We start from the raw sequence: 72,089 nt of genomic DNA, 5'->3' as shown, positions 1-72,089 counted from the left end.
AGCTAATTGAACAGGCCAACTTTTCTCAGGAAGGCTATGGAGCAGGGGAACAGGCAGTAACAGCTTTGGATGTTCCCTCTGTCATTTACATCCTGACCTAACCCTGCCCACTGTTCTTCTCTGGGACAACTAGATCCACCAGCCCCTGCCAAAGGCATGAGTAATAAATACTATGCAGGGAAAGGAATTATTCTCACTAATGAGCTCCACTTCAGAAAAATCTCAGCCCCTGATGGAGATCCCAGTTCATCTTTCTACATTTGTTGAAGCTTAACCAACAGAGGCAACAAGAAAGCCATTTCCAACAGCATGGGCCTGCCTGTGCCGACAGCAATCATAATTCATCCCTCCTGCTCCTGACTCTTACCCCTCCCACTCCCTCATAGCCATCAATCTCCATAAATCTCCTGAACGGGTAGAGATTTATACAGGAGCTGTGGCTGTCCCATCTCCACAGATTGCTTCTGGCATCTTCAGGACAATGACCATGGGGTTCTAACATATTGGATTACATACCTTAATCAGAAGGTGTTAATGGTTGGCACAGTGCTCACAATACAATGTTTCCTGAGGAGGCAGAGAATGGAGACCAGATTCTCTTTCAGCCCTAGGATACTGTCAGGGGAGGGAGAATGATCATTTATTGCTATCTGGGGACCATTTGCTGATCTGATTCCTCTTTTGAAGGAGGAAGATGCCTTCTAGAACACCTGTACTCAAGGAGGTGACAGGGTCTATATGGCGACAGAATGGGTGAATGCATTGGTAGAGAAAACTACTTGTGGGATATTAAGCCACGATGAGATCATAAGTTACCATTTGATGTTGCCTAGAGGTGGCCTAAGATGGGAAATGGAGTCTGGAAATAGTGGGGAGAAGGGAGAAGGGTTCTTAGAGCTACTGAGCAAGCTGAGATTGACAGTGTGTGTTGGGTCAGGCTGTACCAGCCTTCATTTTCTCCTCGAGTGGCCTGGTAGTAATTGAATATCTCAGCAGGTGGAGGGTAGGCATATTGAGGAGGGCCCCAGGCCTGGACAGGTGAGGAGCATTGGCTTCAATGTGTGTCTAGCTATGGTGTGAGTTCTGCACAGAGCTCCTGTCCCTTAGGATGATCTCCTGACCAGCAAACCAGAAGGTTCGCATGCCATTTCCCAGGTCCAAACACATTCAGACTGTGACATCATTAACCTAGTGCGTCAAACAAAAGTTCTCATGGACAATTTTAAAAAATCAATCCATGAAAAGATTTCTGTTGGACTAGTTTGATGAGTGCACTATACTCAAGATCAACTGGTAAACAACTTTAGTTGGAGAACAAAATGACACATTTAACAATTTGTCATGTATTGATTTATGTGAAGATTTATTTTACTACCTTGGTTATTAAATGTTTTGAATATCATTTTTGCCCTAAGTCTGGGAATCCAGGTCAAAGTAGCAGACATGGCAGGCAACAGTGGCTCACACCTATAACCCTAGCTACTTAGAAGGCTGAAATCTGAGGATCTTGGTTTCAAGCCAACCTGGAGACTTATATCCAATTAACTATGAATTGAGTGGCAGAGTGCCAGCTTCAAGTGAAAAAGCTAAAGGAGAGCATCCAAGGCCTGAGTTCAAGCTCAGCTCTCTCTCTCTCTCTCTCTCTCACTCTCTCTCTCTCTCTCTCTCTTTCTCTCTCCCTCTCTTCCCCCCCTCTTTCTCTCTCTCACACACAAACCATTAGTAGACACAATCCCAACAGAAAGCCTCAGTGGGCAGAGTATGGCCATGGGGAAGGAGCGGGGAATATCTCCCAGAGGCTTCCTGTGTGAGTAGATTTTCCATGAGACTTGGAAGGTCAGCAAGGACATTTAGGGCAGAACACTGTGCTGGGCCCTGGGGAAGCCACCACTCAGCACAAGATGTTCTGCTACTAGCAGAGGACAAGGCTTGCATTCAGTGACCCTAGGGACCTACCAGTGATGGCATCAGACACCTGACCCCCAAAGATACTGTTAAATGTGGGAACGAAAAGAAGCTTTTAAATCTTGAAAGGCTATGAACAATTAGAGTGGTTACCACCACAGCGAAGAAGAAAATGAGAAGAGGAGATAGTGGGAGAGTCTTAATTAATAGTTTCTTGTGGCTTATTCCTGCTTTGATCATGTGGCTGATATTTCCGCAGTCTATTACAAACTTCATTAAGTTTATTTGCCATCTAGGTGCCTGCCCTTTCTAAAGTCCTATCCTGCCAGAGATAAATGACTCTAGCAGCTCAGCCAGTCCCTTTGGAGTACCCCTCAGAGAGTGGGCTGTTGGAGGACATCTGAAGGGAAGCCACCAGCCAGCATCAGCGGAAGCCAGTCAACCTCAGGCCATCACTGTGGTAAGACAGTAGTCACTACCAGGCCAGGTCATTGATCAAAATGAAACACCAAGTGCTAGAACACATCAGTGGGGCTTTTCCTATTTGTGGGGATGGGAGGTGAGTGGGGGATGGGTGGGTAAGTGGGGCTTGAACTCAGGGCCTGGGTGCTGTCCCTTAGCTTTTCTCACTCAAGATCGTCACTCTACCACTTGAGCTACAAATTCCACTCTTCAGCTTTTTGCTGGTTAATTGGAGATGAGAGTCTCTTGGTTTTGTCTGCCCAGGCTGGCTGATCTCATCTTCCTAAGTAGCTAGGATTACAGATGCGTGAAACCTGGCTCTTTTCCTATATTTGAAAGTGTACCAGAAATGTGGATGAGCGAGTTGGATCAAGCAAACAATTTGTCATGGGAATCGTGGAATCTTTGCCTTCTGAAGCATTCCAAAGATCATTTCTCCCAGCCATTCATCTGGAGCTCAGGTCCCTTCTGCACAAGTGATTTCTAAGACCATGCTTGAATGCCTCCACTGACAGGAAGCTCATTATTCCAGAGACAACTCATTCTATCCTCTCTGACAGGGATCTGACTGGATCTGAAATTTGTTCTTTCTAACTTCAAACCCATGACCCAAGTTCTCTCAATTGAGTCAGTAAGTTAGAAAAGGGAAACTAATTTATCTCCTACCTCATCATATATGTAAAGAGAGACATTTTATTGTCCTTATTTCCCTTAAAATGTCTGGCTAAACATCTTCAACTTCACCAATTATTCACACAACATAATTCGTATCTCTTCAAATGTGTTCTTCTCAGAATTGACAGAATATCCCAATATGGCCAAACAAATGTGTTACTACCCTATTATTGAAATTTCTTAGGTTTAAGCACATGCCAATAGCAATACTAAGTTTTGCCATTCACCATAGCCAGTTTAATAGAACAGATAATATAATATTATATATTACTGATGTTGATGACAGATAAACCCTTGTAAGCTCCAATTAGTTAACTAGGGAATTGTGGCTCCATTTTTTTTTATCATGGCTCCATTTTTTAATGCTGTGTGTGTGTGTGTGTGTGTGTGTGTGTGTGTGTGTGTGTGTGTGTGTGTGTGTGTATACAAGCATATGTGTGCCAGTACTGGGACTCAAACCCAAAGTTTGGGTTTGTGCTCTTAGCTTTTTTTGCTCAAGGCTGGTGCTCTACCATATCTCCATTTTGGACTTTTTGTTGATTAGTTGAAGATAAGAGTCTCACAGATTGTTCTTACTTAGAACCACAATCCTCAGATCTCAGCCTCCTGAGCAGTTAAGATTATAGGCATGAGCCACTGGCGCCTAACTGTTTTAAATTATCTTAAGTTATATTAATTAATCTATTAATTTATTATGCATAAGAGAATGGTCTGAATATGTTTAAGTCAGCATCAACAGGTAACTTGTTTACTATTTAGGACACTCACCCAAATAATCAGCTATTAAATGGACATTAACATATAATAACTGTGTAAAGAATAACTATATAATTAGCATTTAATGTAATTCATAGTAAATTAGATAGCAAGACATATTAAATGTCAATTAGCCATATTAACTACTGACATCTAAGTGATTCAACATGTTAATGCTAATTAATTTCTTATTTCTTGTGAGCATAATGACTTAACAAAACATATTTACATATTTAGGGATTCTTAAAAGTCCCTAGGCAGCCAGCTATGACTGGCTATTTGTATGGTGGTCTAGGAAAAGAAATTAGGGCAAACTGATTAGTATTTTTAGTGCATCTTAATATCCTTCCATTTCTTTCTTTTTTTTCATTCCTTTCCTTTTTTGTGTGTATGTACTATTACTGGGGCTTGAACGCAAGGCCTAAGTACTGTCCCTCAAGGCTGGTACTCTACTACTTGAGCCACAACTCCACATTTGCCTTTTTTTTTTTGGTAGTTACTTGAAGATAAAGAGTCCTACATACTTTTCTTCCTGGGATGGCTGAACTTGATCTTTAGATCACAGTTAGTAGTTAGGATTGCAGATGTGAGCTACTGGTCCCTGGCCCTAGCATCCCTCCTTAGCACTGACAAATATTTAGGAGAAAGAATCTTCAAAGAAGTCACTGGGAGGTGACCCCCCACAGTACTGTGAAGGAACAGACAGTGAGCCAGAGAAAGGACACAGTTTTAAAAACATGTTCCCTGACTAGGTTACGCTCTAGGCAACCCATCACTCTTCATGGGGACACTGAGAAATTATGAGCCACATCTCTAAGGGACAAGGACTTTTGTTTTTGCTGTTGTTGTTGTTAGTTTGTTGTTGTAACATGGACTTCTTTCTATTTAGAAAACTACTTTTTTGCTGTACTGAGAATCTGCCTATCCAGTAGTTCACACATGCTAGACAAATACTCTACCACTGAGCTACATCCTCAGCTCAGGCTCTGACTGTTTCAGTTAGCTGAACTGGCCCACTGCTTTTATATTAAGTTCAATGTGAATGTTTCTGAAGGTCTGTATTAATTTAGGTGAATTCTTCAAATCTAACCTTGACAAGAGGCCAAAGATCTGGGTGGCTTTCCGGAAAACTGTGAAACAGGTCCCTCATGTTATTGAGAATTGTCATCTACTTCTCTTATTTTCAGGAATTTCAGTCTTCTCAGCGTTGTAGACATATACCCTTGGACTCCAGTTTTCAGATATTTATGTATCAAGTCACAATATGGTTCTGAAATGCTCTTAGTCCCAAGTCTAGAACCCAGGGAATGTACCCGGGGGAATGATCAGGTCATCTTCCCATGGTTCAACTTGCTTGCAACCAATGAGAGAGAAACAGCCAATCATGGGCAGCAGGGCAGTGGGAATCGATGATCACAGAGAACCTTCCAGACATGGGAGGGTCCCCGGGTGAAGCTTTATAAGGACTTTGACAAGAGTGCCACCTAAGCTGAATATTGCAGAAGTTAGCAGAGAGAAAGGTAAGGACAACCGTTTGGGTGAGAGTGTGGTTTTCAGGGAACCTAGCAAGTTTTGTGCTACTGGCTGGAGCCTTGCAGTTTCCCAGAGAAGCGCACTGCTCCATTTATCTTCTCAATCCTAGATGGACATAAAAGGTCTAAGTGAGAGTTTCCACTGAATTCTACTTATACTGAATCAAATGTTTTAATTAACATAACATTGTAATTTGTGACATTGAAAAAAATGCCTTCCAGAATACAAAAACTTTGCACTGAGTGAATCAGTTTGGAATCCAAAAACATTATACTCTATTGGGTCTCTTCATTCTCAACTCTACATAAGTTATTTGGGTCAGGTTCTTTACTACTTTGTTGAATTCTCATAACATTCCCTGCAATACAGATGTTATTACTCCCAGTGAACAGATAATGACACTGGAACTCTGAGACTGAGTAAATTGACTAATGTTTTAACCTAATTTGAGAGTAGTATAGCCTGACTTCAAAGAACCTAGATCTTTCTAGCCCAAAAGAACACACATCTTTCTTTCTTTCTTCCCTCCTTCTTTCCTTCCTTCTTTATTCTTTCCTTCCCTCCTTCTTTCTCTCTTTTCTTCCTTCCTTTCAAAAACAACACAATTGTGCCTGCCTTTATGAGGTCACAGAATAGCTCCAACAGTGAGAAGAGTCCTAGGAGGTATGTAGATAGACAGAGCTCAGTGCCTGTACATAAGGAGACTCAGTTTCCAGGGTTTTACTTTATACACTCTACCTGGTATCCCTCTTGTATTTGAGAGCCTTCTTTATAGGTGAATAGTACTCCACATACACTCACATATACAAACACCATATACACATACATCACATTTTCTTGATCCATTCATCAGTTATAGGTTATATGGGATGTTTCCAGAGCTTGGATATTATACCTAAGGTGGAAATGAACATGGGTGTGTAGGTTCCTGCATTATATCCAGACTTACATTCCTTTGATATATTCCCAATAATGGTATTGCATAGCTCTATTTTAAATTCCTTGAAGAAGTAAATTAAAAATGTTCGTCGTATTTGTACTAGTTTACCTGCCTATCAACAGTGTATAAGGGTTCTTTTATCGCTAGACCCTCACAGGCATTTGTGTTGTTTGTGTTCTTAATGATGGCCATTCTGACTGGTGGAATATACATTTCAATGCCATTTTGACTTACATTTCTTTTATGGTCAGGATGTTAAGTATTTCTTCATGTATTTGTTGGACATTTGTACTTCTTTTAAGAAGACACTGCTCAGTTCATTTGCTCATTTATTAATTGGGATATGGATTCTATGAGAGTTGATATTTTCAGCTCTCTGTACATTCTACTTATTAATACCTTGTCAGATATATAGCAGGCGAAGATTTTCTCCCCTTCCGTAGGCTGTTTTTTTTTTTTTTCAGCTTAGTGTTTGCATCCTCTGTGGTGCAGAAGCTTTTTAGTTTGATGCAATCCCATTTGTCAATCCTCACTCCTATTTGCTGAGTTATTGAAGTTCTATTAAGGAAGTTACTGCCTATGTCAATAAGTTCTTGTGTTTTCCTTATTCTTTCCTGTAGTAGTTTCAGAGTTTCAGTCCTCTCATTCGTATCATTGACGCTCTTTGAATTGAGAGATAGGAGTATAGGTTCATTCTTCTGCATGAAGTTGTCCAGTTTTCCTAGCACTATTTGTTAAAGAAGCTATCTTTTCTCAAATGTCCATTTCTGGCTCTTTGCTAAAAATCTGATGGCTATAGGTATATGGATTCATTCTGTGATTCTAGTCTGTTCCTTGGTCCTGTGGTCTGTTTCTGTGCCAGTATCATGCTATTTATTTTTTTGGCAGTCATGGGGCTTGAACTCTTGGCCTGGGCACTGTCCCTGACTTCTTCAGCTCAAGGCAAGTGCTCTACTACTTGAGCCACAGTGCCACTTTCAGCTTTTTCTGAGTAATTTATTGGAGATAAGAGTCTTATGGACTTTCTTGCCCAGGCTGGCTTTGAACCTCAATCTTTAGATCTCAGTCTCCTGAGTAGCTAGGATTACAGGTGTGAGCCACTGGTGCCTGGCTATCATGCTGTTATTGTTTCTAAGGCTCAGTAATATAATTTAAGTAGAGAATCCATTTGTACAGCACTGGCTACAGCTTAATCCAAAGCACATAATAGGATTTTATGCAAATGTGGGGTCAAAGAGAATCAATCTTGGAACCAGTGGATTTGTGTACAAATATTAGTTTAGAAATTCACTACCAGAAAACTCATTGGCAATTTACTTATCTTTAAGCCATAACATTTTAATCTAAAAATGAATGTAATAGGACTGATGTAAGATTGAAACAAATTGTGAGTGGAAACATTATGAATGAACATATAAGACATACAGAAGTCTTTGTTCAAAGCTGAGTACAGTGGCTCACTCCTGTAATCCTAGCTACTGGGAAGGCTGTGATTCAATGATTGTAGTTCGAAGCCAGTCAGGGCAAAAATGTTCGCAAGACCCTTTCTCAACTAATAGCTGAGCACAATGGCAGGCCCTTGTGTGCTAGTTGCATGGGAAGCTGCAATTGGGAAGATCACAGTTCTAGATTGTCCTTGGCAGAAAAGTCCACAAGATTGTATTTCTATAGAGAAAAATGCCCATGATGGCCCATACCTCTATCACAGTTACGGCAGGAAGCAAACAATAGGAGAATTACAGTACAGGCTGCAGGCACCTACTGAGCAGGAAGTGAAACCTTCTCTCAAAAGTAATGACTATAGATTCCCGTGCTCCCGCTGATAAAGAAGGTGCCAGTGTGCTCCATGAAGTGGTTGGATGGGACTGGAACAACAAATGCTCCACACATTTCAGAGAAGCATCACACAAAGAAGTTCCTGAAACAGAGGTTTCCAGTGATTGGAAACACACTGCAGAGTGAACATTACTTTAAAACCCGTTGTTGCAATAAAAGAATGACCTTTAGCTCTGAAATCTCTAGTTAAAGAAATGTATATCTTAAAGAAAGAATACCGTGAATATTTTTCTCGACTTAAAAGGGGCTTCTTTTGTACATTTTCAAAATTTTTTACATATATCAAAATCACTTAAATCACACATGGGTTCTTTTCTTTCTCTTTTCCCTTAAACTTCATAGTCTTTCTTTAACTTCTAAAAGAGGATTCAGTTTGTTTGCTATATTTATCACTTTTTACATTTTTATCTTTTAGAATATTGTGATTAAACAGTAAGTTTAGAGATGGTTAATTTTTTCCATCACTATTATAGAAGGACATCAAAACATTAAAAAGATACAAAAAAAGCCAGGCATCAGTGGCTTGCACTTGCAATCCTAGCTTCTCAATAGGCTAAGATTTAAGGACCACAGTTCAAAGCCAGCCCACGTAGGAAATTCTGTGAGACTCTTATTTCCAATTAAGCACCAGAAAACTGAAAGTGGAGCCGTGGCTCAAAGTGGTAGAGCACTAGTCTTGAGCGGAAAAAGTTCAGGGACAGAACTCAGGCCCTGAGTTCAAGTCCCATAACCACAAAAAAAGTTTTTATAAAAAGACCTTGAGAGGTAGCTCAGTGGTACACTTGCTCACTTGTAGAGCATCTGCCTAGTAAGTAGGAGGCCCTGAGTTCAAACCCTAGAACTGGGGAAGAAAGTAATTATTACCTGGGGTGTGTTGTGGCATATGTCTATAATCCCAGTACTCAGGAAGTAGGAGGGTCATAAGTTTGAGGCTAGCCTGGGCTGCCTATTTCAAAAAATACGAAGTATAACTATTTATGAGAAATGCTTATGGTATAAGAAAGGAAGCAGACTTAGTTTTGATAAAATGTACTATGTATAGTGACTTAAGTGAGCAAAAGGAGCTCAGAGCTTGTCATACAGTGGGCTCTCAGAAGGTATTTGAAGAATGAATTTTTTCTGCTATCAAGACAGTTATTCCCAATCTTGTACTTGTACAATTGACATTAAAAATAAAACTAGAATTAGGACTAAACATTTATCTGTTCAAGTGGCCTAAACTGGTTTTAGTATGATTTTTATTAGTGTGTACTAGTTGTACAAAATATTTCATTGTGCTATTTCCATACACATACATGATATGATTTAACGAAATGTATACCTTCTATTATACTTTCTTTTCCTCCTTCCCTTTCATCCTCCTTGCTTTTAAAGTTTTTGATGAGCAATCTATTATACTGATATGTTTGACTTGGTGTTTCTCTCTTGTAGCTTTCATTAATCTTTCTTTGTTTTAAATATTTAATCTTTCAGCTGTATATGTCTTTGAGTGGTTCTTTCTTGCTCTTTTCTGTTGGTTGTCCCAAATGTCATCTATCTGCCTGTCATCTTCTCAGGATCTGATTATTTTCCCCTGTTATTTCATTAAGTATGTTTTTTATTCCTTTCACTTGTACCTTCCCCTTCCATTCCCACAATTGCTAGGTTTGGTGCTTTAATAGTGTCCCAGAGGTCTTGTATGTTCCATTTGTAAATGTGTCTTTCTTTTTCTCTTTTTGACTGTTCACATACCTTTGTGTTGGCTTTGAGGCCCGACATTCTGTCTTCCATTTGAGTCCATTTACTGGAGAAGCTGTCAATTAGGTGTTTTATTGGACTTAACTGACCTTTTCATTTTCAGAATTTCAGCTTGATTTTTTTTCAGGGTATTTAATATATATAATTATTCCTTTTTCATATACTGCATTCTTTATTATTTCAGTTGTTTATTTATATTCTCTTGGGATTTAGTCAAATGTTTATATATGGTTTCTTTAGTTCAGTGATCATTCTTATAATCATACTTTTGATCTCTCATCAGGCTTTGTTTTTCTTCTCTATCCTTGGTATCTGTTACTGTAGGGTGTTCATTACTTTGGGGTGTCATATTGGCTTATTTTTCCATATTTCTTGTGTTCTGAGGCTAAGTCATTAGTTGCAAGTTTTAATTACCTGTAGTCTTGTGGTTGAAGCGTTTAAGTGAGACTGTGTAGTAGACTAACGAATATCCCTGAAGCCAGACTTTTGTGTGCATGCTTAAAGCACCAAGCTTATTTCTAGCAGCACCAAGATAGAGGAAAGCTAGATGGGATTGCTTGCAGTTTCTTGCATATGGGTTGTTGTTATACATCGATTGAAGGCAGTGCCGGGCAAAGGGCAGTTGTTTAGTTCTGTCTTGCTTTTACTTCAGAAGCTTCATTTTGTAGGGCCAGGCAGATTTCTACTTTCTGCAAGCCTCAAGTTGGCATGCCCAAGGGCAGTACATATACAGCCCTAGGGATGTCCCCCAAATATATTGAATACTGTGGGGAGAAACAAATAGAGTACTGTGTTCTGTTCTAGTGAAGGGAGGGATGTAGGTGCTCTGCCTGAAGATTTACTCGTTGAGACCTCACTCTATAGTTTATCACCCTGTGGTAAAAAGGAAGTTGAGGGATAGTGTGTGACCCTCAGATCCTGTGATCTTAGCCCTGCTTGGCACCAAGCACCTGCTGCCATCAGAGCTTCTTGATGCTGAGCACAGCCTGCCATGGGCTCATTGCTATTTTTTCTGTGATTCTCAGACAATTGGACTTTTTTTTTTTCAAATAAGGAGAGTGAGGCTACTGATCATTGCACCCTGGCTGCTCAAGCTCTGGCTGATTAAACTTTATGATGGGTCCACATTAGATCCCCCCTCTCTCTACAACTCCCTCTCATAACTGCCTACAACCCCAACATTGTGGCAGAACATCCTAAAATTCCCAAGTTCTCAGAGCATCTCAGTCTCACAGTCTGCTTGGAAACAAATGCCTGCAGACAACAGGCAACTCTTGGAGCTGTTGCGATCCACCTGACGTGGGCTTAGTGATTTACTTCCATTTTGATCCTGAGGCAAGGAAGCCTGGGAGAGCAGGACCATCAACCCCTATGTTCTTCACCGCCTCTCAGTTGTTTAAACTTCTCTGCAGGTTCCTATGGGAACCTCTCTGTCTTTCCAACCACCTCTCATGGCCATCTCCTTTCCTGTACATTGTATCTGGATGTTCTAAAATTTCCTGAGCTGTGATTGTCCACTGTCCTGACTTCACCAGGCTTACTTATTCCATCCACTTGCTGGAGGCAAAATATTTCCATCTTGCCCTTAGGTAGTTCTTGCCACAAATACACTAAGCAATGAATCTAGGAATGGATCATATAAAGTCCCACTGGACACTTGGCTGGATCTGCCCAAGCAAAATTTTCTGTTTCTTTTATAGACCTAAAGCTGGATATATATTTTAAAACACATTCATAGTCACTGGCTATCTATACCTTTACCAATTGCCTCCCCTGGCTTACTAATTTGTTGGCCTTTTTTGGTAGCCATATACCAGAGATTTTATTTCTGGTTTGTGAAAATGCAGGAATGTGATGGATGTCTGAAATCTGCTATCTTTTCCCAACATAATTGGTTTTAACCATTATTCCAGGCTTTCAGAATATTTTTAGTTTTATTCTGTCATATATTAGCTACTATATTCAACTTTGTGTCACCTAAAGGTTCAATGAATCATTCAATTTTTTGACAGATACCTTTACCAAGGTGATGCAAGAGAGAAATTTGTGGCAGCCTGCTAAACACACCCTTCTACGATACTCATTTGTACCTAAGATATCTGAGAATGCAAAAGCCTGTGAATGATGTCAGAAATCCTGTAAGAAACCCCAGACCAAAAAATTATATTAAGTGAAGTATGCTAGGCACAAAGAAACATAGGTCCCATGGTTTATTTGCAATAACTAGTATATGGCTGAGACAAGCTGAAAAGGCCAGATAAGTTTGATGTTAGGCAAAATGAACCCCAAGATAAGGACTCAAGTGGTTTTTATTTCTTGCTATTGTTTCTAACGTATATATAAGGTGATTTTTTTTGTTGCTTTGTATGTCCCTCCCCCACAGTATAACCCCTGTTTTCACTGTATTTGATGTTGGTATAATTTTGGGGAAAATCCAACTTTATAACTTTGGCAGGGGTGGGAGGGGGGAGTGTAGTCATGGAGATGGGAAGGCAGGGATGGTAGAGGAAAAAACAAAGGAGGAGGCAGCAATGCTTGATAAGAAATGTACTCATTACCTTGCTCATGTAATTGTAACCCCTCTGTACTGTATTTTCACAATAAAAAAATTAATTAAAAAAAGAAACCCCAGACCAGCTAGGCAGCCATAACTTCTTTCAAGCAGTACAATAATCCAATCAATATTCCAGTTAAACAATGGCTCAAAAAGATTGCATGTGACTTCAAGATTCGTTGCTTCTCTCTCTCTCTCTCTCTCTCTCTCTCTCTCTCTCTCTCTCTCTCTCTCTCTCTCTCTCTCTCTCTCTCACACACACACACACACACACACACACACACACACATACACCTCTGTCTCTGTCTCTCTTTCTTTAGATTGGAGTTTTAATTCAGAAGCTATATTTGCCCCCTAGCCCTGTTTTACTTTTGTTATTTTTCAGATATGGTCTTGTATTTGCTTTTTCCCAGGCTTTGGACCTCACTCCTCTTACCAATGCCTCCTAGTATCTGGGATTATAAGCATAAACTATAGCTAGCTTGTTTGTTGAGATGATGCCTCAATAAATTTTTGCTCAGGCTTATTGCAAGCCCAATGTCTACCTCCTGTGTACTGGGATTATAGGCATGAGTTACCATGCCTGGCCCTGTCTTTGTTTCTGATCTGCTTGTTACACTTCTCCCAACAGAACCCATAATTAAGATGACTATGTGACTCATACCCTTAAATCTCTTTTTTTGCTGGGCTGCCTGAAATATTTACTCCAAGTTCATTAATTTAATAAAAAGGTATTCCATGATTTAACATCTGCATATTTCTCTGCCTCATTGCCTATACTCATTGCCATTAATTCATCATATTTACTCTCATGGACCTCAATATCTAGCTGCCAAACTTTTGACCAAATAGTTCCCTCTTCATTGGCTGCTTTCCTCTTCTTCCATGTTTTTAACCTAGTCTTTTCCACTGAATTTTCTAGATCAGGTTCATCTCTTTTGCCCACATCACATCAGATGTTGAGTTCAGTGGCTCTTTGGGCCATTGAACCTGTGCATATTCTTGTACTGATGAAGTAATGTATTGATGCTAATCATCTGCCTTCTAAACTAAAGTCATCTTAAAGGAAAGACCAAGTTTCAGTGCTCTGAGAATTTCCATCTACTGTCTTAATACTGGCACATGGTAGTTGTATAATGACTGGTTGCTGAAATGTGTTTGAATGTCCACAGAGCATTCATACGAAGTTCTAATGATTTCCTAGAGAATTAGGATATAGACTATTTGTGAGTGAAAATGGAGGTCTGGAGAGCTTGAGGAACTTGCCCAAGAACTTTCAGTTGGGGCAAGAGTCTAATTTTAACTCATATTCCATTATTTCCACCATTAGGCAACACTACCTCCCATCAGCTGCTTCTTTAACATCCAGAACTGAAGATATTTATAGACTGGACTCTATGTTCAGGCACTATTTTGGAGAAAGGAGGTGAAATACACCAGGCTTCAAATGACAAGTTAGTGAGCCTATGTTCGACAAGGATAATGGAGACTATTTGGCTGCATGTTACCCATTGCAATGCATCTTTTCTAGTACGATATCAAAAATCCTAGCAGCTGGTATAAAGAGTACTTCCAAGAAGAGGATGTTTTAATGACTGAAACTTCACAACATAGGTAATTGTCTTCTTTGTCTACCTGGAGGGAAGTCTAACCTAAGAGAAATTCACGATGTTCCTGAGGAACTAGCCACAGGCTATGTTGAGGGAGTGACAGAGTGGGGAATGTCAGAGTAAGTTGGGGAAGGGAGGGGAGAATTCTTCACTATGGCCTTGGAGAGTAGGTCTAAGGTTTATTCATGTCCTAACAGGTTTAGAGAGAAGAAGTTTAGACAAAATCTGACATCACGTTCATCTTAGGTGAATTGCAGGCCTTTTAGAGATTTTGAGTAAACTGCACAGATCGTCTCTCACAGACAGAATGAATATTTACCAGGTCCTCAAGGATGACTTTAAGTTGGGGTTCTTTCCCATAGTAGAGCTTTTTATTACAGCCTGAGACTGTTTCTGGTTGTGTCCTCAGAGCAGCTTTAGTCCTGTTTGCCCATGACTCTGATGTTAACGAGGAACAGTAAACTCCCCTATGACAGTTGTCTATCACCTTCATGTCAGAAGCCAGAGTTCAGAGCTCATAGACCCCAGATGAAGAGTGCTCAGATGCTCATCCTTATTTTTAGGATACCAGGAAGAAAGAAAATTCTGAAGAGAGGAGGAGAAAGCACAGAATAGAGCCTGCATTGGTCATTCAGAACCAAGGGAATTTTATATGGGATACTGGCCATGTATCTGTGGGTTGGCAAAGGCACCTCAGGGACTCTACTCTAAGATGAAGACAGATTGCTTGAGAATTAGATTTCTTTTTTGTCTCCACCCCGCCCCCATGAACCTCAATGATTGCCCAGTTCCCTGATCTCCTGAGAGGTGAGTCACCTTCATGTCATAATTCAAGTGTTAATCTCTACATCATGCATGCTGGATTTCTCCCAGCAGGAGACATTTCTGGTGACTTATAAGTCATGCTGACAGTGCACACAGAGGCAGCTAGAAAGGGTGAGCTCATGAGTGCTCATTCTTCAGTTTATTCCCCGACCTCTCTGCTGGCTGCCAGAGCCTATATCCTGCCCATGCTTGCTTCCCACCTATTCTAGTAAGACTCTAATCATGGCCTTACTTTTGTTCAATCCTGTCTTTACCATTGCCCCTAAAAATCCAGAAATCACTGTGGCTTCATGATCCACACTCTGGAGAGCTCTGAACCAGCCACTTCTGTGCTGGCATTCCTGCTCCATGAAGGCTTTCCCCCTAGTCCTTCACTCCCAAATCCTGTCTCAGAAAGTAGTGCAATTTTGCAATTAAGGAAAGAATCTCCCATTTTGTTTGGAGGTTTTTATTTTATTCCCTCTCATCTGTGCTCTTCTCATCTTTGCTCTTTACTGTCTAATTTGCCTCCATTTCTGCAAGCGTGGCTACCAGTCTCCTACAGGCCTTGATTCTTCAGATAGCCAATTGGGTATGAAATGCATTCCTTATTGTTTTAGAAGTGGAAAATATAAAATGCAGAAGGCATAGTCATGACTTGAGGTGAGAAAACCCCCCAGGAGTGGGCAAATGGGTGATGGACCTCTTTTTTTTTAAATGCTGGGACTAGGGCTTGGACTCTGGGTCTGGGCATTGTCCCTGAGCTCTTTTGCTCATGGCTAGCACTCTACTGATTGAACCACAGCTCCACTTCTGGCTTATAGTTATGATTAATTGGGAATAAAAGTCTCATGGATTTCTCCTGCCCAGGCTGGCTTAGAAACATGATCCTCAGATCTCATCCTCCTGAGTAGCTAGAATTACAAATGTGAGTCACTGACATGCAGTGAACCCCAATTTTTTGTCAGTTGTGGGGCCTGAACTCTGGGCCTGGGTGCTGTCCCTCAGCTCTTCAGCTCACGGCTAGTTCTCTATCACTAGAGCCACAGTGCCACTTCTGGCTTTTCCTGCTTATGTGGTGCTGAGGAATCAAACCCAGGGCCTCATGCATGTGAGGCAAGCCCTCTACCATTGAGCCACCTTCCCAATCCCTGGACCCCAATCTTTTAAGAACTCCTCTTGTTTTACCTATGGATAGAAAGATTCACACAATCCAAATGCAAAGGCCACATCTTAAATTGGGAACATATGCATGGAGGTGGATTGCTGGTAAAGAAAAAGAACTATAATTGGGAGTGTGAAGAACTGGTGTTCAGAATCAGAGATGGTCAAGCTGAAAATGTTACAGAATCTACAAGGCTACAGAAGGATAGTAGGTACTGTGGGAAGGGAGTAGTGAAAATACTTAGTAGTCTTTGCCTAGTCCTTATTAACAGAGCATTTTGTGCATGTTCTTCACATGTTGTCTCCCTTCCCCATCACAAGGATGATCTGCAGCAGGCATCATTGCTCTTGTTTGGTTAATAACTTAACAGGGACACTGAGAGGTAATGTTAAGATGCATCAGCCTACTAACAATAAGCCCTTCACTTTTGATTCCACTGCACTTTACAAAGCACCTTCATATCTTTTTTCCATATTCATGACAACCCTGTGAAACCTAATATGCAATCCCAGTTTACAGATTAAATTGCATGTTTTTTTTATTGTGAAAATACTGTACAGAGGGGTTACAATTACATGGGCAAGATAGTGAGTACATTTCTTATCAAGCATTGTAGCCTGTCGAAAACGAACTTTACAACTTGGGGGGGGGGGAGGATTGGTTGGGGGGGAGGACGGGAAGGGATGGGAAGGGTAAACAAAGGAGGAGGCATGTTTCTTTTTTATACGTTTTTTATTGTAAAAATACTGTACAGAGGGGTTACAGTTAAATGAGCAAGGTAATGAGTACATTTCCTATTGAGCATTGTTACCTCCTTCTTTGTTTTTCCCCTACCATCCCTTCCCTCCCACCTCCACAAATACACTCCTCCCCAACCCCAAACCCCCTGCCTCCATTGTAAAGTTTGTTCTTCAAAATAGTATCTTGTGCATCTCATTGTTACAATGGAATGGATCAACCTGTATCCCTATTTAAACATTTTGTTTGTTATCTTCCCCTCACCAAATTAGACCCACATCAAATACAGTGAAAACAGGGATTATACCATGGGGGAGGAACATTTAGAGCAACAAAAAAATCACATGGTACATTATAAATATGTTAGAAACAATAGCAAGAAAGAAAAAACCACTTGTGTCCCTATTTAGGGGTTCATTTTACTTAACATCATCTTATCTAGTCGTATGTACATAGCTTTTGGCCTTTTCTGTTTGTCCCAGACATATACTAGTTATTGCAAATAAGGGAAACCATGGGACCTATGTTTCTTTGGACCTGGCTTACTTCACTTCATATAATTTTTCCAAGTCTTTCTATTTCCTAACTAATGGGGCAATGTCATGTTTTCTGATGGAGGCAGAGAATTCCATTGTGTATATATACCACATTTTCTTGATCCATTCATTTACTGAATGGATCTGGGTTGGTTCCATATGTTAGCTATGGTAAATAATGCTGCCATAAACATAGTTGTGCTGGTAGCTTTAGTATGGTCTTGTTTGTGATCATTTGGTAAATGCCCAAAAGTGGGATTGCTGGGTCATAAGGGAGCTCTATGTGGAATCTTTCGAGGAACCTCCATACTGTTTTCCAAAGTGGTTGAACAAGTTTATACTCCCACCTCCCCTCCAGCATCTGTTGTTGTTAGAGTTCTTGATTATAGCTATTCTAACTGGGGTGAGGTAGAATCTCAATGTTGTTTTGATTTGCATTTCTTTTATGGCTAGAGAGGTTGAGCATTTCTTCATCTGTCTATTGGCCATTCGCATTTCCTCTTCAGAAGAGTTTCTCTGGAAGGTTTTAGTCCATTTATTTATCGGGCAGTTGTTTCTTTGAGGATTTGTTGTTGGGGGACTTAATGTTTTGAATTCCATGTATATTTTAGATATGAGACCCTTGTCTGTTTTATGGCTAGTGAAGACCTTCTCCCAATCCGTGGGCTTTCTATTGATCTTGCTAGCTATGTCCTTTGCCATGCAGAAGCTCTGCAACTTCATGCAATCCCATTTGTCCAACCTTTCTTTGATTTGTTGTGTTTCTGGGTCTCTATTAAGAAAATTTTGGCCTGTGCCAAGGAGACCTAGGGTTTCTCCTTGTAAGGTCCACTACTGGATGTCGAGCAGACCCCACCCAGTACCTACGTTACCTAGGCAACTGGCACACCTGGAAGAGGCCACATCTGCATCCGTTAAGGTTACATCTGGATCTGACGTGGCCATACTTCCCTTTACCTGGCCATACCTTTTCCCACTCCTATTCTAGATAAGGCCTAGCCTAGGGCCAGATGACTTCTTTGCCAGCCGTGTGGAGTGCCAACCTGGCCTGGTGCCAGCTGGTCTACTGAATAACCATACCCCTTCCCTGAATACCACGTGCATGGTGTGGTTCTTACCCGGCCACCTCCTCTTTAAAAATCTAATACTCCTATTCTTTCCTGTAATGTTTTCAGCATGTCTGCTTTGAGTCCGAGGTCTTTGATCCATTTGGAGTTGATTCTGGTGCAGGGTGATATATAAGGGTCTAGCTTTAGTTTTACATAAGTAATTAACTAATTTTGCCAGCACCATTTACTGAAGAGGCTGTCTTTCCTCCATTCTATTTTTTTAGCTCCCTTATCGAAGATTAGGTGGCTATAGGTCTGTGGGTTCATTTCTGGGTTTTCAATTCTATTCCATTGGCCCTCAGGTCTGTTCTTGTGCCAGTACTAAGCTGTTTTGATGACTATGGCTTTGTAGTACAGTTTGAAATTCGGTATTGATATTCTTCCAGTGCTATTCTTCTGTTAAGAATCATTTTTGCTATTCGGGGTCTTTTATCATTCCATATGAATTTTAGGATTGCCTCTTCTATTTCCTTGAAGAATGAGGTTGGAATATTGATAGGTATCGCATTGAATTTGTAAATAACCTTGGGAAGTATTGCCATTTTCACAGTGTTGATCTTTCTGATCCAGGAGCATGGGAGTTTTTTGCCACTTTCTAAATTTTGCTTTGATTTTAAAAGTTTTCATCATAGAGTTCCTTCACTTCTTTAATTAATTCCTAGGTATTTTATTTTTTGTGGGACTATTATAAAAGGAGTTGCTTTCCTGATTTCAACCGCACTCTTCTCATTGTTGGCATACAGAAAAGCCATTGATTTTTAGGGTTAATTTTATACCCTGCTACTTTGCCAAAGTTTTGAATCAGCTTGAGTAATTTGGGAGTGGAGTCCATGGGATTCTTTAAATACAAGATCATGCCAACTGCAAAGAGGGAGAATTTTACTTCAGCTTTCCCTATTTGGATCCCCTTTATGTTTGCATCTTATTGCTCTACCTAGGCATTCTAATACTAATTTTAAGAGAAGTAGAGAGAGTGGACATCCATGTCTTGTTCCTGAGTTTAGAGGAAATAGCTTTAGTTTTTCACCACTAAGTATGATGCTGGCTGTAGGTTTGCCATATACAGCCTTTATTGTATTGAGGAATGTTCCATGGATTCCTAGTTTTTCCAGAGCCTTCATCATAAAGGGGTGTTGGATCTTGTCAAATGCTTTTCTTAAAAATCACTATACTGAATAAATAGGAGTATTTTCTCCACCCATGAATCTGTGATTTAGTTGTTCTTTCTCACAAAACAGCACCATTTATTAATATACTATTAAATTATATTTATTAATATAGTAGTAAATTCCTAAACATATGAATAAATAAAATTTGAAATTAAATCTTGCTCTAGAAATGCAACTTAAAATTAATTACTATTGATCAAAAGAGAAAAACTATGATTTTTCTTAAGATACTTAGAAATTGAATGAAATTCAAGACCACAAGACTGCCTCTTCCGCTTCCATCCTCCTCCTCCTCTTCCTCCTTCTCCTTTTCCTTCTTCTGCTTGATCTCAAGGCCTGTGCTTGTGCTCTAATATATGATCCATGCCTTCACTTGCTTTGTATTTAGTGTTTTTTGAGATCTATTTGACATTTTTGTCCTGGTTGGCCTTGCACTGAAGGCTTCCTATTATTTCCTCCCTAGTTTCTGGGGTGACAGGCACATAGCACCATTCCCAGTCAAGATCTCTTTTTGGAATGTATCTTTAAAAAATGTCTGATGGAACTATGTAAAAAATGATGCTTCCTGATTAAGAAAGATTTTTGTTTCATACTAATAGCAAACATCATACTTAGCTTCTTAGACATTCATACTTGATTGTAATGTTTGAGACATAGCTCCATTAGTTTCAAGAACAATATAAGTATGCCTGAGGTCATCAGTATTATTTATCACTCCTCTGAAAGTCCCAGCCAAGTAAATGAGGCAAGATGTATAAATAGTAGTAGAAAGAAACGACTGAAATATTATATTTCAGTGCTTACTATTTTCTACAGTCTATAGTGTCATTATGTCCATTTTACAGATAAGAAAACACATTACCAGATATTGAAATACCTTGTCAGAGGTGGGTAAAAATAGTAAACATTGAAAAGTAAGAACACACTCACTACATCTGGTAGATGTAATTCTTAGCCTTCCTAGAAGCCCTGAGAATTAGCTAGAAACTGGGTTTTTTGAAAAGTACCACTATGCTGCCCCTCTCAGATGCTAGGATGGCTCTGGGAACCATTAGGCAAGGCAGATGTTTAATTTTGTCCTGGCAAGAGGGTTACATGCCTGTCTTCCCCATTAACTCATTCTAATCCCTAATTGCCACCCGTCTTCCCCAAGCAGTCTGTCTTGTTTATTTTGCTCCTATTTTGCAATCAGGGTTGAGCCCCAAAGACATCTGGAGTCTTAAAACCCAGTAACAATAATCAGAAACAAACACAAAACAACATTAGAAATCCCATTAGAAATCTCTGACCATCAATGATACACATCTGTGTGGTCCTGAAATCTCTAGCCCCCAGGTTAAATTACAGTGAGAAGAAGGCAGGGTTGGCAGAGTCTCATCCTTCTTAAGATCTAGTCTCAGATTTCGACATTGACTGTGGCTGTCAGTCAGCTTGGCCTTCCCCAGGGTAGCATCTGAGTTCTCAAAGCCAGACCTGAGGCTCATTGGCCTACCTCACAAGGAGGCCAGCTGTAGCAGCTTAAAAGGAGCTCAAAGCAAATTAGGGCATCATAAGAACCCTGAATAGCTGTTGAAGATTTAACAGTGGGTACAAAAAAAGGAGGAATGAAAGATAAGCCTAATAACCAAAGCTGGCAAACATCACTATCCTAAGGACATTCATCTTCATCTACTACATTGTCCCTGATCATTCAGGACACATGTAAAAACCACTGCACCAAGATCCACAAGCCCTCCAGGCCACTAGGAACTATGTGTAACTTGACATATGCCTTTATTTTCCCAACTGTACAGTTTGGATCCTTTGGAAAGCAGAAAACCAAGAGAGATGACAATAAAAATTGACTGATAGTCATTGGGGATAATATCCAGGAAAACTGAAGACAAGAGCGGGCAGACATACTGTAGACTACAACCCAGATGCAGATATGTCCCTAGTGGGACACATGGGGAAAAAAGGAAGATTGAATAGGAAGAATCTCAGACAGAGGTTACAGTACAAGATAAGTGTTGACTGCTAACACAAAACAGAGCATAGGGACAGAGATTACCCATAGAAGAATCCTGCATTGGGTAGCAAATCTCAAGCCAGTGGGACTGAGAACTGACAGAGGAAAGTGTAGCCCTGGCTTGAATGCTGCTGCTGGAGTCTCCAGCTAATTACACAAGGTAGAAATGTCTCTATTAAAGGAAGACCTGAGCAGCTCATGCCCATAGTAGCCATAAGCCACCCTTAGGCTGATGAGATGTATTTCTTTACACCCATTTAGATCGATCTTCTATGAGTCTCTTTTCCTCAGAAAATCTTAAGACAAAATTATTAGAGTATCCATATTAGAATTGGTGTTAGTCTTTAGTAGAATTTACCAGCTGCCTCTTTGCCATCTATTCAATCACTCTATTGTATGCGTATAGTGGTAGATTTGTAGAAGCCAAATCCTTCTCCTTGGGTGGTTTGAGCCTTTAGGAGTCATGTCCTTGCCATTCTTGGGTTGCTATATCTATTCACAGGCATAAAATTAATGTCATGGAATACCTGAGTTTTTTTTCCCATATTCTCCTTTTCTCACTGTGTTCCAGCTACTCTGCAGAGGCCATGTATCCCTAGCAAGGTGGTTATGCATTTGGGCTGCTGGCATCTCTAAAGAACCCAAAGCAATCCATTGGAAGCCATATCTTGTAGTTTAATTAGACCTTTGTCACGTCCCCTGACAAGAGTGCACTTCCTTTGAAGACTAGGATCTGTAGTCTGCCATAGCCATGAGTTTTAAGGATAGGTTAGCTAAAATTTCCCAGAGGACTATGAGAATGAATCTACCCCTGTTTCTATACCTTGGTTCACAGAGTCACAGACTTCTTCCCTGTTGGAGATGTGGTGCCCTACAGAGATCTCTGATGGTGTATACACAGCATCCTGGAGTATGTCATCATATCCTTGAGGAATATGGCTTCTAAGCTTCAGCATATTATTATTCCAACATTCCATAAGGTATGAATGGTGTAGAGTGTGACACAACTAGTGACTCCCAGGGTACATTCTACTTCCTCTTCCTAGTGAATGCTTTCTGGTGGACAATTATAGGTGGTAAAAACATCCTCAATGTATGTCTACTTTCTTATGCTTGTTTGTATGCTGCTGGCCAGATATCCTGGTCTACAGTCTTCTGGTCATTTTCCTTGAGTGGTCTGCTAATATGTATTTCACTGAGGGTTGCTTTTCCTGGCTCACAAAGTATAACACTAGATACCCCACTCATGGCTCTACTCACTGAGATTTTTTTTTTCGTCCAGTTGTGGGGCCTGAACTCTGGGCCTGGGTGCTGTCCCTCAGCTCTTCAGCTCAAGGCTAGCACTCTACCACTTGAGCCACAGCGCCACTTCCGTTTTTTTTCTTTTTTTGCTTATGTGGTGCTGAGGAATTGAACCCAGGGCCTCATGCATGCAAGGCAAGTGCTCTACCATTGAGCCACCTTCCCAGCCCTAACTGAGAAGACTTTAATTGACCACTTTCAGTGTGGCTATCATGGAGCTACCATGCACTTTTTGGAGCCACCATGCACTTAAAAAAATTTACACACACATATCTAGTTGATTCATTTAAAAATATTTTAGCCGACTAAATAATCCTACTCACACCAAACAACTAGAGGTGACAACTATGGTGAGTGACCAGGAGATCTAAGTTATTCATTCATGCAGGTTAATGCGCTCGATCATATTGTTCAGGCTATCTTACTTTATTGGGAAGGTGTAAAATGAAGTACTTCATTTATCTATGGACAAGCTATCCCAGTACCACCCTGACTACTAATCCACCAAAGCTTTATTTCGGCAGAAGTTTCTGAATCTTCGTAGACTATGCCATCCTCTAGTGCATGTACTTGTCTCACCAAGGCCTTTATCATCATCTCATCTCCTGAGACATGTCCCCAACTCAACAAATACTTGTCTATCTCCAGTCTTTTGTCCTTTGGAGCAGGAACCTCTTGCTCGTCCAATATAATCACTAATGTATCTCAATTATAATGGACCAATGTGATATTCAGTAGGATAGCCAGGTGCTCCAGAAATGCTTCGACTATATTATGAGAAAAGGAAGGATAATAACATAGTCTAGAGCTAACATTGGATAGGAGTAAGGTCTGTGCTACATGAGAAGATTTTGATTAACCAATCTCAGTGTAGCTATAATGCAGCTACCATGCAATTTTTTAAAACTTACACCCACATATCTAGTTGATTCATTTTTTTAAAAAAGTATTTTAGCTGACTAAATAATCCTTCTCATGCCGAACAACTAAAGGTGACAACTATGGTGATTGACCAGGAGATCTAAGCTACTCATTCTTTTTCTAATTTCTTTCTTAGTTGGTAAAGACAAGAATGCACTTGACAATCACTGGCACATATTATATGCCTAAGACGTTTTTACTCTGTTCTAGAAAAGATGCTGCCATTGCATTGACATAGCATTTGTTACTGGGGCTACCACTTGATTGAGTCTGTGAGAATCTATAGTTATTCTCCAGGATCTATCTGGTTTGTTATGTCAGGGGAGTTAGAGATTCAAATGAGACCATTACTGGTGCATTTTTTAAATTGTGAAAATACCGTACTGAGGGGTTACAATTACATGGGCAAGGTAATGAGTACATTTCTTATCAAGCATTGTTGCCTCCTCCTTTGTTTCCCCTTTGTATCCCTTCCCATCTCCCCTACCCCTCCCTCCTTCCTCACCTTCCACCCCCCCACCCCCAGCCAAAGTTGTATAGTTCATTTTTTGACATAACATCTTGTACATCTCATTGTTGCAATGGGTCCACGTATATTCCTATTTAAACAATTGGTTTTTCCCTTCCCTTCCACAAATTATACCAACATCAAATACAGTGAAAACAGGGGTTATACTGTGGGGGAGGGACATAAAAGCAATAAAGACCATTTGTTAGGAAATGGAAAGACTTGGAAAAAATTACATTAAGTGAAGTAAGCCAGGCCCAAAGAAACATAGATCCCATGGTTCCCTTATATGCAATTACTAGTATATGTCTGAGACAAGCAGAAATGGTCAGATAAGTTGATATTAGGCGAAATGAACCTCAACATAAGGATTCAAATGTTTTTTCTTTCTTGTGATTGTTTCTACCCATGCATTCTTTAAAGACAGCATGAGTCTTTGCCATCCTTCTAGGAATCTTATCTTTCCTTTATCCTGAGGACATGGCCAGCTCATCAGGTAACTTCCATTTGTGGCTTTGCAACTGACTCCTAAGCATTCATTCTTACTTTCTTCTGATTGAATTTTAAGCAGAACCCTTGTTGACTGCCTATCTATTTTTCCTCAAGGGAGTTTATGTTCTGTTAACTAGTTCTATAACTGCCAATAGGTCAAGTTTCCTTGGTTGTCTTTCTTACTTTGCTGGTCATTGTAGAAATGGAAACTTTATGGATTAAGGTGGTTAAATGCTGTCATTTGACTTCTATTGCTCACTATAGGGATATTTGGTAGGCCATATTCTCATTGGCAAGTAGTAAAACTTTGATCAGCTGTCCTACAAGCAGTCCTGGGATGCAGATAAGAGTTGTGCTGTACTTTACACTAATGCAGGAATCCATCTTACCAGGGTACCCCTGATTCCTGTTCTTTCCTAAGTCACAGAATGTATAATTTCAGGCTCTACTTTTCTGAGCCTTTTTAATCTTTGCCTGCATCTGCTGAAGTAATTTAGGAATTTCAGCTTGTCTCAGAATAGCCCATCATTTACCCGGGCTTTTATAAGCCATTCCAGTAGGTAGTTTGTCCCCTCTGGAGTCCTATCAGGGTGTTAACTATTATCTTCTAAGAGATGGCACAAAGTCAGCAAGCCCTGTCTATCTCCAGTCTTTTGTTCCCTTGAGCAGTGGACAAAACTCAATCCTAAGATTTGTCCTCAGAATTCAATCCTATGGGGAATAATTTCACTCCTGACTGAAAGTGTTAGCTAGTTCTCATAGCTCCCACAGAGTATCTCTCCCCACCCTTCTTATCAGGCCCATAATTTCCCTAGAGGGTCATGCTAGAATTTACCACTCGTTTTCAGAATAGCAGACATTAGGAGTTGAAGACAATTTTTGCAGAGAAACTCTTGCCATGATCTAGAGGGGCCTTTGGAGCATTCTTCCCTATGGGCCTCTAAAGGCCCAAGAGAGGCTGTAGAGACACAGTTCTTTGAGAGACATCTATATCTACCTAGATGTCCCAAACTGCTTTTCAAGATCCCAAGTTCTCCCTATATGGGCCGTGATCTAAATATTTAGCACTATCTTGGCTGAGCCATTAAATCATTTCTGAACTATGATGTCTTTGTGAGATCTTCAGTTGTATCTATCCTAGCAAAGAGGCCCTTGTTCTTAAAATTAGTTTTTAACCATTAGCCATGTTTATTTGCTTAATATGCCTCGGTAGGGCTTCACCAACTTTGTGATAACCAACTGAATACTCTCACTTCGTATGCCTGTCTACCCCACCTCAGAACCTTTCAAAATGCCAGGACATTTTCCAATATTGAGATGTTTTCTTTTTGTTTGTTTGTTTGTTTGTTTGTTTTTCTCTTTTTTATTGTGAAAGTACTGTACAGAGGGGTTACAATTACGTGGGCAAGATAGTGAGTACATTTCTTATCAAGCATTGTAGCCTCCTCCTTTGTTTACCCTTCCCATCCCTTCCCATCCTCCCTCCCCCCAATCCTCCCCCCCCCCGCAAGTTGTAAAGTTCGTTTTTGACATGACAACTTGTACTTCTCATTGTTGCAACAGGTCCACCTGTATCCTTATTTTAACGACTTGTTTTTCCTCTTGCTCTCCACAAATTATACCGACATCAAATACAGTGAAAGTAGGGGTTATACTGTGGGGGAGGGACATACAAAGCAACAAAGAAATAATCTTATAATTGCATTAGAAACGTATGCATGAAAGAAAAAAACATTTAAAATACATATCTTAGGGTTCATTTTCCTAACATCACCTTATCTGACCTTTTCAGCTTGACTCATACATATACTAGATATTGCAAATAAGGGAAACCATGGGACCTATGTTTCTTTGGGCTTGGCTTACTTCACTTAATATAATTTTTTCCAAGTCTTTCCATTTCCTAACAAATGGGGCAATGTCATGTTTTCTGATGGAGGCATAGAATTCCATTGTGTATATATACCACATTTTCTTGATTCATTCATCTACTGAGGGGCATCTGGGTTGGTTCCATATCTTAGCTATGGTAAATAATGCTTTGATAAACATAGTTGTGCTGGTAGCTTTAGTGTGCTCGTTTGTAAACATTTGGGTAAATGCCCAAAAGTGGGATTGCTGGGTCATAGGGGAGCTCTATGTGGAGTCTTTTGAGGAACCTCCATACTACTTTCCAAAGTGGTTGAGCAAGTTTACACTCCCACCAACAATGAAGTAAGGTTCCCTTCTGTCCACATCCCCTCCAGCATCTGTTGTTATTAGAGTTCTTGATTTTTGCCATTCTAACTGGGGTGAGGTGGTATCTCAATGTTGTTTTGATTTGCATTTCTTTTATGGCTAGGGAGGTTGAGCATTTCTTCATGTGTCTATTGGCCACTCTTCTTTCTTCTTCAGGGAAGTTTCTCTTTAAGTCTTTAGCCCACTTATTTATTGGGCAGTTGTTTCTTTGAGGATTTGTTGTTGGGGGATTTAATTTTTTGAGTTCCAGATGTATTTTAGATATGAGACCCTTGTCTGTTGTATGGCTAGTGAAGATCTTCTCCCAATCTGTGGGCTTTCTATTGATCTTGCTAGCTATGTCCTTTGCCATGCAGAAGCTCTGCAACTTCATGCAAGTGAGATGTTTTCTTAAATCACCTGGTGAAAGCTTTAGCAGCTGAAAAAATACTTTATGCCACAGACTCTCCATAGTCCCACATACCACTCAATGAGAGACAAATTAGAAGAAGAACTCATTACTTCATGGGGCACTGGGGCAGGAATTAAATAATGTTAGCATTATAAATAATACTAATTAAACATAATTAGCATTATTAATAAGCCTTAATAATGTTCTTTATTATAAGCAATCCATTTAGTGTTTATTTTCCCTTTAAATAAAGGATTAGAGCTAGGTACCAGTGCCTAATGCCTTTAGTAATCCTAGCTACTCAAGAGGCTGAGATCTGAGGATCTCGGTTCAAAGCTAGCCTGGAAAGAAAAGCCCATCTGACTCTTATCTACAATTAATCACCAAAAAGCCAGAAGTGGAGCTGTGGCTCTAATAGCAGAGAGCTAGCTTTGAGCAAAGAAGCTCAGGGACAGTGAGTAGGCCAAATTCAAGCCCCAGGACTGACATAAAAAAATTAAAAAGAATAAATAAAGGATTAGAGTAATGTGACTTGCTAATTGACAGATGTTAGGGGTCTTGTCTGCCTTAAGAAAAGGACTATCAGTTAAGTATCCATCTAGATTGTCCTCATAGTAGCACTGGCTACTTTGAACACTCCGTGAACACCTGGAGGAAACTACATGACAACCGTAGCTTCTTAATACCAGAGAATAACTTGTGCTGCAGAAGGCACTATCCTAGCAATGACTTGTTAAATGATTTGCACCAGAATTTTTGCTATCAACCAAGCCTCAGTGAACTCTCAAGGACCTTGCAGCCATTGTCACCCAGCTCCCAATTCCCTGGTGGTCCAACAGAAGAGCTGTGATTAGTATAAACACAATTCTTTTTATTTTATTTTATTTTAGTGTCAAGGTGATGCACAGAGGGGTTACAGTTACATAAGTAAGGTAGTGATTACACTTCTTGTCTAACTTGTTACCCCTTCCCTCATTTTTCTCCCTCTTTCCCTCCACCCTCCAACCCCCCTCCCCAAGTTGTACAGATCATTTCCAACATATTGTCTTGTGAGTATCACTGTTGCACAGGTTCCCCATTTGTCCTTTGTTTCACCATTATGTAGGGTACTGCCATAATGGGTACAGCACCCCTTGCCATTCCTATTTTCTGGCTGTAAAAGCAGGCTGTTTAGCTTACTTTGTGAGCCAGCCAAAAGGCACTTTCTGAGATGCTGTGTCCTGGTGTTGAAACTTTAGACCCAATAAAAGATTTCTCTAGAATGATATTTTCCTGCCTCATTTTGATCTTTTTCATTACTAGGGCTGGCCAACATGGTAACATGAAGAGAAGAGGATAGAAAGAATGAAGGCAGACCATCAGATGCCACAGAGACAGGAATAGTAGTGATGAGAGATAGCTGAAAAGTTCCAAGAAGTGGCCAGGGCATAAACTATGGGGAGTATAGGTGGAAGAGACGATGAATGAAGAGCAAGTAGGGAAAAGGTGAAAGAAAAATGAAGAGCTGAGGCTGAAAAGACAGAACGCTTTCAAGTGCCAAGGAAGAGAATTATAGGCTCTGGTGGCTGGAAGAGTTCCAAGGGGCTGCCAAACGAAAAGCCTCAGACACTCAAGCCTAGAGAGAGCTAGTAACACTAGTCCCTGATAATGGGCTGAGGATGCCAAACCATAGGTCTGATGGTTGTAACATTTGTTGCAATAGGGATGAATGTCTTGGCACTTGAGAGCCATAAGACAGCTGTAACAACCACAAGGTGCTTCTTTCTACTGCTTGTTGCTACCATCCACCACTGCTGGATGCCCAGAATTACAATGGATGACCACTGGTTCCCAGAGCCCAGAACAATAAGCCCTTAAACGGAGTGGCTAGAGCCATAAATCTCTGGCTTATAAAGCCTGGAACCATAGGCTCCTAGGTCTTAAATTTAAAGCTGTATTCCTTTGTGTATGCCAGTCCAACCTTTAGGTATTGAAACTTTGAGTCCAGGATTGCCAGGTCTAGAGGATTTTCTTCTCACTTACCCATGATCCCAATCCAGATAGAGAAATCTATACCAGCCAGCTGATTAATAACAAATCTAAGTAATGCATGATCTAGTTTTAATGCTCCATGACTGACCAAGTCTGGTATCAATAATGTCATTTGGATGCCAAAATGGGAAGTTCAACTGATTAATTGAAAATTCATTCATGAAAAATAAAAGAGAGAGAGAGATATTAAGTAAGAAAAAGCACTATCAACAACAAAACATGATGTGGGTATGACACTATGAGCCAAGAAGAAGAAAAGAGGTAGACTGGTTAGAAAGAAACTTAAATTACATTGCAGTTCCAAGAAAATATCAGCAGGGTGACAGGGAGATTTGGTGCAAAGACAGCTCATAGAAGAGCTTCCTACTGCTGAGCAGAAATGGCCTTTATGCTCAGTAAATGAATGATTGCTTTCCAGGATCAGCCTGACCTTTGCTCAAATGACAGCTCCTAGAAATGCATCACAGCAGGTATAACTATGATATAATATGTTGTCATACCTAGGACTTAAAAAAAATGTAGTGTCACATACTTGTGAGTATACACATGCATAGAGGTCTAGAAATATGGACACCAAATGCTTAACAAATGTTACTTTAGGAATGAAATAGTATCAAAAATGGAAAAAATGCATTTTATTTTATATATTTCTGTACTGATTTAATTTTATAATTATCTGTTCCCACAATATCAATTTGTGTGATTAAAACTAAGTAAAAGTATACCATTAACCTCTGCATCCTGTTTAAACATTTTTCTCCAATTTTGCTTAAACTTGTGTTAATATTCCATCTTGCTCTCTTATTTGCATTTTCCTGATGTATATTTACCAACCTTTTTACTTTTAATCTTTCCTAGCTATTTTTAGGTGTCTCTTATAATAACACATTATTAAAAATTTATGACTCAACCTGAGTTGAGTTTTGCCTTTTGAAAGAAATTTTAGTCAATTTACTTGCATTGTTGTAAATGATGTATTTGGGTGCTTGTTTTCACACAACAGAAACATAACCTATCTAATAGAAGCAGGAAGTCTTGGAGGAATATCAGGAAAGAGAAAACTAGGCTCTGAGAATAAGCAGGAACTGTGCAAGGTGAGATAGCATTGCAGCTGGGCCCTGACTACTGTCATCCTTGGCCTCCATTGTTTTGGGGCTACTTCTGATGTACTGCTGGACTCTTGACTTAGCAACAGCCTCTACCCTCACCCCCAAATAACCTGAATCTCCATTTTTTTGGGGGGGGGTCCATTTGTGGGGCCTGAACTCTGGGCTTGAGCGCTGTCCCTCAGCTCTTCAGCTCAAGGCTAGCGCTCTACCACTTGAGCCACAGCACCACTTCCGGCTTTTTTCTTTTTTCTTATGTGGTGCTGAGGAATCGAACCCAGGGCCTCATCCATGCAAGGCAAGCACTCTCACTGAGCCACCTTCCCAGCCCCTGCATCTCTATTTATACTTTCTGCCATTCCTTTAATTTTCTCAGCCCCACATCGAACAAGAGACTAGACAAGCCAAGGTGGAATTCTAGGCCTATGTATGAGACAAAATTGTCTCTCTCAGCTTCTAAGAACCTTCCAGCTCCCCTGGGATTAAAAACCTCCTATTGTTCTAGCCTGAAAACAGAGATTCCAACATCTTGGTTGTAGGTCTCACTACAGAAAATGCTAGGGAACCCTAGAAACCTGGTAAGGGGAATGTAAAGCCACCCCATAGCAGCCTAAATAGAACTGCTGATTAGAACTGGCTAAAGAAATTGGGCCTTGGAAAATCAGAGAACACAAGGGACATTAGTGGACAGAGACTAAGTTTGGTGTTTGGCAGCCTCAAGATCACCATGCAGAGCCAAACAAAAGCTACAGTAAGTAGCAGCCTGTAGCTTTATCTTTAAGTCCCTCTCTTCGTTTAAGGGACTTACAGAGTAAAAAACCCAATTTTACTTCATATTTGCTTACCAGTCTTTGACACAGTATTGCTTCAGTATTGTACTGAATGTTGTACTTTTTTTTATCAAAATAACTCACTATAATCACAGAGAGGAGTGTATGAACTATTATGGACATGCCACAAGAGGCAATGCCTATCCTACTCCAGCAAAAGCCAGAGAGCAGCCACTTCGCTGAGCATATGAACCCCAATAGTCTAGCCCCTACTCCCAATGCTGTCATTCCCTAATTATGAAAACATGTAGGAAAAAAAAGAGCTCATCTGGAAATTTTCAGCAATCCAACCTGTATACCTGCAGACCCAGCAGGAGCCTGCACCTTTAAGGTGGGCCGTACAGGGATGTGCTTGGCACACAGGTCCAATGGTCCCCTAAGGGTTACCAGTGATGGCCAACTCCTGGCCTCACTACTGACTTCTAGGGTCTTGGTTCCACCCTTAAAATTTCTTCAGGAAGTCTGCTCCTCAGAGCTGCCCTCTAAATGCTGCTTAGAGCCAATAGGTCTGCCTGTTCTGATTCCCTGGTTTTGGAGGAGAGGGACAATTATTAAGACTCCTCACTCCACCTTGATCCTCTAGGGAAACCAAATCTCTTGTGCTTTCTGAAAATATCTAGAACCAGGGACCTTTGGCAGGACTCTCCCACCCCAACTGTACACTCACAGACATTTTAGGGGAAGAAATATGGCAAAAGGCAGGAATCTGAGTTTCCCTCCCAAAAGGCTCATCTAAGTGTCAGAAGGGCAGGGGAATATGTGGCTCCAGTGCCGGTCATGGCATTAAGGATAGTGGGAAGGATTCAGGGCCCAGTTGCTGGAGTGATGAGAGTTTTTCTGACTTCCATCTCTTCCTGACAGCTGATTGAGTCTCCTATATCTCCTCCACACCATGCGCAAATATCATGACAAGCCCGGGCTCCTGCACCATGTCATCACCCATATGCTGGTTCTCGCAGGCCATTACGACAACGGCCTGCTTGCCAGGAATGCGCTTGGCCACGTAGTTTTCGTAGTAGCGCCGGTTCATCTGTCTTGTCTCTAGTGTGGCCAAGCCCTGGGGCCAACTACATTCGTGGGCATTTTCAATCAGCTAGTTGACAATAGAGGCAGGGCAGCCACTCTCCACCAGGGAGGGCCTGGAGGACAGCATCCGGTGTGGAGATCATCCCTCCCCACCGCGTCACTCTTGCTGGCTGCAGGGAGTTCACCCACTCAAGGATCTCGTTGTATTCAATTGTCTCCTCCAGGTTCTGAAGGTTGGGGTTAACACTGCGTATTGCACGCATGTATGCCTTTAGTAGCTGGATATCTCGCTTCTGCTCTGCCAGCTGGTGTTTGTGTTCAGCTGACGTTTTCTCCAGCTCTGCAATACGTGTCTGCTGTTGCTGTACTACGGAGCGCAGGTGCTTAATGCAATTGTGGTTTGGCAGCTCATCTTTGGGCATCTCCACGCCTCAGCCCTGTTCACAGGTCACAGGCCGCTTCGGGTTGTGCTCACAGTCGCTGAGGTGAGACATGAGCCAAACACTGCGTTGTCACAGGCAATCTGCAACTTTGATAGCATGTTCCGCATGATCCGAGGTACTGGGCGCAAGTGGGCGACTGTCACAACACTACGGTCTACCGGACACGTCTGCTGCTGAGAGAACCACTGGGTGATGCAGGCATTGCAGAAAGCATGTTCACAGTGAGGCGCCTGGACTGGCTCCTCCAAGACTCCACTGCAAATAGGGCAGATAAGGTCTTCATCAACATCCCCCTGGAAACGTGTTACATCATACCCCATGTCTCATCACTGAAACCCAGGTCCTTCCAAATGGTGGGGGGTAGGTTCCCTGTTTACAAGGTTCCAACCCCCTGATGCCTCCACTCAGTGCCACTCAGTAGATACTCCAAGAAACCCATCTTGTTGGCTAATCACCGACTGAATCTTCCTTCCTAGTGACAAGTTCCTTCGCCAAGGGATGGATGTGATGTCACAATCGGGAGCACTCCAGGCCTGGCTGGAGCTGAGGCAGCGGCGGCCACCGGATGGCCCCGGTACCGGGTCTCAGCCTTTCCTGTGAGAGGAAAGGGAAAGGGAAGGACCTGAATGTTGTACTTTTTAACTCTGTTTTTTTTTTGTCCAGTCACAAAAAGGTGATTTATCTTTCAGTCTTACCAGTCAGTCCTGTCCATTTGAGTGTCAAGTTTCCTACCCCTCCTTTTTTGCCTTTTCTTGCCTTTTTTCCTCTTCCTCTCTCTGTTTTTTAAAAACTGAAACCATCTTATCTACATCATTGTTCTTACCACTCAATTTTCTTTCAAATCACATATTTATCATCTCATAGCTGTCCCTTTTCATTTATACCCTCCTCACAATACTAGTAAAATTTCTCTTTTACCCATATATCTCTCACCACTGTTCCCTCATTACCTATCTTCCTCAATACCCAAGTACTTTCTAGTAATGACTACTCAAATAATTATAGTTCATTGTTTTGTCCCGATTGCTTTGTTTATCATTTTCTGCTTCCTGCTTAAGTCCCCTAATAGTCAGTTTACATGTTTGTCTTTCTTCTAATTAGCCAATCCTTCTTTTTGTACTTTGCCCTCTCCTCCTTCTAAACCATCAGTGATGCCTGCCCCATTCTCACCAATATGAGCACTTACTCTTTTCTCCCAACTTCATGGTACCCCAGCCTAACATAACTTTAGATATCCTTTCCTCTTCCCTGAACAACTCATTCCAACTTCTCATTAAAATCTCCCATAAAAGCCTGGCGCCAGTGGCTTATGCCTGTAATCCTAGCTACTCAGGAGGCTGAGATCTGAGGATTGCGGTTCAAAGCCAGCCCAGGCAGGAAAGTCTGAGACTCTTATCTCCAATAAACCACCAGAAAACCAGAAGTGGCACTGTAGCTCAAGTGGTAGAGCGCTCACCTTGAGCTGAAGAGCTGAGTGACAACGTTCAGGCCCAGAGTTCAAGCCCCATGACTGACAAAAACAAAAAACAAAAAAAAAAACTCCCATAAAGACTAAATCTCAGTCTTTCCTTCCCTATATAAAAAAATACCTAAAATTATTCCAACAGGATTGCTCCCCCCTAATTCTCCAAACTACTTCAGCTCTGGTAAAGGAAGACCTCCTAGAAAACAAAGACACACTTTGGTCTCTAAATTCAACTAAAAATGGGAACCAGTGACCCCTCATGTTTTGAAAATAAAATAAACATAACATGGTGGCTTAGCATCTACAAAAAGCTTTTTTTTTGGGGGGGGGGGTTCTGGTCATGGGGCCTGAACTCTGGGCCTGGGTGCTGTCCCTCAGCTCTTCAGCTCAAGGCTAGCGCTCTACCACTTGAGCCACAACACCGCTTCCGGTTTTTTTCTTTTTGCTTATGTGGTGCTGAGGAATCGAACCCAGGGCCTCGTGCATGGAAGGCAAGCATTCTACCACTAAGCCACCTTCCCAGACTTACAAAAAGCTTTAAATCCAAGCTTTCCTTATCCATAGAAGAAAAAATCCATCTAGAGTCTATAGCATGGAAGCTGCATAGTTTTCAACTGAAATCTACCCTCTCAATATATATAATACCACCTAGACATCATCTCATCTTAATGAAGCTGCAAGATATCACTAACTGAAAATACTCAGGAGACCAAAACTATCACAAATCACGATCCAGATGCATAAATTACAGCAAAATATCCAAACCTCATGAATAAACAAGACGTCTGCTCAAAAATCAACAATGACACAGTGAAGGACTCAAGTGAGAGTGAAGAAAGGCCAAACAATGGGTTTAGTAAAGCAAGGCTGAGAGAAATGGTCAATGAAATAAAAGAGAAAATCTTCAAGAAACTAGTTGAATTCCAAGATAAGTTCAAAAAATAAGAAAACACAGTTTAGTTAACCTAAGAAGGACATTCAGGAGATCAGAGGAAATCAATAAAGAGATGGAAGGCACCAAGAACTCAAAACATAGTTGAAGGCCTAGGTAATACAGAAAATACCTGAAAACAAAGTATCAAAGTTGAAGACAAATCAGAGAAATTAGATCAGTCAAATGTATTGAGAGAACATTCAGAAGATATCAAGGGGACATGCAAGAACTCATGGATTTTGTTAAAATATCACATCTACATATAATGGGAATAGATAAAGGAGAGGAATTGAAAGCTAAAGCCATTGAGAACTTATTTAATAAAATAATAGAGGAAAACCTCCCCAACTACAAGAAAGAGAATTTCATCCATCTGACAGAGGTATACAGAATTCTAAGACCAAAGAAGAAATACTCCTAGATATATTGTTGTTAAAACATTGGATAGGGGCTGGGAAGGTGGCTCAGTGGTAGAGTGCTTGCCTTGCATGCCTGAGGCCCTGGGTTCAATTCCTCAGCACCACATTAAGCAAAAAGAAAAAAGCCGGAAGTGGCGCTGTGGCTCAAGTGGTAGAGCGCTAGCCTTGAGCTGAAGAGCTGAGGGACAGCGCCCAGGCCCAGAGTTCAGGCCCCACGACCGGACCCAAAAAAAACCAAAAAAAATTGGATATACAAAATAAGGATTTAACACTGAAGGTAGCACAAAGAAGGTACAGCAAAAGTAGTGAGAAAAACATTAGAATAGCTGAAGATTTCTCAATGCAAACTGCAAATGCAAGGAGACCTTGGAAAGCTATAATTGAAGCCCTGAAGCACAACAGCTGCTAACATAGACTAGTGTACCCAGTGAAGCTATCATTCATAATTGATGGAAAAATAAAAATGTTCCATAATAAATAAAAACTATTCATGACCACTAAACCAGCACTATGGAAAACACTCAAGGGAATCTTAGCCTCAGAAGAAAGCAGTCAAAATCAATAAAATACAGCAATGAATAAACACTACTAGTGGATTAGATTAGTAAAAGAGGAAGAGGAAAGAGGCAAGCACCACAAAAACAACCAAATGACAAGAACGATGGCACATTTTGCAATACTAATGCTAAATATCAATGGGTTCAACTTTCCAAACAAAAGACAGAGCAGCAGCCAGGATCAGAAACCAAGAGCCAAACATTTGTTGTCACCAAGAAACGTTCTTCATGGTTAAAGAAAAATATAGATCATGAGTAAAAAGATAGAAAAATCCTTCTAAGCAAATGTGTTGTGCAAGAAGGCAGGAGTAGCAATACTGATATTTGATCAAAACAAACGTCAAACTAAAATCAGTAAGAAGAGACAGAGAAGATCACTTCATAAAAATAAGGGAAATGATACATGTACCTAATAATGACACACACAAATACATTAAACAAATACTCTGAGACCTATGAGAACCGATAGAGTCCAACACAATAATAGTGAGAGACTTTAACACCCAACTCTCACCAAAAAGACAGGTCAACAAAACAAAAGATCAGCAAAGAAACTGAATTAAATAACATCATAACCCAAATAGATTTAATAGACATCTACAGAGTTTTTCACCCCGTTTTAAAATACACATACTTCTCTGCAGGCGTGGAACCTTTTCCAAAATAGATCATATCCCAGGACATACAAGAAATCTGAGCAAATATTAAAAAGGAAATAATTCCACTTACTCTATTTGACCACAGTGGAATTAAGCTAGAACTCCACAGCAAAAGATATTACAGAAAATATCCATACAGATGGAGACTGAACAACACACTGTTGAATAACAGCTGAGTCACTGAAGAAATAAAAGGAGAAGGCTGGAAATGTGGCTTAGTGGTACAGGGCTTGCCGCACATGCATGAAGTTCTGGTTTGATTCCTCAGTACCACATAAACAGAAAAAGCCAGAAGTGGTGCTGGGGCTCAATTGGTAGAGTGCTAGCCTTGAGCAAAGGGCTAGGAACAGTCCCTAGGCCCAGGACTCGCAAAAAATAAATAAATAAAGGGAGAAATAAAATTTCCTGCATACCGAAAATGAAAGGACGTTTTACCAGAATCTTGGAGATACAATAAAAGCAATGTTTAAAGGGAAGTTCATAGCTGTAAGTGCTACACAAGTAAATAAACATGATGCAACTAAAACTTGTAGATAAACAGGAACAAAACAGACCCAACAGCTGTAGGCAGAGAGAGAGAGAGAGAGAGACAGACAAATAGACAGACGGACAGAGACAGAGACAGACAGATAGACAGAGACAGAGAGAGAGAAAGATGGAGACAGACAGAGAGAGAGACACAGAGAGAGAGTAAAATTCAAGAAAGAAACCAATGAAATACAGACAAAACACTAAAACATAGATAGAATCCATGAAACAAAAAGCTGTTTTTTTGAAATAAATTAATAAAATTGACAAAGCCCTAGCTATTTTAACAAAAATCAAAGATTTTTGTTAAACAAAGATTCAAATCAAAAAATTAGAGGTGAAAAAGGAAGTATCACTACAAATAACAAATAAATTTAAACAATTATGAGGTTTTACTTTAAAAGCCTATAGTCATCAGTTGGAAAATCCTGAAGAAATGGATTGATACATTTCTAGAAACATACTAGGTGCCAAAGTGGAACCAAGAAGATATAAGACACTTAAACAGACTCATAATAAGCAATAAGATCAAGGAAGTAATAGAGTCTTGCAACAAAGAAAAGTCCGGTCCTGATAGATTCATAGGTGAATTCTAGAATACCTTTAAAGAAGATCCAATTACCAAAACTCCTCAAACTTTTATATGAACTGGAAAGGGAAGGATTACTACCAAACTCATTCTGTGAGTCCAACATTACCCTCATTCCAAAGACAGGCAGGTACCCAATGAATAAAGAGATCTATAGACCAGTCTCTGATGATCATAGATGCAGAGATCCTTAGCTAATCAAATTCAACAACTAATAAAAGAATTAGTTCACTATTTATCCCAGAGATTCAAGGTTAGTTCAATATGTATGTCAATAAGTGTAACACATCACACTCACAAAGTCAAGGACAAGAATCACATGATCATTGCAATAGATGCAGAAAAAGCCTTTGAGAAAGATCCTACATCTCTTTATGATAAAGTCTCTGGAGACAATTGAAATATAAGGAACATATTTCAACATAATAAAGGCTATGACAAATCTACAGCCAACATCCTAATCATAATTAGGGAAAAACTAAAACCATCTCCTCTAAAAAAAAGAACGACATGGGGCTGGGAAGGTGGCTCAGTGGTAGAGTGCTTGCCTTGCATGCATGAGGCCCTGGGTTCGATTCCTCAGTACCACATACACAGAAAAAGCTGGAAGTGGGTGCTATGGCTCAAGTGGTAAAGTGCTAGCCTTGAGCTGAAGAGCTCAGAACAGTGCCCAGGCCCAGAGTTCAAGCTCCATGACCAGCAAAAAAAAAAAAAAAAAGAACGACAACTCTCCACTCTTTTGAAATATATTATTGAAATTCATAGCCAAAGCCATGAGGCAAGAGAAAGACATGAAATGATCCAAATAGGGAAAGAAAAAATTAACATACCTCTATCTGCAGAGGTCCAATATCTAAAAGATCCTAAGAATGCCAAAATTCCCAAGCCTCCAAAACTGATCATTAACTTTGGCAAAGTACCAGGATAGAAAATTAAGCCACAAAAATCAGTAGCTTTTCTATATACCAACAATGAGCAGAAAAAGAAAGCAAGAAACAATTTTATTGACAAAGCCTCAAAAAACCCTAGGAAAGGACACAATAAAGGCCAAAAACCACACCCAAACTGAGAATCCAAGAACCATAGGAAGAACCCAGTTGTCACAGCCCCCAAGAAGGTGGGTAACATGGCAGGAACTACCAAACACCCTCACTCCTAACTGTCAATGGACTTAAGAATCCAATTAGGCGACATAGATTGTCTTGTTGGATTAAAAAGTAATATCCTTCTATCTTCTGCCTCAAGAGTCACACATTGCCCATAAAAACAAACATTCTGAAAGTGAAAGGCTGGAATAAAATTTACCAAGCAAACGGCCCCCATAAACAGGCAAGAGTAACAATCCCAATATCAGATAAAATAGACTTCCAATTAAAATTAGTGAGAAGAGATAAAGAAGGTCACTACATACTAATTAAGGGAACTCTCCTTCAGGAGGATATTACAATCCCAAATATCTATTCACCAAACAATAGAGCACCCAAATTTATCCAAGAAACACTACTTTCCCTCAGATCTCACACAGATCCAAAGGCATTCATTGTTGGGGACTTTAACACCCACTAACCCCCTCCCCGGCAAAAACTCAACTGAGATACTGCAGATCTAAACAACTTCTTAGATCAACTAGAATTATCAGTCATCTACCAAATATTTCACCAAGTAGCATCAGAATACACGTTCTCAGCACCACACGGAACATTAGTCACAAAGCAAACTTGTCCAAATTCAGAAACATTGAAAGGTATGCCCTGCATTCTCTCAGACCACAAGGGAATAAAATTAGAACTCAGCACCAAAAGCCACCAAAGAAAGCCCTTTAACACATGGAGGCTGAACAACACACTGTTGAATCACCAGTAGGTCATGGAAGAGATTAGAAACGAAATTCAAATGTTCATGATATTCAACCAAGTTGAACACACAAATTACCAGCTCCTCTAGGACACAGCAAAGGCAGTACTCAGAGGCAAGTTTATAGCTCTGAGTTCCTACATCAACAAATTGGAGAGATCTGAGACCAACAATTTAACGAGACACCTGAACCTCCTTGAAAAAGAGCAACAAGTCAAACCCCAATCTCAGTAAATGGAAAGAAAAAATTAAATCAGGATTAAGTGAATTAGAATCCCCCAAAAACATAGAAAGAATCAACAAAACGAAGAGTTCGGTCTTTGAAAAAATTAACAAAATTGACAGACCCTAATCAAATCCTATCAGAAAAAGTAAGAACATACCCAAATAAACAAACTCAGAGGATGGAAACATCCCCACAGAAACAACCAAGGTTCAGAAAATTCTAAGGGAATGCTTTTCCAACCTGTATGCTAATAAGTTTGAGAATCTGGAAGAAATGAATGCATGCCCACACTAAACCAAGATGAGTTAAAGCAAATTAACAGAACCATATCAAGTCCAAGACTGGATAGATTTACAGCAGAATTCTACAAGCCTTCAAAGCAGAATTTGCACCAATACTCCTCCAACTCTTCAATAAAATTGAAAGAAAAAGCTTACTACCAAACTCTTCCTATGAAGTCATCGTAACCCTCATCCCAAAACCAGGCAGGGACTCATCAAAGAAAGAAAACTAGAGACCCATTTCTTTGATGAACATTGATGCAAAACTTCTCAACAAAATTTTGGCCAATTGAATTCAACAATTCATCCAAAAATCATACACCACAATCAAACAGGATTCATTTTAGGGATGCAAAGTTGGTTCAATATACACAAATCAAGTAATATAATACACCACATCAACAAGAGCAAGGATAAGAACCACATGGATATCTCAATAGATGCAGAAAAAACATTTGACAAGATCCAACATCCCTTTATGATGAAGGCTCTGGAAAAACTAGGAATCTATGGGAAATTTCTCAATAAAATAAAGGCTGTATATGACAAACCTACAACCAGCATTATACTTAATGGTGAAAAACTAAAGCCATTTCCTCTAAACTCAGGAACGAGACATGGATATCCACTCTCTCCACTTCTCTTCAACTTAATATTAGAATGCCTACATAAAGCAATAAGACAGGATGCAAATATAAAGGGGATCCAAATAGGGAAAGCTGAAGTAAAACTCTCCATCTTTGCAGTTGGCATGATCTTGTATTTAAAGAATCCCACGGACTCCACTCCCAAATTACTCAAGCTGATTCAAAACTTTGGCAAAGTAGCAGGATATAAAATTAACCCTCAAAAATCAATGGCTTTTCTGTATGCCAACAATGAGAAAAGCATGGCTGAAATCAGGAAAGCAACTCCTTTTATAATAGCCCCACAAAATATAAAATACCAAGGAATTAACTAAAGAAGTGAAGGACTTCTATGATAAAAACTTTAAAAACCTGAAAAAGGAAATAAAAACAGAACTTAGAAAGTGGCAAAACTTCCCATGCTCCTGGATCAGAAAGATCAACATTGTGAAAATGGCAATACTTCCCAAGGCTATCTACAAATTCAATGTGATACCTATCAATATTTCAACCTCATTCTTCAAGGAAATAGAAGAGGCAATCCAAAAATTCATATGGAACAATAAAAGACCCCAAATGGCAAAAATGATCCTTAACAGAAAGAATAGTGCTGGAGGAATAGCAATACCAAATTTTGAACTGTACTACAAAGGCAAAGTCATCAAATCAGCATAGTACTGGCACAAGAACAGACCTGAGGACCAATGGAATAGAATTGAAAACCCAGAAATGAACCCACAGACCTATAGCCACCTAATCTTCAACAAGGGAGCTAAAAAAATAGAATGGAAGAGAGACAGCCTCTTCAGTAAATGGTGCTGGCTAAATTGGTTAACTACTTGTAGAAAACTAAAGGTAGATCCTATTATATATCACTCTGCACCAGAATCAACTCCAAATGGATCAAAGACCTTGGAGTCAAAGCAGACACTCTGAAAACATTACAGGATGGAATAGCAGAAACTGTAGGTCTCCTTGGCACTGACTGAAATTTTCTTTTTCTTTTTCTTTTTTTTTTGGGTCCGGTCGTGAGGCCTGAACTCTGGGCCTGGGCGCTGTCCCTCAGCTCTTCAGCTCAAGGCTAACGCTCTACCACTTGAGCCACAGAGCCACTTCAGGCTTTTTCTTTTTGCTTATGAGGTGCTGAGGAATTGAACCCAGGGCTTCGAGCATGCAAGGCAAGCGCTCTACCACTGAGCCACCTTCCCAGCCCCTGAATTTTCTTAATAGAGACCCAGAAACACAACAAATCAAAGAAAGGGTCGACAAATGGGATTGCATGAAATTGCAGAGCTTCTGCATAGAAAAGGATATAGCTAGCAAGATCAATAGAAAGCCCACGGACTGGGAGATCTTCACTAGCCATACAACGGATAAGGGTCTCATATCTAAAATATACTTGGAACTCAAAAAATTAAATCCCCCAACAACAAATCCTCAAAGAAACAACTGCCCAATATATAACTGGGCTAAAGACTTACAGAGAAACTTCTCTGAAGAGGAAATACGAATGGCCAATAGACAGATGAAGAAATGCTCAACCTCCCTAGCCATAAAAGAAATGCAAATCAAAATAACATTGAGATACTATCTCACCCCAGTTAGAATGGCTATAATCAAAAAATTCTGACAACAACAGATGATGGAGGGGATGTGGACAGAAGGGAACCATACTGCATTGTTGGTGGGAGTATAAACTTGTTCAACCACTTTCGAAAGCGGTATGGAGGTTCCTCAAAAGATTCCACATAGAGCTCTCCTATGACCCAGCAATCCCACTTTTGGGCATTTACCCAAATGATCACAAACAAGACCATACTAAAGGTACCAGCACAACTATGTTTATCAAAGCATTATTTACCATAGCTAAGATATGGAACCAACCCAGATGCCCCTCAGTAGATGAATGGATCAAGAAAATGTGGTATATATACACAATGGAATTTTATGCCTTCTTCAGAAAGAATGACATTGCCCCATTTGTTAGGAAATGGAAAGACTTGGAAAAATTACATGAAGTGATGTAAGCCAGGTCCAAAGAAACATAGGTTCCATGGTTTTCCTTATTTGCAATAACTAGTATATGTCTGGGACAAGCAGAAAAGGCCAAAAGCTATGTACATATGACCAGATAATATGATGTTAAGAGAAATGAACCCCAAATTAGGGACACAAGTGGTTTTTTTCTTTCTTGTTATTGTTTTTTTTTTTAACATATTCATAATGTACCATGTGATTTTTTTGTTTCTTTGTATGTTCCTTCCCCAAGATATAACCCCTGTTTTCACTGTATTTGAAGTCGGTGCCCTCCATCTTGTATATACACTTCTCTAATTTGTGGAGAGGAAGGTAAAAAACAAAATGCTTAAATAGGGATACAGATTGACTCATTTTAACAATGAGATGCAAAAGACAGTATGTTGAAAAAGGAAGTTTACAATATAGGCGTGGGGTGTGGTGGGGTGGATGCAGGGATTGGGTGGGGGGAGTTTAGTTGTAGATGTGGGAGGGAAGGGATGGCAGGGGAAAAACAAAGGAGGAGGTAACAATGCTCAATAGGAAATGTACTCATTACCTTGCTCATGTAACTGTAACACCTCTCTACAGTATTTTTACAATAAAAACCATAGGAATAAACCTAACTTAGAAGGTGAAGGACCTCTACAGTGAAAATACATTCTAAAGAAAGAAATTGCATAAGACATCAGGAAGTGGAAAGACTTTTCTGTTCATGTATTAGCAGAATTAATATTGTGAAATATGGGGCCAGGAAGTTGGCCCCATAGTGCTCTAGTAGAGCACTTGCCTTGCATGCATGAGGCCCTGGGTTCGATTCCTCAACACCACATATGCACAAAAAAGCCAGAAGTGCCCCTGTGGCTCAAGTGGTAGTGCTCTAGCCTTGAGCTGGAGAGCTGAGGGACAGCATCCAGGCCTAGAGTTCAGCCCCCATGGCCAACAAAAAATGTATAATGAAATATTTTTGGCCATACTGCCAAAGATGATCTATAAATTCAGTGAAACACTCATCAAAATTCCAATGTGTACTGGGCACTGGTGGCTCATGCTTGTAATCCTAGCTACTCAGGAGGCTGAGATCTGAGGATCATGGTTCAAAGATTGCCCAGCAAGGAAAGTCCATGACTCTTATCTCCAATTCAACACCAAAAACAACAACAAACAAACAACAAACAGTTGTGGAGCTGTGACTCAAGTTGTAGAGCATTTGCCTGTAGCAACAAAGATCAGGGACAGTGCCCAGGCCCTGAGTTCAAGCCCCAGGACTGGTGCACGTACACACAAACTATCAATGTATTGTTCTTTACTAAGAAAGAGAAAACAATCCAAAAAATCATATGGAACCAAAAAAAGCCCCAAATATCCAAAACAAACTTGTACAAAATATGCAATGCTCTAGGTATCATAATTCCCAACCTTAAACTTCATTACAGAGCTCTAATAATGAAAAACATCTTTGTCGTGGCACAAAAACCAACCAATATTCGTATAGCCATTTGATATTTGACAAGGAGGCTAAAAAAATATATGTTGGATAAAATACAGCCTCTTCAACAATTGGTGTTGGGAAAACTGGACATCTGTGTGTAGAAGACTGAAATGTGGAACCTTGTATGTCACCTTGCACTAACATCAACTCATCAAAGACTTCAACATAAGGCCTGAAAATGTTGAAACTACTACAGAAAACAGTAGGAGAGACATTAGAACCTATTGGCACAGGCAGGGACTTCCTGAGTAGAGTTTCCAGGTCTTAGCAACTGACAGAAAGGGATACTTCAAATAAAAATGTTTCTGTACAGCTAAGTTACTAAGCTATACACATAGCTTAGTGTGCAACCAGCCTACAAAATGGGACAAGATCTGTACCAGCTACACATTTGACAATCCAGAATATACAGGGAGCCCAAGAAACTAAACTGGTCCTGAATCAATAACTCAATAAATGAGCAAAGGAGCAAAATAGAAACTTCTCAGAATAAAAGAATTGCCAATAAATGTATGAGGAAATGCTCATGCATAAGGAAATATAAATCAAAACAATATTGAGATTTCATGTCACTTAGTAAGATTGGGCTGTATCAAGAATATGAATAGTAACAAATGCTGGCAGGGAAAAGGAACCCTATTACACTGTTGGTAGGGATGTAAACTAGTGCAAACACTCTGGAAGGTGATTTGAAGATTCCTTAAAATCAAAACTAAACATAGAACCACTACCCTATGATCCAATGATAAACTCTTGGGCATCTATCTAGAATATAACAAATCAGGACATACTAAAGAGATTTGCACATCCATGTTTATTGCTGCATTATTCATGATAGCCAAGATACAGAAACAGCCTTGATTCCCTACTACAGGTGAGTGGATCAAGAAAATGCGCTGCATGCATACGATGGAATTCCACTCATCATTTAGAAAGGATAATATTATGTCACTTGCAGAGAAATGAATAGACCTAGAAAAATAGTTAAGTGACGTAAGTCATGCTCAGAGAGACAAGTTTTCTCTCAGATGTGGGCCTTGGACCTAAATGCCTACATATATGATAAAATATACAGGGTTACATGCAATATAAACACAAACAAATTGACTAAAAGATGGTATGCTTAGGGGAGAAGTCCAGCAGTGTAACTCCTTTGAACAGCTAATGAACTGTTTAACAAATTGAATAGCAGGAGGGAGGTGGTGGTGAGAGAGGAAGGATATACTAATGGAGGGAAGAAGGGTGAACAAATGCAGTCATTGATCAAGATGCATTGTACTCATAACCTGACTAGGAATTGAAACCGTTCTGTACAACTTCTTGATAAAAACAAGTAAGTAATACACAAATGAAAATTTATAATATACTTTTTAGTTTTAAAAATAGCTAACATATGAAAGTATTTTGCTGAATAGTGTAAGTCACCAGTAAAACATTATCCCTAGGTATGTTCTATGTAAAGCTTATATTCTAACAATCTCACGCTTTCCCCTTTCCAGCTCATGCTTATGGTCTTCTTTTTGGCTATCCCACTTTCAACTCTTTGTATTTTTCTAAATTCTTTATTTCTCAAATTTGTCCTTCAAATTATGATATTACTTTCCACAGTAGAAGCCTTATTATCACCTCCAAAGTATACTTTAATAGATGGAAAGATAGATACATATATAAAGAGATAGATGCTAGAGTCAGCTATTTTCTTTAAATTCTTCCACTTATCATCTATCTTTACTTTTTTAATGGCTTTATTTATTTATTTTTATTTTTTATTGTGAAAATACCATACAGAGGGGTTACAATTACATGGGCAAGATAGTGAGTACGTTTCATATCAAGCAATGTTGCCTCCTCCTGTGTTGGCCATACCATCCCTTCCCTTCTCCACCCCCCCACCCCCACACTCCCTACCACGACCACCCCACTCTCCACCTCACCAAAGTTGTAAAGTGCGTTTTTCGACATAATGTCTTGTACATCTCATTGTTGTAATGGGTCCACCTATAACCCTATTTAAACAGTTCGTTTATTCCCTTCCCCTCCACAAATTATATCAACATCAAACACAGTGAAAGCAGGGCTTATACCCTGGGGGAGGTACATAAAAAGCAACAAAGAAATCATCTTATAAATATGTTGCAAACAATCACAAGAAAGAAAGAAAAAAACATTTGAATCCTTATCTTGGGGTACTTTTTGCCTAACATCAACTTGTCTGACAGTTTCTGTTTGTCTCAGACATATACTAGTTATTGCAAATAAGGGAAACCATGGGACCTTTATTTCTTTGGGCCTGGCTTACATCACTTAGTATAATATTTTCCAAGTCTTTCCATTTCCTAACAAATGGGGCAATGTCATTCTTTCTGATGGAGGCATAGAATTCCATTGTGTATATACCACATTTTCTTGATCCATTCATCTACTGAGGGGCATCTGGGTTGGTTCCATATCTTAGCTATGGTAAATAATGTTGCAATAAACATAGTTGTGCTGGTAGCTTTAGTACCAGCATTTAGTACCAGGATGTGATCATTTGGGTAAATGCCAAAAGTGGGATTGCTGGGTCATAGGAGAGCTCTATGTGGAGCCTTTTGAGGAACCTCCATACTACTTTCCAACGTGGTTGAACAAGTTTACACTCCCACCAACAATGCAGTATGGTTCCCTTCTGGTCACATCCCCTCCATCATCTGTTGTTGTTAGAATTTTTTATTATAGCCATTCTAACTGGGGTGAGGTGGTATATCAATGTTATTTTGATTTGCAGTTCTTTTATGACTAGGGAGGTTGAGCATTTCTTCATACATCTATTGGCCACCTTTCTTTCCTTCAGAGAAGTTTCTCTTTAAGTCTTTAGACCAATTATTTATTGGGAAGTTGTTTCTTTAAGGATGTGTTGTTGGGAGATTTAATATTTTGAGTTCCAGATATATTTTAGATATGAGACCCTTATCCATTGTATGGCTAGTGAAGATCTTCTCCCAATCCATGGGCTTTCTATTCATCTTGCTAGCTATGTCCTTTGCCATGCAGAAGCTCTGCAATTTCATGCAATCCCATTTGTCCAACCTTTCTTTGATTTGTTGTGTTTCCGGGTCTCTATTAAGAAAATTTCGGCCTATGCCAAGGAGACCTACAGTTTCTGCTATTCCATCCTGTAATGTTTTCAGAGTGTCTCCTTTGACTCCGAGGTCTTTGATCCATTTAGAGTTGATTCTGGTGCAGAGTGATATATAAGGATCTACCTTTAGTTTTCTACAAGTAGTTAACCAATTTAGCCAGCACCATTTACTGAAGAGGCTGTCTCTCTTCCATTCTATTTTTTTAGGTCCCTTGTTGACGATTAGGTGGCTATAGGTCTGTGGGTTCATTTCTGGGTTTTCAATTCTATTCCATTGGTCCTCAGGTCTGTTCTTGTGCCAGTACCAAGCTGTTTTGATTACTGTGGCTTTGTAGTAGAGTTTGAAATTTGGTATTGCTATTCCTCCAGCACTGTTCTTTCTGTTAAGGATCATTTTTGCTATTTGGGGTCTTTTTATTGTTCCATATGAATTTTTGGATTGCCTCTTCTATTTCCTTGAAAAATGAGGTTGGAATATTGATAGGTATCACATTGAATTTGTAGATAGCCTTGGGAAGTATTGCCATTTTCACAATGTTGATCTTTCTGATCCAGGAGCATGGGAAGTTTTGCCACTTTCTAAGTTCTGTTTTTATTTCCTTTTTCAGGTTTTTAAAGTTTTCATTATTGAGGTCCTTCACTTCTTGGGTTAAGTTAATTCCTTGGTATTTTATATTTTGTGGGGCTATTATAAAAGGAGTTGCTTTCCTGATTTCAGCCATGCTTTTCTCATTGTTGGCATACAGAAAGGCCATTGATTTTTGAGGGTTAATTTTATATCCTTCTACTTTGCCAAAGTTTTGAATCAGCTTGAGTAATTTGGGAGTGGAGTCTGTGGGATTTTTTAAATACAAGATCCTGTCATCTGCAAAGAGGGAGAATTTTACTTCAGCTTTCCCTATTTGGATCCCCTTTATATTTGCATCCTGTCTTATTGCTCTACGTAGGCATTCTAATATTAAGTTGAAGAGAAGTGGAGAGAGTGGATATCCTTGTCTCATTCCTGAGTTAAGAGGAAATGGCTTTAGTTTTTCACCATTAAGTATAATGCTGGTTGTAGGTTTGTCATATACAGCCTTTATTTTATTGAGGAATGTTCCATGGATTCCCAATTTTTCCAGAACCTTCATCATAAAGGGGTGTTGGATCTTGTTAAGTGCTTTTGCTGCATCTATTGAGATAACTATGTGTTTTTATCCTTGCTCTTGTTGATGTGATGAATTATATGATTTGATTTGCATACATTGAACCAGCTTCGCATCCCTGAAATGAATCCTGTTTGATTGTGGTGTATGATTTTTTCGATGAATTGTTGAAGTCAATTGGCCAAAATTTTGTTGAGAAGATTTACATCAATGTTCATCAAAAAATGGGTCTGTTCTCTTTCTTTGATGAGTCCCTGCCTGGTTTTGGAATGAGGGTTATGACGGGTTCATAGAATGAGTTCAGTAGTGAATTTTCTCTTTCAATTTCATTGAAGAGTTGGAGGAGTATTGGTGTGAATTATGCTTTGAAGGCCTTGTAGAATTCTGCTGTAAATCCATCTGGTCCTGGGCTTTTTTTAGATTGAAGGTCTCTTATTGCTGTTTTTATTTCAATGCTTGATATAGGCCTGTTAAGATGGTTTAACTCATCTTGGTTTAGTTTCAGCATGTCGAGATTTGCTGGGAAAAGATTCATTTCTGCCAAGTTCTCAAACTTATTAGCATAAAGGTTTGAAAAGTATTCCTTTATAATGTTCTGAATTTTGGTTGTTTCTGTGGTGATGTTTCCAATCTCAGTTCTGAGTTTATTTATTTGGGTGTGTTCTCTTCTTTTTCTGATAAGATTTGCTAAGGGTCTGTCAATTTTGTTGATTTTTTCAAAGAACCAACTCTTTGTTTTGTTGATTCGTTCTATTTTTTTGTATTCTAATTCATTTAATTCTGATTTAATTTTAATTATTTCTTTCTGTCTACTGGATTGGGGTTTGTCTTGCTGCTCTTTTTCAAGGAGGTTCAGATGTCTCATTAAATTGTTGGTTTCTAGATCTCTCCAATTTGTTGATGTAGGAACTCAGAGCTGTAAACTTGCCTCTGAGTACTGCCTTTGCTGTGTCCCAGAGGAGCTGGTAATTTGTGTGTTCATTTTTGTTAAATATCATGAACAGTTGAATTTTGTTTCTAATTTCTTCCATGACCCACTGGTGATTCAACAGTGTGTTGTTCAGCCTCCATTTGTTACAGGACTTTCTTTGGTGTCTTTTGGTATTGAGTTCTAATTTTATTCCCTTGTGGTCTGAGAGAATGCACTATATAATTTCAGTGTTTCTGAATTTGGACAAGTTTGATTTGTGACCTAAAATGTGGTCTGTTTTAGAAAATGTTCCTTGTGCTACTGAGAAAAGCGTGTATTCTGATGCTGCTGGCTGGGTGAAATATTAGGTAGATGTCTGATAAATCTAGTTGATCTATGCAGTTGTTTAGATCTGCGGTTTCTCTGTTGAGTTTTTGCCAAGTTGATCTATCTAGTGGGGATAGTTGTGTGTTAAAGTCCCCAATAATTAATGTCTTTGGATCTGTGTGAGATTTGAGGGATAAATTTGGGTGTTCCGTTGTTTAGCGAATAGAGATTTAGAATTGTAATGTCCTCCTGGAGGAGAGATCCCCTAATTGGTATGTAGTGACCTTCTTTATCTCTTCTCACTAATTTTAATTTGAAGCCTATTTTATCTGATATTAGGATTGCAATTCCTGCCTGCTTGGGCCATTTGCTTGGTAGATTTTGTTCCAGTCTTTCACTTTCAAAAGTTTTTTGTTTTGATTGGCAAGGTATGATTCCTGAAGGCAACAGATAGAAGCATCTTGCTTTTTAATTCAACTAGATAGTCTATGTCGCTTAATTGGAGAGTTAAGTTCCTTTACGTTGAGAGTTAGGACTCAGATGTATTTGGGAGTTCCTGCCATGTTATCCATCTTCTAGAGAGCTGCGGCAACTGGGTTCTTCCTATGGTTATTGGATTCTCAGTTTGGGTGCGGTTTCTTGGCCTTTATTGTAGTCCAGTTGGTTTTCTATGTGTAGGACATCTTTAAGTATCTTTTGTAGGGCTGGTTTGGTGGAGATATATTGTTTCAGTTTTTCTTTGCTATGGAAGGTTTTTATTTGACCTTCAGTTATGAAGGAGAGTTTAGCTGGGTACAAGTATTCTTGGTTGATAGTTGTTTGTGTTTAGGGCTTGGCATACATATTCCAGGCTCTTCTTGCTTTAATTGTGTCTGCTGAGACATCTGAGGTAATTCTAATTGGTTTTCCTTTATAGGTGATTGATCTTTTCTCCTTGACAGCTTTAAGGATCTTTCCCTTGGTCTGAATTGATCCTGTGCAGATTATAATGTGATGGTGGGATGTCCTGTTCTGGTCTGGTCTATTTGGGGTTCTAAAAGCTTCTTGTATCTGAATAGGCCTATCTTTTTACATGTTTGGGAAGTTCTCTGCTAGGATCCTGTTAAACAAATTTCCTAGACCATTAATTTCTGTCTCTAGGTGCTCCTCTACACCATTATCCTCAGATTAGGCCTTCTGATGGTGTCTTCCAAATGTTGAATAGATCTGTCATATTTCTTGGATTTGTCTTGGATAGTTGTATGTGCTTTCTCTATAATATCTAGGCTGTCTTCAATCCCCGAGATTCGATCTTCTGCATGGTCTAACCTACTGTCAAGACTTTCTACTTTGTTTTTTATTTCTCTTCCTTCTAATTGGTCAGCTTTCTTTGTTGGAGCATTGTTTTAGATCTTGTATGAACTTCTTTACCTCCTTAATTTGATGTTCAGTGTTTATTCTCAAATTACTTAGTTGATTGGTTATGGCTTCCTTGGTCTCCCATTCCTTCTGTTGGGCTCCATTCAGCATTCCCTTTGTGGTCTCCCTGAATTCTTTCAGCTATCTGTTTGTGGATTCCATGAATGCCTCTACTTATCTTTGTCTATTCTCATCCCGCTCTCACAATTCCTGTATTACTCTTTGATTAGCTTCCTCACATTCACCCAATTCCTGTAATTCTCTTTGACTGTTCTCAGCCTGCTCATCCAATTCCTGTGTCTCTCTTTGTCTGTTCTCTGCCTGCTCAAGCAATTCTTGTCTGTCTCTTTGACTGTTCTCAGCCTGCTCACTCAATTCCTTTATTTCTCTGACTGTTCTCAACCTGCTCACGTAATTCCTTTATCAATCTTTGAGTAGCTTCCTCACACTCATGAGCTTCCTGTATTGATCTTTGGTTTGCCTCCTCTCTCTCCCTATCATGTTCATACTGTGTCCTTTGCAGGTTTTCAATCTTTTCATTCACCATGTTTACCAGAAGTGTTTGTAGATTCTTTGGGAACTCTCCTCAGGATTATTCATTAACTGTTCTGTCACCTGATTATCATGAGTGGGAGTTGACATATCTGGACTTGCCATTTTTCTTGTGTTTTTCTGGCTTGTTCTGCCCATTTGGTATGAAAATAACACCAATTTTGTGCTAGAACACTATTTTAAGGCAAGCATCAACCAAAGTCCTGTAGTTGCACAGTCAAAAGTCTGCAGATACAATCTAGTTCAACAGATAAAATCTAGTCAACATCAAACAACTATGGATTAATGGGCTAAGAACAGCAAGGAAGAATTTAGCAAACCAGAAATTATTAGGTTTAGGGAGAAATGTGGTGAAAAATAGGATTAGAGGGATGTGGAGAGGTAAAAGGAGTGTAAATTTAACCAGGTCCTAATCTCAGAGAGGGAAATGATTTGGACACAATGATAGGAGAGATTAAAAAGAGAAGAAAAAGAAACAAGAAAAAATGGGAAAACAAAAATTCTTTAAAAATTATATAGGTATAAAGAGATAATACTGCTATTAAAGAATTTAAGCCTAAGAGGTAGTGAATTGGGTAATAAATTTCTGGATTAAATGTGTACACAATGGAGGACAAGGTCTAATAATCGACGACGAGTATATATCTGAGTATGAACAGAACAGCAATTAAGTCACGCAAAAAAGAAAGAGAAAAAAATAAAAAGAATGAAGAAGCGGAAAAAAAAGCACCTAAAGGTCAATAGAGATTTTTTAAAAAGCACACACACACTTGTACACATAAAATAAAAATTATAAGAGGAAAAAAAAGATTAACAGAAAACAATTTTTTAATTAATTTTTTTAAAAGGTACAAAAAAGAGTTCTTTATTTTTTTTTGGGGGGGGTGGGTGCAGAGGATGGGAAGATCCTGTATCTCCTTTGTGTCCATAACCAGTCTCTTGGTGGAGTCTCTGGTTTGCTTGGGGTGTTTGGTTTCCCTGTGGCTTGATTGGTTTCTTAAGTCAGTTTGAGCAGGTATAAAAATGCTCTGCTTTACCCATATCCTCCTCCCAGGCTAGTTCAGTGGAAGGGAGATCTGCTTTGAGTATCACAAAAGAGGGAGATGGCTGTTTCCTCTAGTTTGGAGATGCTGTGATGAGGCTAGGTTCTGGGTAGGGTTGAGGCCCTTCAGCAAACAGTGGCTTTTCCCTGAGGGGTTGCCTTCTGAGACACTCAACAGAGCCCACTCCTGGAGCCATTCTCAGGGTTTATGTTTACTGAATTTCAATTGATTGTCTAGGCTGCTGTAGGGAGGGGCAGCCTCTGGCTCTGTTTACCCAGTGTAGAAAGCCTCTCCTCTGGGGGCAGAGCTATCTCTGCCTAGGCTGGGTGACTTTCCCTGTGTGGAATTGAGCCTAGCAGGTCAGGTGAGGTTCCTGTGACCTGCTAAATGACTCTTTTGTTTTCTTCCAGGGCCTGAGTTGGACCTAGCTGTTCAGCCGGGCCTTTGTCAGTATCAAAGATGGAGATCTCTGGTGGTGGGGGAGGGAGGGTTAGCCTTCCCTCCTCTGCTCCCTGAGAAGGAGTGAGGATGTCAGGGTTCTACTCATACCGGAGTGTTGGTTACTGGGTGGTCTCTGGTCTGGGATCTGCAGGATGAAGAGATCTGCTCCTTATCAGTTCTTGCTGGTGTTGACTAGAATCCGCTCACCCGCTGTGTCTGCCGCCTTTGTCCTGGACTCTCTGTGTTGTAGGTATGGCAGCTATGACCACTGATGCAGCCACCAGAGTTGCGGCCACCGGCAAGCACTCAGATCTGTCTCCTTGCCTGGATTTTCCCGCTCTGGCCAAACTCACTGTACTGTGATGGTACACTTGATGTGATTCTCTGGCCTAGGACTGTTCACTGGAACACTAAAACTGGTTTCTATGCGAGAGCTTGTTTAGCCTCCAGCTTCTCTGCTATCTTCCCAGAAATCATGAGTACATTTCTTTTCTTTCTTTTTTTGTAATTTTATTTTATTTTATTTGAGAACATACTGTACAGAGGGGTTACAATTACATTGGCAGGATAATGCATACATTTCTTACCAAGCATTGCAGCCTCCTCCTTTGTTTACCCTTCACCTCCCTTCCCAGCCTCCCCCCTCCCCCCCACCCATTCATACCCCCTTCCCCCCCCACACCGACATTGTAAAGCTTGCTTTGACATGACATTTTGTAATTCTCCTTGTTGCAACAGGTCCACCTGAATCCTTAAACGACTTCTTTGTCCCCATCTCCTCCACATGTTATACTGACATCAAATAAAGTGAAAGCGGGGGTTACACTGTGGGGGAGGGACATACAAAGCAACAAAGAAATAATCTTATAAATGCGTTAGAAACACATGCATGAAAGAAACGAAAACATTAAAATACATATTTAAGGGTTCATTTTCCTAACATCACATTATCTGACCTTTTCCGCTTGACTCATACCTATACTAGATATTGCAAATAAGGGAAACCATGGGACCTATTTTTCTTTGGGCCTGGCTTACTTCACTTAATATAATTTTTTCCAAGCCTTTCCATTTCCTAACAAATGGGGAAATGTCATTCTTTCTGATGGAGGCATAGAATTCCATTGTGTATATATACCACATTTTCTTGATCCATTCATCTACTGAGGGGCATCTGGGTTGGTTCCATATCTTAGCTATGGTAAATAATGCTGCAATAAACATAGTTGTGCTGGTATCTTTAGTGTGGTCTTGTTTGTAAACATTTTGGTAAATGCCCAAAAGTGCGATTGCTGGATCATAGGGGAGATCTATGTGAAGTCTTTTGAGGAACCTCCATACTGCTTTCCAAAGTGGTTGAACAAGTTTACATTCCCACCAACAATGAAGTAAGGTTCCTTTCTGTCCACATCCCCTCCAGCATCTGTTGTTATTAGATTTCTTGATTTTTGCTGTTCTAACTGGAGTGAGGTGATATCTCAATGTTGTTTTGATTTGCATTTCTTTTATGGCTAGGGATGTTGAACATTTCTTCATGTGTCTATTGGCCATCCTTCTTTCTTCTTCAGAGAAGCTTCTCTTTAAGTCTTTCGCCCACTTATTTATTGGGCAGTTGTTTCTTTGAGCATTTGTTGTTGGGTGGTTTAATTTTTTGAGTTCCAAGTATATTTTAGATATGAGACCCTTGTCCATTGTATGGCTAGTAAAGATCTTCTCCCAATCGGTGGGCTTTCTATTGATCTTGCTAGCTATGTCATTTGCCCTGAAGAAGCTCTGCAACCTTATGCAATCCCATTTGTCCAACCTTTCTTTGATTTGTTGTCTTTCTGGGTCTCTATTCAGAAAATTTCGGCCTGAGCCAAGGAGACCTAAGGTTTCTCCTATTCCATCCTGTAATGTTTTCAGAGTGTCTGCTTTGAGTTCAAGGTCTTTGATGAATTTGGAGTTGATTCTGGTGCAGAGTGATATATAAGGATCTAGCTTTGGTTTTCTACATGTAGTTAACCAATTTTGCCAGCACCATTTACTGAAGAGGCTGTCTTTCTTACATTCTATTGTTTTAGCTTCCTTATCGAAGATTAGATGGCTATAGGTCTGTAGGTTCATTTCTGGGTTTTCAATTCTATTCCATTAGTCCTGAGGTCTGTTCTTATGCCAATACCAAGCTGGTTTGATTACTATGGCTTTATATTAGAGTTTGAAATTTGGTATTGATATTCCCCCAGCAGTGTTCTTTCCGTTGAGGAGTGTTTTTGCTATTCGGGGTCTTTTATTGTTCCATATGAATTTTTGGATTGCCTCTTCTATTTCCTTGAAGAGTGAGGGTGGAATTTTGATAGGTATTGCGTTGAATTTGTAGATAGCCTTGGGAAGTATTGCCATTTTCACGATGTTAATCTTGCCAATCCAGGAGCATGGGAGGTTTTGCCATTTTTTAAGTTCTGTGTTGATTTCTTTTTTCAAGATTTTAAAGTTTTCATCATAGAGGTCCTTCACTTCTTTAGTTAAGTTAATTCCTAGGTATTTTATTTTTTGTGGGGCTATTACAAATGGAGTTGCTTTCCTAATTTCAGCCACACTTTTCTCATTGTTGGCATACAGAAAAGCCATTGATTTGGGGGGTTAATTTTATAACCTGCTACTTTGCCAAAGTTTTGAATCAGCTTGAGTAATTTGGGAGTGGAGTCTATGGGATTCTTTAAATACAAGATCATGTCATCTGCAAAGAGGGAGAGTTTTATTTCTTCTTTCCCTATTTGGATCCCCTTTATGTCTGCATCTTGTCTTATTGCTGTAGCTAGGCATTCTAATACTAGATTGAAGAGAAGTGGAGAGAGTGGGCATCCTTGTCTTGTTCCTGAGTTAAGAGGGAATGGCTTTAGTTTTTCACCATTGAGTATAATGCTGGCTGTAGGTTTGTCATATACAGCCTTTATTGTATTGAGGAATGTTCCATGGATTCCTAATTTTTCCAAAACCTTCATCATAAAGGGGTGTTGGATCTTGTCGAATGCTTTTTCTGCGTCTATTGAGATAACCATGTGGTTCTTGTTCTTGCTCCTGTTGATGTGATGAATAATATTAATTGATTTGCGTACATTGAACCAGCTTTGCATCCCTGAAATGAATCCTGTTTGATCGTGGTGTATGATTTTTTGGATGAATTGTTGAAGTCGATTGGCCAGAATTTTGTTGAGAAGTTTTGCATCAATGTTCATCCAAGAAATGGGTCTATAGTTCTCTTTCTTTGATGAGTCTCTGCCTGGTTTTGGGATGAGGGTTATGATGGCTTCATAGAATGTGTTTGGTAGTGAGCTTTCTCTTTCAATTTCATTGAAGAGTTGGAGGAGAATTGGTGTGAGCTCTGTTTTGAAGGCCTTGTAAAATTCCGCTGTAAAACCATCTGGTCCTGGACTTTTCTTAGCTGGGAGGTCTCTTATTGCTATTTCTATTTCAATGCTTGATATGGGCCTGTTAAGATAGTTTAACTCATCTTGGTTTAGTTTCGGCATGTCAATATTTGCTAGGAAGAGGTCCATTTCTGTCAAGTTGTCAAACTTATTAGCATAAAGTTTTGAGAAGTATTCCCTTATAATGTTCTGAATCTTGGTTGTTTCTGTGGTGATGTTTCCATTCTCATCTCTGAGTTTATTAATTTGGGTGTGTTCTCTTCTTTTTCTGATAAGATTTGCTAAGGGTCTGTCAATTTTGTTAAGTTTTTCAAAGAACCAACTCTTTGTTTTGTTGATTCTTTCTATAGTTTTTTTGGATTCTAATTCATTTAATTCTGATTTAATTTTGATTATTTCTTTCCGTCTACTGGATTGGGGTTTATCTTGCTGCTCTTTTTCAAGGAGGTTTAGATGTGTCATTAAATTGTTAGTTTCAGATCTCTCCAATTTGTTGATGTAGGAGCTCAGAGCTATAAACTTGCCTCTGAGTACTGCCTTTGCTGTGTCCCAGAGGAGCTGGTAATTTGTGTGTTCATTTTTGTTGAATAGCATGAACATTTGAATTTCCTTTCTAATCTCTTCCATGACCCACTCTTGATTCAGCAGTGTGTTGTTTAGCCTCCATGTGATACCGGACTTTCTTTGGTGGCTTTTGGTGTTGAGTTCTAATTTTATTCCCTTGTGGTCAGAGAGAATGCAGGGTATAACTTCAATGTTTCTGAATTTAGACAAGTTTGCTTTGTGGCCTAGAATGTGGTCTATTTTAGAAAACGTTCCATGTGCTGCTGAGAAGAACGTGTATTCTGATGCTGCTGGGTGAAATGTTCGGTAAATGTCTGTTAAGTCTAGTTGATCTATGCAGCTGTTTAGATCTGCGGTTTCTCTGTAGAGTTTTTGCCGAGTTGATCTGTCTAGTGGGGAGAGTGGTGTGTTAAAATCCCCAACAATTAATGTCTTTGGATCTATATGGGATTTGAGGGAAAGTAGTGTTTCTTTGAGAAATTTGGGTGCTCCATTGTTTGGCGAATAGATATTTAGAATTGTAATATCCTCCTGAAGGAGAGATCCTTTAATTAGTATGTAGCGACCTTCTTTATCTCTTCTCACGAATTTTAATTTGAAGTCAATTTTATCTGATATTAGGATTGCAACTCCTGCCTGTTTATGAGGGCCGCTTGCTTGGTAGATTTTGTTCCAGCCTTTAACATTGAAAATGTGTTTGTTTTTACGGGCAAGATGTGACTCCTGCAGGCAGCAGATAGAAGGGTCTTGTTTTTTAATCCAACTAGACAGTCTATGTCGCTTAATTGGAGAGTTCAGTCCGTTAACGTTAAGAGATAGGACTGAGAGGTATTTGGGAGTTCCTGCCATGTTATCCACCTTCTTTGGGGCTGCAAAAACTGGGTTCTTCCTAAGGTTCTTGGATTCTCAGTTTGGGTGCCGTTTCTTGGCCTTTGTTGCGGTCTTGTTGGTTTTCTATGTGTAGGACATCTTTAAGAATCGTTTGTAGGGCTGGTTTGGTGGAGATGTATTGTTTCAATTTTTCTTTGCTATGGAAGGTTTTTATTTGGCCTTCAGTTATGAAGGAGAGTTTAGCTGGGTACAGTATTCTTGGTTGATAGTTGTTTGTTTTTAGGGCATGGCATACGTCATTCCAGGCTCTTCTTGCTTTGATTGTCTCTGCTGAGAAATCTGAGGTGATTCTAATTGGTTTCCCTTTATAGGTGATTACCCTTTTCTCCTTGACAGCTTTAAGGATCTTTTCCTTGGTCTGGGTTGATCCTGTGTGGATTATAATGTGAAGGTGGGATGTCCTATTCTGGTCTGGTCTATTTGGGGTTCTAAAAGCTTCTTGTATCTGAATAGGCCTATCTTTTTGCATGCTTGGGAAGTTCTCTGCTAGGATCCCGTTAAACAAATTTCCTAGACCATTAACTTCTGTTTCTAGGTGCTCCTCTACACCCATTATCCTTAAGTTAGGCCTTCTGATGGTGTCTTCCAGGTGTTGGATAGACCTATCATATTTCTTGGACTTGTCTTGGATCGTTGTATGTTCTTTCTCTATAATATCTAGGCTGTCTTCAATCCCTGAGATTCAATCTTCTGCATGGTCTAACCTGCTGTCAAGACTCACTACTTTGTTTTTTATCTCTTTTCCGTCTAATTGGTCAGCTTTGATGGCTTCAAGTTCTTTGTTGAAGCTCTGTTTTAGGTCTTGTATAAATCTCTTTACTTCCTTAATTTGGTGTTCAGTGTTTGTCCTCAAATCACTTAGTTGATTGGATATGGTTTCTTTGGACTCCCATTCCTTCTGTTGGGTTCCATTCAGCATTCCCTTTGTGGTCTCCCTGACTTCCTTCAGCTCTTTGTTAATGGATTCTATGGATGCCTTTAGTGATCTTTGTGTGTTCTCTACCTGGTCTCTCAATTCCTGTATTACTCTTTGTTTAGCTTACTCACGTTCATGGGATTCTTGCAGTTCTCTTTCAGTGTTCTCAGCCTGCTCGCGCCTTCCTCCCTTTCTCTTTGAGCATTCTCAAGTTTTTCACGCAAATCCTGTATCAGTTTTTGAGTAGCTTCCTCACGCTTATGATATTCCTGTATAAACTTCTGGGATGCCTCCTCTCTCTCCCTATCACGCTCATAGAGAGTCCTCTGTAAGTTGTCAAACTTCTCATTTATCATGTTTGCCACCAGTGTTTGTAGAGCTATTTGGGAACTCTCCTCTGGATTGTTCATTATCTGATCTGACCCCTGATTATCAAGATTGGGAATTGAGATACCCGAATTTGCCATTTTTCTTGTGTTTTTCCAGCTTACTCTGCCCATTTGAGATGAAGATAGGACCAGTTTTGTGCTAGAACACTATCTTAAGGCATCAATCAAAGTTTGCATTTGTACAGTCAATAGTCTACAGATACAATCTAGTTCAACAGATACTTCTATTCAATATCAAACAACTATATTTTAAAGGACTTCAAACCGCAGAAAAGAATTTGGAAAACCAGAAATTATTAGGATTAGGGAGAGATGTGGGTAAAAAATAGGAATAGATTGGTGTGGGGAGGCACAGGGAGAGTTAACTATGTCCTAATCACAATGCAGGAAATGGGTTGGGTAGAATGCAAGTAGAGAGAGAGAGAAAAAGAAGAGAGGGATAGGGGAATGAAAAGAGACCAGAAAAAAAATAGAAACATAAAAATTAATGTTATTATAGAGATTAAAAGACCATCTATTTAGAGAGGAATGTGAATATGTTGTGAGAAAGGGAGGGACATAGAGGAGATGTGAAAAACTTTAAGGATGGGAAAGGGAGAAGAAAAGATCAGAAGTTCAGTAGAGCTAGACAAAAAACAAAAATATAATTATGAAAGAAAGAAAAAGAGAAAGAAGATAAGAAAAGAAAGGAAAACGCTCATTCACATATTCCTAAAATAAAAATTATAAGAGGAGAAAAAAAAAGTTACTGGAAATCAATTATTTTTTCAGAAGAGGCAAAAATTAAAGATTAATAAAAGTTTTAGAAGAGAAAAAAATTTTTTATATATATAAGGTAACAAAAAACAAAAAACAAACAAAAAAAAGAAAAGAAGAAGAAAAAAAAGAAAAAAAAGAAAAAAAGAAAAAAAAAGTCCTTTGATTTTTTTTGGGGGGGGGGAGGGGTGGGAAGAATCCTGTATCTCCCTTTTGTCTGTAACCAGCCTTTTGTTGGAGTCTCTGGTCAGCTTGAGGTCCTGTGGCTTGATTGGTTTCTTAAGTCGGTTTGTTGGAAGAGGCAGAAAAATGCTCTGCTTTACCCAAGATTTTGAGATCCCCCTCCCAGGTTAGTTTTCTAGGAGGGTGATCTGCTTTGAGAATCACAAAAGAGGGGGATGCAGTGGTGAGGCTAGGTTCTGGGTAGAGTTGAGGCCTTTCAACAATCAGTAGCTTTTTCCTGGGGCTGTTTTGTGCAAAAAAAAATCTCCCAGACCCCAGCCTGGAACCGTTCTCAGGGATTCTGTTTTTCAATTGATTGTTGAGGCTGCTAGAGGGAGGGGCAGCCTCTGGCTCTGGTTATCCAGTGAGGGAAGCCACTCCAATGGCTGGCGCCTGAGCTGGGTGACTTTTCCCTGGATGGAGCCGAGTCTGGCAGGTCACTTTGCCGTTAAGTTCTTGTGACCTACTAAATGACTCATTTTTTTTTTTTTTTTTTTTTTTTTGTCGGTCGTGGGGCTTGAACTCTGGGCCTGGGCGCTGTCCCTCAGCTCTTCAGCTCAAGGCGAGCGCTCTACCACTTGAGCTACAGCGCCACTTCCGGTTTTCTGGTGGTTTATTGGAGATAGGAGTCTCACGGTCTCTCCTGCCCGGGCTGGCTTTGAACCATGATCCTCAGATCTCAGCCTCCTGAGTAGCTAGGATTACAGGCGTGAGCCACCAGCGCCCGGCCTAAATGACTCATTTTATTCCAAGGCCTGGGTTGGAGCTGGCAGCTCCTCCGAGCTTTGTCGGTATCCAAGATGGAGATCACCGGTGCTGGGGGGTGAGGGGTGGCCTTCCCTCCTCTGCTCCCCGAGAAGGAGTGAGGACGTCAGGCTTCTACTCACGCCGAGTCTTGGATCCTGGGTCGTCTCTGGTCTGCAAGCTGCAGGATGAAGATGTCCGCTCTTTGTTGGTTCTTGTTGGTGTTGAGTAGAATCAGCTCGCCCGCTGCGTCTGGCTCCTTCTTCCCGGACTCTCTGTGTGAGCGCTCAGGTATGGCCCCCGGCTGCGGTCTCCGCCGCTTGCGACCCTGCCGCCGCCGCCGCCGCCGCGGCTGCTGGAGAGCACTCAGATGTGTCTTTTTGCCTTGGCTTCCCTCTCTTGTCTAACTCTCTGTCCTGTGATGGCACACTTGGTGTGATTCTCTGGCTTAGGACTGTTCACTGGAACTCTAAAACTGCTTTCTATGCGAGAGCTTGTTCAGATTACAGCTTCTCCTCCGCCATCTTCCCGGAACTCATGAGTACATTTCTTATCAAGCATTGTTGCCTCCTCCTTTGTTTCCCCTTCCCAACCCTTCCGATCCCCCCTCTACCCCCCCCCCATAGTTGTAAAGTTCGTTTTCAACATAACGGCTTGTACATCTCGTTGTTGCAATGGGTCTACCTGTTCCCTATTTAAACGATTTGTTTTTTCCCTTCCCCTCCACAAATTATACCAACATCAAACGGTGTGAAAGCAGGGGTTATACTGTGGGACAGGGACATACAAAGCAACAAAGAAATCATCTTATAAATATGTTAGGAAGAATCGCAAAAAAGAAAAAACATTTGAATACTTATCTTGGGGTTCATTAGGCTACTAACTGACCTTTTCTGCTTGTCTCAGACATATACTAGTTATTGCAAATAAGGGAAACCATGGGGCCTATGTTTCTTTGGGCCTGGCTTACTTCACTTAATATAATTTTTTCCATGTCTTTCCATTTCCTAGCAAATGGGGCAATGTCATTCTTTCTGATAGAGGCATAGAATTCCATTGTGGGAATAAAATTAGTACTCAACACCAAAACCCACCAAAGAATGTCCTGTAACACATGGAGGCTGAACAACACACTGTTGAATCACCAGTGGGTTATGGAAAATATTAGAAATGAAATTCAAATGTTCGTGATATTCAACAAAAATGAGCACACAAATTACCAGCTCCTCTGGGACACAGCAAAGGCAGTACTCAGAGGCAAGTTTATAGCTCTGAGTTCCGATATCAACAAATTGGAGAGATCTAAAACCAACAATTTAATGAGACATCTGAACCTCCTTGAAAAAGAGTAGCAAGATAAACCCCAATCCCAGTAGATGGAAAGAAATAATTAAAATTGAATCAGAATTTAACAAATTAGAATCCAAAAAAAAAAAACGATAGAAAGAATCAATAAAACAAAGAGTTGGTTCTTCGAAAAAATTAACAAAATTGCCAGACCTTATCTTTTCTTTTCTTTTTTTTCTATCTTTTCTTTAGTCATGTTATTTTCATTTTTTCATATCCCGAGTTTTGTTCATAAAGGCATCATACTTTTTCATTCTATTAAAATTTAAGATCATCTGTATGCCAATGGCTTATGACTATAATCCTAGCTACTCATGAGGCTGAGAACTGAGGATCATGGTTCAAACGCAGCCCAGGCAGGAAAGTCTGTGAGACTCTCATCTCTAATGAACCACTAAAGCTTCAAGTAGAGGTGTGGCTCAAGTGATAAAGTGCTAACCTTTAGTGAAAAATGATACAGGACATCTCCCAGGCACTGAGTTCAAGCCCCAGTACTAGTACACACACAGACACACACACAGACACACACAGACACACAGACACACACACACACACACACACACACACACACACACACACTGCATGGAATTTTTCTTCTGATTTCAGCAGCATATCATTTTTTGAGTTACAGAAGCAATAAGAAATAATGGCAATTGTACATATTATTTAATATGGTAGTAGCAGGATTTAAGTTTCTGTCTTGATGAAAAAAATCATCATTTACAATTGTAGATTAAATAGAATCATAAATTATTGGTTTTCTTTAGCTAATAATAGAATATATGTTTAATAGTTTTATTGTATTTCAATAGAAGTATTTTCATCTACTTTCCTTTTTGCCATGCCTATCCTCCTGCTTGGGTTTTGGGCCTCTTGCTAAGTCTTCTGAAATTACCATTGTACCTTAGGCTCCTTACTATGTACTCTCTCTTGCTTATCTTGACAAAGTAAGATCTTCCAGACTGGTGTTTTCTCCCAGGCAGAAGGTATGGACTATTTTGGCCTCCTTTTTGTCCACTGGGAAAGCCAGTGGACTGATTGGCTTACATAATTTCCAGTCTAATTCTCAGCAGGACAGGTTCTTCTGTTCCCATTTCCTGATTCTCTGATGTGCTCTATACACATTAAAGTTCACTTGCTTAGCATGTAGGTGAGGTTCTTCTCTACTCCCAGATGGCTTCTAATGTGTCCTTCTATAACACTCATTCAATGCAAATAATTGACTGCCAGTTATATTAGAGTAGGGCCATATTTGTTTTATTTATTGATCTAATTTATTTAGTTACTTAATTTCTTTTAGACGTTATTTATTTTCTATATCCTTGATTCTTTTTTTTTTATCTTCAGTTGTACAAAGCATTTAAATTCATTTATGCCAATTTATGTCAATATGCCAATTTATAAGTACAATGTCAATGTCAATTTATATTTGTATCTTGGTCGGTGTCGCCCTTCTCTCTCCCAACCCTACCCATCTTCTCAATTTTTCCAGTTCCATTTTTACATATACATGTTGAATGTTATGACTGTATTCTTCCACCCTGATTCTCTTTATTTATCAATTCTTCCCCTAGACTTAACACCTCAACAACTCAAGTTCTAGATTTCTTGTATTCATTTTGTAAGACTGTTAGTTCTTCAAAGGAGTTATATCATTGGAATCCTCTCTTACATAAACCATACTCTAGTTAATATGTTTGTGTACATAAGAACATGACTATATATATATTTACATATATATTTATTTATATGTTAGATCTTTCACGTATGAGAGAAACGTGTCATTTGTTTCTCTGGGCCTGACTTACTTCACTTAACATAATTTTTCCTAGGTCCATCCATTTCTCTGCAAATGATATAATATCATTCCTCCTAACGGACAAGGAAAATTCCACTATGTATGTATACCACATTTTCTTGATTCATTCATCTTAAAGGATATCTAGGCTATTTCTATAACTCGGCTATGGTGAATGTACTTAATTCTTAGCACAGAGCCCAGAATACTATGAGCACAATTGGTTCAATGGATGAATGGACAGTTATGACGAGAAGCTACTGAAGTTTTCCCTTGTTGCTGACTCTACCTACAACCATGATGTTAGGAGCCAGAGGATGACCGGTGTACCATGTCTTCCCAACATTTTTGTTACCATCTCTGTTTCATGAGTATTATATAGTGAACGGCTCCAAAATCTCAGTGTGGTTAACAAAGTAAAATATCAGTTTTCACAGCATAGCACAAAGGGAACTGGGCTTTGTTTATCTAAGTTTCTACCTTCCTCCATATCTTTGGGGCTGTCTTTCTGGAGTTTGGGGGGGGGGGTAGAGATAGACCAAATAGAGGATTTTTGGGGAAGTTTTAATAGACCAGTCCTAGAGATTATCTACATCATGGTGTTCATACTTTATTGACCAGAACTGAGATATATGGTGCATCCAGTTGTAAAGGAAGCCATAAGATGTAGTTTCTCTGTGGGACCAGGAAGCAGAGGGGAACACAGATGTTGGTAAGTTCCAGCAGGCTCTACTACACTGAAGCAAAACCTCCAGATGATATGAGGTTTTAACCTGGGAAAGTTTTTGAATCTTCAATTCTGCCTGCCTCTTAGAAAGCAGATTGCCACAGATTCTGTCAGTAAGTTGTCCATCATTCTTAATGTTCAGTGTTGCAGCTTTACATTCTTATCTATATTTCCATGAGTGCTTTAGTAGGAAAGTTGATAAAGACTTCACAGGGGACAGAAAACAAGAGCAATTTTAAACTGGAAAGTTTCTTGAATACCTTCCTTCTAGAAGTTTTGTGTTATATTGTTTCAGACTGAAATGAAGAATCACACATTTATGTCTACTGTTGTTCATTTTCTCCAAGTCAAACCATCACATCAGCCAGTCAAGCTTTTTTTGTACCTGTAAACTATATCCTGATAACTATACCTGAAGTCCCAACGCATATAATGTTACCAAGTTTCCAGGAGAATTCTGTCCAGAGAACCCAGCTTTTGTTTTGTGTGGGCAAGGATGGACACTTTTATGATTTGGTTACTAGTTGTCTAACAGATTTATGGTAACTCTTCTGTTTTTTATAATTCAGATGCCTGCTAGTGTCTCCTGACTTGATTCTTTGTTTCCTTGGGACCAAAGGGTTGCAGAATGAAAATGAGACAGGGGCAGAAAAAAAAACAAGAAAAACTAGTGGCTATGATTTAAAGGCCAGCCCCTGTGCCTCATTCCTTTTTGCCTCTAGCTGTGCTAAAGTCAGGTGACCGGGATTATTCATCTCTGCTTAGATGCAAAAGAAGTGGTCTTTGCCTGCAAGCTCTAGTTGGACAGTGAGCACATGTACATTGAGAAGTCAGTGCTGGGGAGAATGGTTAATTTTATGTGTCAACTTGGCTAGACCACAGTCCCCAAGATATATAGCCAAACATTAGTCTGGATGTTTCTATGTTGGTGTTTTTTTTTTTAATGCGATTAACAAATCACTAGACTTTGAGTAAAGCAGATTACATGGGTAATTTACAATGTGAATGTGTCTTGTGAAATTAACTGAAGACCTGAATAGGAAAAACAAAACTAAAAACTGACCTTCCCTAAGAAGAGGGAATTCTACTAGCAGTTCCTTTTGTATCTGAAAGCATGCTATGATGAAATTGATCAGATAGGGGTTTAAGCTTTAGCTCCTTTACACTTACAACTTGTATATGCCTAACAAGCTTTTTTAAATGCAATTTTATTGTCATTAAGGTGCTATACAGAGGGATTACCATTTCATTAGTCAGGTAATGACTGATGGACAATGTGACCACTTCTTTTTTGGACATGGTCATCCCTTCCTTCACTTTCCCCCAGTTTTCCTCTCCTGTCCTTGCCCACAAGTTACACAGTTCATTTTCCACATAGTATATACTCAATAGCATGATTGTATTTGTTCACCCTTCCTTTCTCCCTTTCAGTGCCTTCCCTTTGCCCCCCTAAAAATGCAAAAACAAACACCACCACTCTCACTCCCCCTTCACCCCCCCATGGTTCCATTTCCTGGAATTTGTTTTGAAAAATAGTATTAAATGTTCAGAAAAGATATACTTTTTGGTTCCTCCCCTAAGGGTATCCTCCTTTAGTCTGTGTGTGAATGTCAGTTATATATTAGATCTAGCTTACTCATTTGAGATAAAACATGCACCATTTGTCTCTCTGAGCTTAGTTAACCTTACTTCACATGCTTTGTTTTAGGTCCATCCATTTCCCTGCAAATGACATAATTTAATTCTTTCTAATGAATGAGTAAAATTCCATTGTGTATATGTACCACACTTTATTAATCCATTGATCTATTGTTGGGCTGTTTTCATAACTTGGCAATTGTGAATTAGTGCAGCAGTGAACATGGAACTTCAAGTGTCTTTATTGACTTTTAATGTTCTGGGTAGATACATAAGAGTGGTATGGCTGGGTCATAGGGAACTTCTATGTTTAGTTTTTTGAAAAACCTCCAAACTGCCTTCCAGCGTGGTTGTACTAGTTTACATTCCTACCAACAGTGCAGTAGGGTTCCTTTTCCCTGTATCCCTGCCAGCATTTGTTGTTGTTTGAATTCTTATTGTTGGCCAATCTAACTAGGCTGAGGCAGAATCTCAAAATTGTTTTGACTTACATTTCCTTTATGGCCAGGGATGTTGAGCATTTCCTCATGGTCTATTTGCCATTCTTTATTTTCTGAGAAGTCTTTCTCTAGCTCCTTTGCCCACTTATTAATTGGTTTATTTGTTTTGGAGGGTGTTCATTTTTTGAGCTACTTGTATATTTTGGATATTAGGCCTTTGTCAGATGTATTTCTGGTTAAGATTCTCAGTTTGTTGGCTTTTAGACAGTTTTTAAAAATTATTATTAAATTTTTATTATCTTTAAATAGTTCAACATATCAATTTATGAGCACAATGAACTTGATGAGTATTACCCTTTTCCTCATTCTCCTCTGTCATCTAACCCAACCTCACCCATCCCCATAAGTTACCTAATTCTCTTTTCACATATATATGTTTAATATAACTCTATTTCCCCATTATTTCTCTCTCTCATGAATAAGTTTCTTAACCTGTCAATTTCTCAATTGCTCCATTAGCAAACCCCTCCCACTACTTAGCATGCAATCAGTTGAGGATTAATTGAAATGCAAAAATATGTGTTTTAGTGATCAGTTAGTAATAGCCTCTCAATAAACAAAATGATCAATCATTTGCTTAAAAAAGACAGCTGTAACATCGAAAACAGATACCAGAGAGGGACAAAACTCAATAGCCAGTTGCATGATCTCCATGAAAGCCCTGCTCATTGTTTTGGAAGTTCAGTGTAAGTGACTCAGTCAGTGACTTGCTGCCAGGGCATTGTCAGCAATGCCTAGGTGAGCATGAAGGCAAGAGAGAGGTGACAGCAGTCAGGTGAGCCTTTTGAAGTGACAAGGTTCTCAATTCTATATTAATTGCCGCTTTGTCCTGAACTTCCAAGTCACATGCAAGACAGCCTTCTCCTGCCTCATGTTTTATAGGCTTAATTCTTCATAGGAAGAGAGGAGGAAAACAGTCGTAACAGTCCAGCATTCCCTCTGTTCCTACTAATCTTCTAGATGATCTCTAAGAAAGATAGTTAGGGCCATGAATCGGTGACCCCTGAGGACCTGATTGCCCTTCTTTTGGTCTGATGAAGAGAGATAATGTTTATTGGCCCTACTGAAGGATTTTTTAGCACTTAACTTCATTAAAATCTTACCAATTTTATTCCATCCTGGGGCTGCTAATGAAGAGGAAGAGCCATTTGCAAATCTGAGCCAATGTGAACTATTCTGGTTCCCATTGGAGAAGATTCAAGTGGGTTGTGTCAGCTGAGTGTCCTCACAGAAAATCCAATCTCATAATCAACATCTCTGTAATTCAGTCTCAATTACTCCACGGTGCTCCACCACAGCGCCCAGATGCAGAAATTGCCCTGCATTTGGTAAATTACTCACCTCCCTCCAAGAACAGCACTAAAGGAAGTTAACTCCATTTTCCATATGGTACTTCTTATTTTCTTTTTCTGAGAGATGATTTCTGAATTGAAGCACTCTTCTTCTACAAACTTGAGGAGCCATTCAGCACCCAAGGAGAATGTGCTGATGAAAAATTTAGGGGGGAAAATCTTGGTGACTTGGATGGAATGAAGTGGGTATATTCACCTTAATCCTGCACCTAGGAGTGTTGGGAGACAGAATTTTGGTTGGTCCCTTTAAATTTGTGTCTTTCCTTTCTTCCTTTCTTCCCTCCTTCCCTTCCTTCCTTCCTTCCTCCCTCCTTCTCTTCCTTCCCTCCTTCCCTTCCTTCCTTCCTTCCTTCCTTCCTTCCTTCCTTCCTTCCTTCCTTCATTCCTCCTTCTCTTCCTTCCCTCTTTCCCTTCCTTCCTTCTTTCCTTCCTTCCTTCCTCCCTCCCCCTCCCTCCCTCCCTCCCTCCCCCTCCCTCCCTCCCTCCCTCCCTCCTTCCCTCCCTTCCGTCCTTTTTTAAAAGAAGGATTTGATTTTTTATTGTCAAGGTTATTTACAGAAGGGTTTCAGTTATATATGTAAGGTAATGAGTACATTTCTTGTCAACCTTGTTACCCCTTCCCTCAGTTTTCTCCTACTTTCCTTCCCCCACCTCCTCCATTTCCAACATATTGTCTTGTGTATATCACTGTTGCATTGGTTCCCCTTGTCCTTTGTCTCACCATTCTGTTGTTTCCCTTCCCTTCCCTAGTTCAGACAAATGTATATGCAATACTAGGGTACGAAATTCAAATACAGTAACAACAGATGATATACCATAGGAGAAGAACATTCAAAAGAAACAAAAAATAACATAACACACTAAAAACAACAACAACAAAGAAAAACGTCTTGTGCCCATGTCTTGGAGTTAATTTCCCTTAGCATTATCTTATATGGTCTTATATATGTAGGTATTGAGCTGTTCTACTCATCTTCCTTCCTTCCTTCCTTCCTTCCTTCCTTCCTTCCTTCCTTCCTTCCTTCCTTTCTTTCTTTCTTTCTTTCTTTCTTTCTTTCTTTCTTTCTTTCTTTCTTTCTTTCTTTTTCTTTTCCTTTCCTTTCCTTCCTCTTTCTTTCTTTCTCTCTCTCATCTCCCTCTCCTTCCCTCTCCCTCCCTCATTCTTTCCCTCTCTTTCTCTCTTCCTCCCTTCCTTCCTTCGTTCCTTCCTTCCTTCGTTCCTTCCTTTCTTCCTTTCTTTTGGTGGTACAGAGGTTTTGAAGTCTGGGCCTTGAACTTGCTCAACAGGAACTCTTAACATTGAACTAGGCCTTCATCTAAACTTCTTGAAAATTTTTGACACAGGCTTTCTCTTCCTATCCAGGAATGCCCCTAGGTGAGGTCCATCTCTGCTAAGCTTCCCAGTAGCTAGAATAACAAGTACTGAACCCAGCTCTTCATTGAGAAGAGGTCTCCTGGACTTTCTTTTCTGCCTGGACTGGACTGGACTTGAACTACCTGGATTTAAACAATTCCAATAATCTCAGCATTACCCCCCCTCCACAAGTAGCTAGGGTTATAGGCATGTGTCACCAGCATCCAGCCGATATTCTTTCTGAAAGGACAGGAACATAATTTTAGTCTCAATAGGCAGTAAGACAAATCAAATGTGTTACTTACTGTTTTCTCCAAGATATTAGACAGCACTCAAGCTGTGTTCTAGGACTTAGAAAAAAACTTGAAAAAAATCTTTTCCTTCTCAATGTGAGAAGAAACCCTTTGTTTCTCCACAGGGTTTGGAATATGTGAGATATATGGTCAAATTCAGGATTTTTAAAAGGAAGACACAGTATGGATTAGGCCAGTTTGCTTAGCAAATCTTAATGAGAAAAGCACAGGATCAGAACTAGAGGCACTGGGTCAGTTCCTGACCCTTATTTATTTGACTTCAGACCAGATCTTCAATCCTTTATACTCAGTTTCTTTGCCTGCAAAATGGGAGAAAGTACACTTGCCTCACAAAGTTGTGAAAATAAAATGAGATGCACTTTGTAAGATATACTTTGTAAATGCTAACATGCTTTATAAATACAAGTTATTCTGGGTTAAAATGAAATATTAGACCAAATCTTTGTTTGCTACATTCTTTTCACTTCTCCTGATCTCAGCTGCTTAGGCTAAATCTCTTGGCCCTAAAACCAAATGTCAGAAAAGGTTCTCACTGTGCTTTATGTATTGCAAAACAAATTCTTCCTTAAGTGAAAAAGGCACATCCTTTATTTTCTCTCTCTGCTTAGAGAGAGTGGTAACTCTAATGGCCAGTTGGACAAATCTGTTCATATGACTGTGGTAATGGTTGCACAGTTCTATGAAACTACTGTATTGTGCTCTTTAAACAAGTACAATGTAGGATGTGCAAATCATATCTAAATAAAGCTACTTTAAAATTAGTCAACAAATAAAAGTTTAAATCTTCTTTCACCATGCCTCATAATGATCCTTGAGGGCTAGCTGCTTCATCGTAAACATAACCCACTCTCTAGGGAAACAGAACCAATAAAAGATATATAATATATATGTGCATCATAAAATGTATTTTGTTACATACTACAAATGTTGCTTATAGTATTGCATAGTGTATACTATGTATATTAGATATACACATTATGTATTATATTATTGTAAGATGTGTAAATATCACAAGTATAATATGCTATACTAAAATAAAGTGTTGTATACTATACATCATGTATATACAATGTATTATATGATTATATTCTATACATATATCTTCAATAAGATATAATATGTAATTATAATATTATAATTATGACATATGTTATTGTAAAGAATATATTATTAGTAATTATATGTTATCTAATATGTGATATTACATTACATACATGGTAACTCATAAGTTATATGTTATATTTGTACTGATAAAAGTTATACCTATGTCAAAACATAATTATATGATATATGATTTCTACATATTCTATATATCTATATAATATATATTTCTCTCTATACATATTTTTGATGATTAATGTTGGTTGTCTACTAGATTGGGTTGAGAGACACTTGGGAGATTAGTAAAGCATAGTTCTGAAAATGTCTGTGGGTGTTCCCAGAAATGATTGGCACTTGGGACAGCAACTAAGAGAGAAAACTTGTCTTCAATGTGGGTGGCACTGTCTAGTACATTGGGGGCTGGATAAGACAGAAGTGGGTGAAGGAGGAAGCCACCCAGTTCATGAGATCAATTCTTTCTGACTGAATGTGTCTACCATTCTTATCAGCCATAGACATCAGACTCTAAATTCTTCAGCTTTCCAATGTGGATTCACACCAGTCACTTACTTCCCTGGGAGCTGCTAGGCCTTTAGCATCTTACTGGTGTTACACCATTGTTCCTTGTCTTTTTCTGAGGCTTTCAGGCTCTTGGACT

General features: G+C 39.6%; 1 long non-coding RNA gene and 1 pseudogene across 1 annotated transcript; one reads left to right on the top strand and one right to left on the bottom strand.

Moving 5' to 3' along the window:
• Positions 1-13,734: 13,734 nt before the first annotated feature.
• On the top strand, positions 13,735-30,072 carry LOC138817041 (uncharacterized). Its single transcript, XR_011368752.1, has 3 exons — positions 13,735-14,012; positions 22,373-22,517; positions 28,692-30,072. It is a non-coding gene; the product is annotated as an uncharacterized lncRNA (long non-coding RNA).
• Positions 30,073-31,492: 1,420 nt separating this feature from the next.
• Positions 31,493-33,441, bottom strand: LOC138817040 (E3 ubiquitin-protein ligase NRDP1 pseudogene; annotated as a pseudogene).
• Between the last annotated feature and the right edge of the window lie 38,648 nt (positions 33,442-72,089).

The sequence above is a fragment of the Dipodomys merriami genome, unplaced genomic scaffold (genome assembly GCF_024711535.1).
Source record: "Dipodomys merriami isolate MVZ:Mamm:240054 unplaced genomic scaffold, mDipMer1.0.p SCAF_7, whole genome shotgun sequence".
Lineage (NCBI taxonomy): Eukaryota > Metazoa > Chordata > Mammalia > Rodentia > Heteromyidae > Dipodomys > Dipodomys merriami.
Note: the sequence above shows the minus strand (reverse complement) of the source record. Positions and strands in the feature narration are given on the sequence as shown.